Source organism: Microcebus murinus, chromosome 10, assembly GCF_040939455.1.
Source record: "Microcebus murinus isolate Inina chromosome 10, M.murinus_Inina_mat1.0, whole genome shotgun sequence".
NCBI classification, from domain to species: domain Eukaryota; kingdom Metazoa; phylum Chordata; class Mammalia; order Primates; family Cheirogaleidae; genus Microcebus; species Microcebus murinus.
Window position 1 is genome coordinate 70,283,806 of NC_134113.1, and position 72,089 is coordinate 70,355,894.

Sequence of the window (72,089 nt, forward strand, 5' to 3'; positions counted from 1 at the left end):
TGCCTATAGTCCTAGCACTCTGGAAAGCTGAGACAGGAGGATCACTTGAGCTCAGGAGTTCGAGACCAACCTGAGCAAGTATGAGACCTTGCCTCTATTAAAAATAGAAAACTTAGCCAGGTGTTGTAGTGTGCGCCTGTAGTCTCAGCTACTCGGGAGACTGAGGCAGGAGAATCACTTGCGCCCAGGAGTTTGAGGTTGCTGTGAGCTAGGCTGGCGCCACTGCACTCTAGCCCAGGCAACAGAGTGAGACTCTGTCTCAACAACAACAACAAAAACAAAACATGCTAGTGTTAAAAAAAACAAAAATAAAGAAGGAAAATGGTATATTCCAATAACTGAGGCAAGTTCTGTATGACTACAGTGCTGTGGGAAGTGTAGCAAGAAACCTTCTCCAGGTGTACCCTGACTCACTCCCTCACCTCCTCAAGGTGTTTGTTCCACAGCTCCTTCTCAGAGAGGCCTTCCTTATTAACTACCCTGGCAATTGCCAACACCACCCAACATACACAGTCCCTATTTTGTTTTTGTATTATTTACATTTTGCTATGTAACAAATGGACCCCAATATTATCAGCTTAAGACATAATTTGTTATCTCATACATTCTAAAAGTTCTGGCTCAGGGTCACTTATGACATTATTATAGTCAAGATGTTGGCCAGGAACACAGTCACCTGAAGGCTCGACTGGGGCCAGAGAACCCACTTCCAAGAAGGTTCACTCAGATGGCTGCTGTCGGGGGCCTCAATGCTCATGGCTGCTCATGGCCATGAGCTACGTGGGACTCTCTTTGTAGGGCTGCTCATGACATAGTAGCTAACATCTCCCACAGCGTGTGAGCTAAGACAGAAAGGAGAAATTCGCAGTGCCTTTTATGACCTGGGCTCCCAAGTCACACACCATTACTTCTGATTTATTTTATTCATTTGAAATGAACTACTAACTCCAGCCCTTCCTAGAGGAAAAAGAAATTAGATTCAACCTCTTGGAGGGAAGAGTATCAAAGAATCTGTGCACATATCTTAAATCACTACATCTTCCATGTTTTATTTTCCTCCATGGCATTCATTACTACCTGATACAACATATTTTACCTATTTGCTATTACCTGTCCTAGACCACAGGAACATGATCTAAAATTCCAGGGGAATTTTATCTGTTTCGCTTACTGTGTTGTATATCTCCAATTCTCAAAAAAGTGCCTAGTACATAGTAAATGCTCAGTAAATATTTGATGAATGGGTTGATACAGGAATAAATAAGTGAACTGATGACTAAGTTAAACAAAATTGGAGGTATCAGTAAGAGGCCAGACTGTGCAAATCTTCCTGGACCGTGTCAAGGAGTTTGGATTTTGCCCTGAGTATATGGGAAGCTGTAAACGAGTTTTAAACAGGTCTCTGGCTTGCATTGGTTGGACATTTGAACTCCTTTCCTGGGGGGTCCTTTCTGACTCAGAGGGTGGCCCGATGGCAATGGCACAAGCCCTCATCAGCTTCACTGCTAGAGGTGCCTCCCTCCCCCACCCCGGAGTTCCACACATTGTTGAAGGAGTCTCACAACTTGGAAATTACTTGCTGTAAGTAATAGACAAATTTTAGCGTTTTGGGAAATCATTATTCAGAATTATAAAGAACTAAGACTTTTACAGTATAATCGTATTATTAGAGAATAACATAGCCCCAGATATTTAAACAAAATATACGTGCTAGACTTGGCTATGAACCGAGTATGGTACACAGTTTCCTTTGTAAAAATTGGTTAACATTTGCGTGGAGAAGGGACCAAGCTTGAAAATATTCTTCCTGGTATCAGGGCAGCAACAGCAATTAGCCAAATTGTTAGTTGATCATTGTAGACAGCATTTCCACTCTGAGGATGAAGAAAAGCAAAATAGCCCCAAGGATAAAGCTATAAATAAAAACTTTAACTTGTGTTTTCTGCACATTTTTTGCATAGCAAAACCAAAAATAAGTAATGTTAAAAGTGAAGTCCTTTGTAATCCTGCCTTCCAGACAAAGACTCTTTAACAGCCAAGTGCATATTCTTATTTTTTTCTAAAATATGCTAATTAGATAATTCATATTTTTAAAAATGGGGTCATGCCATGCACATTATTGTATATTTTTATTTTTGTATTTTATTTTTCAAGTTCTGCTTAAATCATCATATGCTTTTTAAAAAACATCCTGCTTAAACTTGCTTATAACCATTTCAAAAAAAATTCTACCATGGGGAAGAAATTTTTTTTTTCCTTGGTGACTCCAGATTATTACCAGCTGACACTGGACATCTGAGTCCTCCAACCCTGTCGTTAGCTTCACCAGGAGGAAAGAAGAATAGATAGGAATTTGTCTATGGCCATACCACCCTGAACATGCCTGATCTCAACTGATCTTGGAAGCTAAGGAGGGTTGGATCTGTTTAGTACTTGGATGGGAGAAATTAAAACATAAGCAAGTCAAAAATAATATAGCAATCAGAAAGCACATTACATTTACATGAAAAAAAATAGTGACATAGAAACATTTTGCATTATGTAAACATTATGTAAAAGGTCATTTGCTGCCTACTTTAAAGCTACTTGGAATTTTCTTCAGTGCTGGGGATGTTTGTTATAACTGAAACTCAGAGGATGAGAGGAAGTGTGGCTGAGATTATATGTGTCCCTGAAGGCATAGGAAAGGGAGAGTGCCAATAAGATTCTAGGAATGTGGTTTTTCCAGGGAATGCAGAACAGGTTACTGGGATGACTTGTGATCCCGTGCATTGGTCAATCAAATATATACTCGGCCAACAGTGTCATGGTCAAAACCTTCAGAAGCAGGAGTTCATTCCTTGATTCAGCAAACACTTGTAACTCACCTCCTCCATGCTGGCCCCTGGGCTATGCTCTAAGGATGATACACAGTTTCTACCTTTAAGGTGTTTAAAATATACAGTGTGCAAAGTCAGAGGCAGAGCTCTCTGAAAACAGAGGAAACACTAGAGATGCTCTGAGCCAAGTAGTGAAGAAAAAAACACAATTCACTCAGCCCAAGAGGAATCAACATCACAAACCCCCCTTTGGAGAACTGAGAGTGGTTAGATGAGGCTGAAAGTCTTACTCGAGGGAGAGAAGCAGAGAGAGACAAGGCTGGAGAGAAAAGCATGAAGGACTCTGTAACGCCTGTGAGCTTACACCTTATCCTGCAGGCCATGGAGTGACTGGTGAGATCCCATTTGTTCCTTAGAAATAGCACTCGGTTGAGAATGAGGAGAACTATTTTGGCAACAGTGGAGGTAGAAAAACAAGTTAGGAGGATGGTACAATAATGGGGTGATCTGAAGTGGTTGATTGGGGTGGAGAGAAATACGTGTAAAAGGTATTAATAGGATAGGCCTAGAATAAATAAAATTTAAAGATAAACAGCATATAAAGATAGAATTGGGGGTGGGGGAATTTGATGATTCCTAACTTTTTGGCTTGAACAGCATACAGATAGGGTTTCATTCACTGAGCATCTAGAGGAAAAACAAATTAAAGAAAAATATGATCAGTTAGGTTTGGGCCATTGTTGTACAGAGGTCCAGGATGTGGAGCTGAACAAAGGCGGCCGAGCTACAATACTGATTAGGGACTCACCAGTATGGTAAAGCGATGCTACAGCAGAAGTTTCTACAGAATACAGTGGGAATAGAAAAAAGGGTGTGGTCAGCTCTACTTGGAAAGTTCTGGAAGTTTTACTAAAGCCAGTTTGATTAAGCTGAGTGTGGTGGTTGAGTAGAGCAAAATTATTTTGCCTCATCATGACAACACGGATTTCCACTTACGGAGAGGCTTCCTAACTGAAGAAAGAAAAATGCAAAGCAGTGTGTACACTGTGAGCTCCCATGTTTGTAAAATAAGAGTAATCTAGCTGGCATACCTAATGAAAAAATTGGGGATCTCAAGATTGTTAAAGTGGTTTCCTCTGCAGGGTAGAATTACAAGGAATCGTCGCTTTTGATTGTACATATTTCTGCAGTGTTTAAATTTTATTTAACATGCATATTTCTTTTGTCACCCAAAACAAACATTTAAAACACCTATAGAGAAAACTCCATCGCGGCTAGAACTAGATTGTATGATGTTGTCTACGTAGGTGAGTAGTGGATCTTTGGCCAACATGTAGAACAAGTTTTGTGAGGAGGCCGACCACACCCGAAACAGCTGTTGAAGGTTTCTTCAGACACCAGAGGGATTTGGAAGGAGCATGGGAGAGGATGGACTTGCAACTGTAAAGGAGAGAGAAGTGATGGGAAGAAATAAGGAGGCATTCCCACTGTGGGGGGCCAGATTGCTGATAACAAACCACAGATAATCTAGAGATTCATAACAAAGTCACCTACTGAGGAAGAACATGACTCAGATTTGTAGTGGGTTTCCTGCTCACTCCTACTCCCACCTCCCTTGCCCAGCTCACATTCACGCAAGCACGCACAGAGAGCTCTGCCAGGCTTCTGCTGGGTGCAGTTTGTAAGTTGCTAAACCACTCAGAGCCAACTCTAGCAGGGCTGTTTGAGGATCCAGTGAAGTGCTGCACACCAATAGTTAAGCACAGAGGCAGGTTCCTAACAAGTTCTTATAGCAGTCGAATGAAAAGATACCCTGAGATTGCATTCACCTTGGAGAAATACACAGATTTATTTTATGCTACACATACATTCTCTCTTAATTAAATATTGCTCTATAACATTGTTTGACGTGGGAATGGTTGGGTGTACACGTCTTCTGCCTGAAGACAATGCCAGAGAGCTTCCCACACAGTGGTTATGTTTTTTGAGAACATGGTGGGCAAGAGATGGTTTAGGGGCTTGGTAGCCAAAGTGAAAAGGACATCTTTTTTCCCCCAAGATCTAAATTGATAGTATCTTTTTAAAAGTCAGTGAGCAAAATAGAATTCTAAGAGACAGGCATTGAGCATAAGGCTTTCAACTTAGATACCATTTGGTAGTGATTAGGTATTCCCAGTATTGATTTCTTAGTGCCCTTCCAATGAGGTTTTTTTCCTGGAATCATTTCAAACATGCAAGCAGAACAGAGACCACCCCACCCACACCTCAAATGCTACATGCTCCACATGCCCTCCGGCAAATTAGGAGGGGAAAAAGAACAACGACTGTCATCCCTCCAAGCACGTAAGCACCCGCTGCTGCTTCCCTCGCAGGGTGATTCGTGATGGAGGCAACTGGTACAAATCTGTACTAATGTATACAAAGGTGAGACTTTTATACTCAAGTTAATTGACAGGGGTGACTTTCTTTCTCATTGCAAGCACTCAGAAAAGTGTTTCCACTTCCCTCTACCCTAAAAGAAATATCACAAATTATGAAAATATGCTATAAAGCCTCAATAATTAAAATAATCTTATGCTGTTAATACTAGGTGAATTCACAAATAGGCCAATGGAAAAGAATGGAAAGTCAGAATTAGATCCAAAGGCCTGCGGGGATTTGGTATATGATAAAGGCAGCATTTCAAATCAGGAAGGACAGATTTTTAAATAAAATAGTGTGAGACAATCAGTGCTCAGGTGCAAAAAGACAAAGTCAGATCCGTAACTAACATGATACTTATCAGAATAAACTTATCAGATTTAAACATGGGGGAGAAAACAAACTCAAAATATGATAAAGGTGAATCCCTTTGTAACATCAGAGTACATAAAACTACATAAACAAACAAAAGTCCTCTGAAGGCAGAATAATAGTAAGAACAATAATACACCAAGAGCAAAGTCAAAAGATAAATGGCAAATAGGCAAAAATGTTTGCCACTCATCTCAGGCAACATAAACTCCCAGCATATATTTTTCACAGAATGAAAATACAAATACCCTTAAACATCTGAAAAGATTCTCAATCTCAGTCATAAAAGAGCAACTATAAGTCAGAACTATACTAGGAAACCATTTCTCGCCTATCAGATTGGCAAAAATCCAAGTGTGACACACACTCTTGGCAAGGCAGCAGAGAGGAAAGTTGTCCTATCTAATGCTGGCAGGACAGTCCTGTGAAGGACGATCTGGCAGTGAACATCAAAAGTGCGTTTACCCTTCGACCCAGCAATCTCGCTCCTGGGAATTTATACTACAGATACAGCTGCACAAGAAAAAATGTCATTAGTACAGGTTTATTCATTGCACTATTTTTTGTAATTACAAGACTGCAAACAACCTAAATGCCCCTTCATGGAGATTGGTTGGGTAAACTATGGTGCAGCCATACAATGGAACACCATGCAGATGGAAAGAGCAAACCGTGGATGCTCTCTGTGTATTGACATGGAAAGATCACCAGGATACATTGTTAAGTAAAAAAGTGGGGGAAGGGTTTGCAGCTTTTGTGTGAGAAAGGAGGAGAATACAGATATAGTTACATTTGGCTATATTTGCATTTAAAAAGCATGAGATGAATATGCAAGAAACTAATAAAAATCCTTACAAATATGGAGACAGAGAGAATCAAAGTGGACAAAGGTGGCGACAAAGGTGGAAATAAAACAGCTATACATTTATATATATAATTACTTTATATTGTTTTGATTTTGAACCATATGAATAAGTTACCTATTCAAAAAACAAATTAAAATTTTAAAGAAGTATAACAGCCTAGAATAAGATGTAAAGACTGAAAAAAAAAAAAACCACCCCATGCTTCTGCCTCCTCCTTTTACTGTAATATGCAAATCACATGCTCAGATAAAGATTCACCTTGCAGAACCATGCTTTCCTGGGGACAGATTATGGAGTCCCTCCCTCTCTCACAGAAGGAGAGTTTATAACATGACAGATGGACATGAGTCTCTACGTACAGAATGGGTTTGTTCAAAGAGCATTGAGTGTGGCTCACGCCTGTAATCCTAGCTCTTGGGAGGCCGAGGCGGGCGGATTGCTCAAGGTCAGGAGTTCAAAACCAGCCTGAGCAAGAGCGAGACCCCGTCTCTACCATAAATAGAAAGAAATTAATTGGCCAACTGATATATATATAAAAAATTAGCCGGGCATGGTGGCGCATGCCTGTAGTCCCAGCTACTCGGGAGGCTGAGGCAGGAGGATCGCTTGAGCCCAGGAGTTTGAGGTTGCTGTGAGCTAGGCTGACGCCACGGCACTCACTCAAGCCTGGGCAACAAAGTGAGACTCTGTCTAAAAAAAAAAAAAAAAAAAAAAAAAAACAAAGAGCATTGAGCACAGGCATGGGATCAAAGGCAGACTTCATGTTTGAAGGCGGGACATTGGGTGTGTGGCTGGGGACAAACACTCATGGTAACCCCTGCCCTGAGAGAGGGCATCCGGGACGTCCTGCACTGGAGGGCCGAGCAAAGCAGAACTCACAGTCAAGGGACTGCAGCTTACAGACTCAGTCTGGCTGCATACTGGTTACATTTTCTACAAGAGGCATTAATACGCCATGCGGCTCAAGACAGAGGCCTCCAGAACCTGTGTCAGCTAGGCACAGGTTCCAGCCCCAAGTAGACCATTTATACTGGATGTGAGCTTGACAAAGTTACCCAGTTTCTCTAAACCTCGGTTTCCTCATCTGTAAAATACAGGTAATAATAGGAACAATTGCATAAGACACATAATAAGTGCTTAATAAATAGTAGCCATTAATGTCATCATTCAGCCTGTATTACGGGGGGCCTGTCGCTCTGTAGCTCATCATGCTGCACAGCCATTGCAGTTTTGAAGGCAGCATATCAAATATCTTCACTTTCTCCCTCATCTTATTTTTCATTTCAACTGATCTTCTACATTAAAGAGAGCAGAGCCCTCATTTTCACCACCCCTGTTGGAGCCGCACATGTGAAAGTGTGCACGTGAGTGTGGCTGGTCTTCCGAGGGAACCTCCTTGTCATGTGCGTGCCTGGAGGGGGACCCCTCATAGCAGCAAACAGGCCACTTAGAGCAATTTAACCATGCATGGGAGAAAAACGAAACTAAGGTTGGACATCTTTGATGGAACTCAGCAAATCCTTTACAACCAGTTAAATCATCTGGCTTCAGAAAATCTTTTTAATACAAGCACCAAACAGCCAGTTTGGCTTTCGTTGCTTTATAACCACCTTGGTTCCTCAATTTTCTCATCCCATTGTTCGTGATAACGGTAACATCTGTAGCCTGGGGGAGACTCAGAAAATACTGTACACGGTGACTAAGAATCGAGCCACTACTCAGAGAAATCATTTCACTGCCGCGTCAGTGCAGGGGCGTTTATCTGTTATCTTCTGAGACATTGCAAGCTCGAAGAGGCTAATGCTTATCTGAGAATCTGATTTAGGGAAGTCAAGTGGCAAGGGACTCTAGTGGCATTTCTATGGCCATTGCACAATTTTACAAAGGGGGAATCAAATTTACTAAGCCCTGTATTGGAATCAATACATTTGATTGGCCTAGTTTCACACTAGCACTTTAGCAATGCTACATTCTCAGCGACAATTGCAATTGATGTGCATGCAAGGATGTTTATCAAGTACTCAGTGAGACTGGTTAAATTATCAGAGAAGATGGAGGGAGGCTTCTTTGATTTGGAAAGGCAGGGTGGAAAAGGCATAGTACGAAAGAGAGTAACTTCATAGTTATACACTGAGGCCCAGAAGTGGACCCATCTCATTTTAAATTCCTCTTCTGCCCCCTGCTAGTTTTGTGAACCTCAAGAAATTTCTAAAGCTCTCACTTCAGGGTCCTCTTCCAAAGAATGAAGAAAGCAGTAGTGTTTATCTCATAGATAAAGAGATCATTTGGGTGGAGCATTTAATACAACACTCAATAAATAGCAAGCACCCAAAATTACAGATATTATTCTTATTTAACAAAGCTGCCATATGTAACCTGATGAATCTGTCAAATAGAAATAATAATAATTTTTCTTCATATGGCTATTGCAAGGCTAAATGTACATAAACACGTAGACTAGAACTGGGAGCATCATAGGAGCTCAGTAAGTACAAGGGCTATGATAACGAACACTCCTCTTAATTTCTATTAATATAACTATCATCCAGTCCTACTTTGGGGAAAAAGAAAAATTAACCTGGAATTGAAGTTTTAATTTAATCAATAGTTTGAACCACATCGATTGCTAATAGTTAACCATTTTATTAATAGTAACTGCAACAATGTCAATTTCTCATGGTTTAATCTAATTTAAGCCTCATTCAATGTAAACCTTGCTGTCTCAGAGAAGCAAGTGGAACTTCGTCCAGTACAACCCAATCTCCTATGTGATGTAATAGGTCGTCCTCTTAAGTACAAGCCACTTAGACTGGGTATTTCCACTGAGGTTACCACTTTGGACATTAAATAGCTGCCACCAGGTGAGCAGCGGTGCCTCAGCCTCAGGCTCCATGGGACCCCAAGCTGAGCTTTCCCAGGCATTCCTAAAATACAACTTTATTAAATTCCTAGTACAATTATTTTTACCAAGCTCTAATTGCTTAGTGAAAACAAAATAATATACAATTTAGAGTAAGGTATTTGTTTTAAATAAAAATAAATACATGGGTCCATTGTAACACCATTCTTATACAAAAATGGTTGAATGCCTATCTTTGCCTGTTTAGAGTAAACTTGATTTTCTTTCTTCTTCTCTAATGAAAACCTTTTCATTTTTCGCTCATGAACACTAAGTCAGATCTCTTGCCATCAGTTGAACTCCAGAATCTAATTCTCAGTTTGTCTCTGATTTGAGACTATGCTGGAGGTGCCCCTCCTCCATCTCTTCACAGCAGTGGAAAGGAAGGTACGTGGAATTTGAAGGCCAAAGACCTGGTTTGGATTGCAATAGACAATACTCAGAATGTCATTCAGAAAACTGAATTAAATAATGTAGGCAATGGGCAAGTCACCTAATATGCATTGATTACTATGACTTCCCTTCTGATAATAGCTAATGTTTACTGAGTGTTTGCTGTGTATAGGCAACTATGTAAGAATCCCACCTAGACCTCAATCCTTATTGGAGGAACTAAACACAGGCTTGGAGATGCCCAGTAACTTGCCTAAAACAACACTGTACATATATCAGAGATCTGAACCCAGTGAAAGTCTACCGCCCATGCACTTACCCACTGCTCCACCCATGGAGATGTTTTTGGGGGAAGAAATCACAAGTGGATTTAATACTTTGTTGCTTTCACTCATCAGATGTTTAGAACTTGTACAACTAAAGCGCTTGGAGAAGTGGTTCTCAACTAGTTCTTACCAAGACACCCCAAATGGCATTATAACTTTCTGAAGAGTTGAGGTAGTGTCCACAGAGTTTAGGCTACAAGCCCATGTGTACAAGAAACACAATTTCATTTCTTTTTCTCTATAATGGTTCTTAATGTCTCCTTAAAGTCCCATTCAGGTGGGTGGTAGTTTGGAGTCAAGTCCAGGTAATTGTATCAGTTAAGAATCTCTCTCACTTCCCTGCCTTCTCTGTTTTCCTCTACTTTTCTGCCCACCAGTGGGGGAAAGGAGGAACCTGGTCCTGTGTCATCCCCTGTCCACTCTCTCGTCTGCTGAGAGGAGCCTTTTGCTGAGTGCTCTTTGTCAAGGCCCACAGGCATGGCTCCATTTCAATCACTTCTGATCCCTTCTCAAAAGTACAGGACAAGTTTGAGTGCTCTCCCATGACCCTCTGTGGCCATGGGAAATTCCGGGATGCTGTCTTACAACATTTCTGCAGAGGCAGACCTCAGACAACGCAGCCATATCTACTTTCTGCCAGATGTAGGGCAAGGGGGAGGCAGATTTCTAAAACTTTGTCGTTTTTCTGGACTGTACCCAGGAAGTGGGATACAGGTCTCGTTTCTTCTCAATAGCTCCCAAGCCAGTAGTGTGCTGGTAAATGCTTAACAACCAGCTCTCCAGAGGGAAAATCTCTGATTCATAGCAGTTGCCAATTTCTGCGCTGGAAATACACCTACCATGGCCAATTTCAAGCTACCGACATGAGAACACTGCATGTGGAATTGGGAAGTGGTGCCACAGTTGGCTCCCCTGGGGTTCAAGCTGGCTCCAGCACACCATTGCCCCAGACTAACTGAAATGTCTATAATCTTCACTCAATTAATCCACAGCTCCGTTTAGGAGGGTCTCAAGGAATAGCCCCTCCTCAGAAACCCACCAACATCTACCCTTTCTCTTTCCCATTTTCATCCCCAGTCTGGCCACTTTTAGTCTGCTGGGGGGACTAGAAACACTGGCTTTGCCTGACTACATCCAATTTCTACCTTTTGAAAACAAAATCCTAAAGCTTGATTTGTCTACTTCTCTAGTTAATCAATGACAACTCTCTGATTGTCATGATTTATGTAATAGATAATAATGGCTTCTGGCCCAGTGCTGGATTGGGAGAGAAAAATAGCATAACAGAAAATATCGTATTGGGGATGGGAAGAATCTATATTTATTGTATCAGAATAAGATCTCACTACATTATCGAGAATTCCCTCCCTCTCTCATCTCCCAAAGCCCTGCCAACACTGTCCTCAAAGATTAAACCACCTGTCCCAGCGCCTCCCCATTGGCCAGGAGGTGAGGGCACAGCGTGTGCTGCAGTGGGAACCTCGACAGACAGTGGGCCCAGGGTCCAGACAAAAAGATGCCAATGCACCATGGATCACCTGTTAGGCCTCCCTCCTGGCCCTTAGGCCACAGCCCTAATCTCACTTGATAGTTACATTTTTTTCAAATACTAAGTTAAAAAATATTTATTTCTTCTCACATCCCTTACTTCCTGTGAAACAGAGCTATTTGTAGAAAATAAAATATAAAATAATAGTAACAATTGTTGAACTCTATGTGCCAGTATTATATACCTCACAGGCAAGAAATGATTTAATTCTCACAACCACCATTTGAGAAAATTTATGATTACTATTCCATTTAACATACCCAGCACCTGGAACTCAGAGAAGTTAGGTAACTTTCCCAGGATCACGCAGCTAACGAGTGGCAGAGCAATGTCCTCTTGACTGACCCAAGAGTGCAAGCCCCGTTTAAAAGGTACATTTGAGGCTGTTTTTTTTTTTTTCCAGCCTCTTTGTGGTCTTATTAAGACTATTAAAGAAAATGTATTGTGGGAAGATTTGTGGAGATTGAATTATTCACCCAGAGAAAAATATGATAAGTGAGTATATTCTAAACACATCTGACTTTGTGTCATTGCCGTGTCTGGATTTGAGATGCTCTACAGAGGCCAAGGAAAAGGTGAGGTCTGGAGTCCTTGAGCAACAAGTGCCTTGGACCCAGAAGGCAATGTTCTCCATGTGTCCCATGGAAAACCGGAAGGGCAAAACAGGGCAAGTGTTCTTTAAAGCATGTTGGTTTGGAAGACGGATACATGCACAAGATTTGTTATATTTTTATCTTACTTTTAGTGCACACAAAGGAATTGCGGTAAAGGACACGTGGAAGTGTGTTGGTGTCATTCGTCATCAACACACATGCAAGCGTACTCACGAACACACACAAGCCACATATCTCATATATTCGCTGTGGCTTAGGCAGACTTTTTGTTATTAGCAACTAGGAAAGAGCGTTTAACAAAGGCAACCTGACATGGGAAAAAGTGAGACTTGCCAGCTATGCTGTCCTTCAGAGAGAAGGAAATGGAAATTGCTTGTCACCGAAAATCTGAAAATCCACGAAGCATAAATGGAAAATGATTCTTTTTTTTAAATTAACAACAACAAAAAATGTCTAGATGTCTAGTATAGCTAGATGTCTAGTAAATTATTCTGTAACTTGCAACTATGATTTTTTAAGATGAAGTGGATTACTACTCAAAGAGATACTGAGATTAATGTGTTGTACATAGTAGGAAATGTCTGTGGAATTTTTGCATGCAGTTTGATTAAGTGAATGAAAATAACTACTGAATCTGTATAAGGGATGGGGGTGGGTCTTCAGATGTTTGTCTAGGAGTTTCTCCAATCAAAAATATTCACTATTTCTAAATTTTATTTTTATTGTTATTTAATTAGGTAGTGACTGAAGAATATGTTAGTCTCTGCTATTCCGTATTTTTATATTCCTTCTTCAAATTGTAAAAATAAATTTGAACAAAATTTATTTTCTTGGTCCCAACATTTTGATTCTGACTGATAAAAGAAGTTGACGTATTCTTAGAGCATTGATCCATAATGTTTTTAAATTCTTGGCATCTGCAGTTCATGGGAATTAAGTGATCACGCTAAGGCAGGAGTGGGGAACATTTTCATGTTAAAGGCCACCTTAATTTAGTTGTAACCAAACAAGCCTGCATTCAAGAAACTTCAATTAGATATACTTAAAAATGTGCATTATTTTGTAAATGTCTAACTACTATGTACTTACTAATTTCAAAAAATGAAAATTATTTGTTAATTTTAAAGTGAACCAACTTTTTAATGACTTTGTTGTATCAGCTTTTTGCTGGAAAGCATTTGAATATTTGGTTGCCGCATGGAGGTCCACGGTTTCAGCAGATCCTCTAGATGGGTATTAGTCATTTGTGACCTTAAGAGCATCTTGATTTGGCTTAGGTAAGAGAATGTAGATTGGCAGCAATAAGTAGTTGAAAAGCAAGAAAGCATTTTTGGAGCATGTTGCTGGAGACTTGGGTATTCTACCTCATTTTTCCATATTTCAATTGGATCTTTCTTAGCATCAAACAATGACTTTAAAATGTCATCTACTGAGAACTCAGTCAATTCCATCTGTAGTTCTTTAGGTGCCTTGGCATACCAACTAGGTGAGGCCAAAATGCTGATTTGAGTGTGATGTCATGATTCTCAAAGCCAGTGAACCTTTCATTGTATTCTCCAATTAATAGATCTACAACAGCTGTGTATTCTTCAAATGATTGGAATATATCATCCTGCTTATCAATGACCTTTTCTAACTGGGGAAAAATGTTCATCTGAAATTTCCTATTGAAGAAGTGTTTTGAATAAAGATAGCCTTTTCAAAATGCTTGGACTTTTTGCCACATATCATATATATAGACTTAGTTTTACCTTGCAAAGAAATATTCAAGTCGTTTCAATTTGGCATGATATCACACAGAAATGCTACATTCCTGTAGAAATCTTGTTTCAATAATTCATGTTGCTGATTCTGTCATTCCTAAAAATTTAACTATCTATTCTTACAGGGATAAAATTTTGGGAAACACCTGTCCCTGTGATAGCGAATGCACTTTAGAGTGATAGAGTAAATCCATACTGAATATGTCATGCTACTTTAGCATGTTACAAAACTGAGGACACTCTTGTTGTGTTGCATTTGCACAAATATAATTTAAAATACTAATAACTTGTTGCAAAGTGTCACTTAAAATAGTAGCTTTAGCAGAGCTTTTGCTGATGCAAGATACAATGAAAAGAAATGAGAGCATCTGGATCTGTTCATACTTCTTTTATCTGTGCAGTAAACTTTTCATGTTTTCCTGTCATGAAAGATGCACCAATTGTGTATACACTTACTAAATTTACCAAATTCAGTCCAACCTTACAGCATTTACCTTGAAAGTTTTTGAAGATATCTATTCCCCATGTTCTGTTTGCAAGAGTGACCAAAGCGAGTAACTCTTCATAACAAAGAAAATCTTCTGTTATGACCAAATGAAGTATAAAACCTGCACCAAGTAAGTAGTATCAGTTGATTCATCCAAATTTCATTAAAAGATATATATTTTCTTTTTCAACAGTATTTCATGAAGTTGTTCTGTTAAGCTGAAGGCTACTTTGTGTGGCCAGTTCGGGTTCTCCTTGAAAGAGGCAGTTGTTTGTACATTGAAATATTATCGAGGTCTAAGCGCCTACAACTTCGACAATGCATTCTTCCACAATTTCTACATCATTGAATGGCTCCCCATTTTCCCAAGTATATAAGCTACTTTATAAGTTGCATCCGTTTCATTATTTCTAGGTCTTACTGATGCTTGAAAGAATTGTCTTTGCTTTTGCTTTTCATCTCTCAATTTCTGCACTACAACCTTTCATGCCTCTCCCTCTAATTTAAAATATTTGCGGTCCTTATGAGAGTTACAATGCTGATGAGCATTGAATTTCTTTAATGTTGATATTACAGCATCACAAAGCAAGCAAATCATCTTATCTTTAGCAGAAACAAGGTAATATTGCAATTCCCAATCCTTATTAAAAAAAAATGTTTTCTTCTGTTCTCTTGGTCTTCTTTGACATGATTAACATGTCTGTTAAGCAGACAGAATTTAAAAAATACTGTCCAACTATTCACAAATTCCACTTCAAACAGAAATACAGTGCACCGTTGTCAAAAGCTGATACCGGACTGGCATACTTGACGCCCATAAACTCTCACCAGTCAGCCTCGTGTGGTAGTGGTTCCAGTCAGGCAGGGGAAGTCAGAACTAAATCATGAACGTAGCAGCCATCAATTTAGCCCTACAACTTAACTAATGTTCTAATTGTCAATCTAGGAGGATTACTTCATTGAAACTTATTTTATTCTTTGGTATTTTAAATGTGTTCATTTCAAAAAATAAAATAAAAAGACAAAAGACAAAAATGTATTAATAAAAAGGATTTTTTCTGTAAAATTTGGATCCAGTCAAAAGGTTACACACTTAAGGACCTAGAAGGCTACATGTGCCCTGAAGGCCGGCCACAGGTTCCCTACCCTTGCGCAAGGATGTTTATTAATGCCAGGTATACATTCTTTAATTTGTAAAGCTTTTGGATGTTTCATCTTTGCAAAATTACAAGTTAAACTGTATAACATTATTGCTTCTCTATGGAACTAAAGTGTTAGTGTTGTCATAGAACCTATTTTGAATTTTCTTTTAGTTTCCCCAGAACCTTAACTGTTTTGACCTGAATAATATTTTAACGGGAACAATGAATGCAAAGGTGCTCATTGTGGGCAAAATTTTCCTGAGCGAGGTGCCCAAACTCTGACTATAATAGAAGCTATGAGTGTAAAGCACCTACATTTTCCCATAATGTGTGGCATTTAGGTTTATATTTTTTTCTTGAAATTACAAAACTGAGTTTTATTTAATTCATTTTTAAAAAAAATATCTTGCAGCAAACATAGGAAATCTTTGATATTGGATGTATAATCATTTAGGAACTAACCTTGGCTATCTTTCCTTTCATCAGTAATTATCATGAGTCCTTCATTTCGGCATTTCCTGACTCATACCTGATAATATCTCCAATTCACAGTTACGCTAATATAGTTTGCATATATCAGGTAATTGGTTCCACCTTCTAGAGTCGCTGAGTCACAACACTGTAGTCACAGTCTTCTTCGCTTCACCACATAACGGAAACAGACAAATCATTTCGGCAACCCGACCCAAAACTGCCTCTGTGTGAGCTGAATGTAGGTCAGGTATGTGACAAGAGAGGCCACAATTTCAGGATACCCTGTCTTCTGCTTGCTAGATTTAACCTTAGCCTCTCTAAAACCTTTTTTCCCTATTGTTTAGAGGAAAATTTGCCAACATAATAAAACTAACATTTTGAATTGAATAATATTTGAATAGCATATACGAAACACCTTTACAAACCTTATGCTATTTAATCTTTAAATTGGTGAGTTAACTATTATTTTCATCAGCAAGAAATATAAATTCAAGGAAGTTTAACCAACTTGATCAAGGTAGAGTTGGGATTGGACCATAGGTTACTACAACTCCAAAGCCAATGGTTCCCAAACTATCTATCAGAATCACCTGGAAGATTACACATTCAGACTCTTCGGCCCCCATCTCTGGGTAGTTCCATGGGTGTGTCATGGGTAGACTCCCTCTATAAATCTATTATATTTGTGGCCTGTTTTTATTTTCTAAGTGAACTTTGGCCAAGAAAAGAAACTAAACCAAACTATTTTTATCAATGTAAGCCAAGGAAGATGTGAATGGCATAATAAATCTTATAGTAGCTTATCTTGAACTACCTCTTGTCTCCTTTCTCAAGTAGACTGTTTTCTCCATTAGACAATGATAAGGAAAGAAAAAGAGAGATGGTAATACACTGCAAAGCTAAGTTGTCACATATAGAGACTGGGGTTATGACCTTGGCCACATGAGAACCATACTTTAATCCATCTAATGCCTGATAGATCAAGTTCATGTGGTGTGATTGATCCCAATGTGTGCACTCAGATTTTATATTCTGTAGCTTAGGTAAAATAGAATGAATTATGCAAAATTCCCTGCAACTTAGCCATAATTCCTTTCTTTACCACAGATCAGTGGTCAGCCATTGAAACTGTCCTAACCAACTTCTGAGGAAGACAATAATGATTATCTGTAAGCTTCAAAGAGACAAGTTTCAAACTTACAACTAATATGCCTCAGTACACATTTGTATAGATGCCAACTTATGTTCTAAAATCCAGTTATACACTAATTCCAAACTTCTCATGTTTAGTGCCATAGTAACTTTTTTAAATTAACTATTTTAAAACATCAGTGAAATGTAGGCAAATATTTGTATGCCTATAGTTTACAATCCTGCAATTACATAAGATCTCTAATTTATATGAACCAATGATTTACACTTTTGATCAAAAAGTACTAACAGATTGTTCACTTGTTTTCTAATCAACAAGTATGAATATTCTGTATATTTTATCTTCAATACTTATTATATTTGATATAATATTTTATGGAATTCATATTTTTTAGAAACTTATATTTACCATGATTTACAAGATAAAGAGTAAGACTATCCTATGAAGTACAGTCAAAAAATCTGTGTAAAATTTGTTAAAATGGGTCTGCCTGGGAAATTCTTTTTTTGCCCTACATTTGTGCAAAAATGTCAGAGACTCAGCTTCATGGCATTCTGACAGCTGCAAAAGAAGTATATAACACTTGATTAACCTGTTATGAGTAGAATTATTCTAAAAGATAATTATTTGTTCCATGTAATAACTTTCTGGAGAGGCCAAACACACTTGATCAATTTTTATTTCAAAATGTCTACAAAGTTTTAATCATCCATTATACAAATAATTTTTCAAAATCCAGACATTATTCAAATGTAAGCCAAAGTCCTTATACAAATAGAGTACACATAAAGATCAAAAATATACATATCTCTCAGCAAACTTTGTTACATAAATAAGAAATATATATACAGCTGGTATTTTTAAAGTATAATTATATTAAATAACATTGCAACCACATAGGGAAGGAACCAAATAAAAAACACTACAGCAAAAGTTAAAGGAAAAACAAATTCATTTTGTGACATCTATAATTATAAAGATACATATAACCAATCTTAGGGGACTACATACTTCAAACAGGGATTTTAATTTTTACTTCACTTTATCTTCTTAGAATATTCTCTGGATGGGCAAAATTCTATTCATGGCACCTAATACAAAAGTTATAACATGTGAAGAACTCCATAATCTAGGTCTTTGTACTTTGAGACAGACATAAAAAGAATTCTTTAAAAGTTAAATTTGTATAAGCCTGTGTTAAAAATTTCCAAGTAAATTGAATTGAGTACTGAAAATCAAATATTTCTTTTTAAGTAGGGAATGTCAGGAAAAAAATTCAAACAAACATAGTAAGCAATAAAGAAAAATTATGTCAATTGTTCCCTATAAACAAGCAACTCAACTGGGTTTATGTTTTACCCCAGAAATTCTCCTTCCTTTTCTTAGCTCGTGCCAGAGTTTGAAAAGCCTGAAGACTAGATGCTGCTGAGCGAGCAGAAATCTCAGATAATCTGTCCTCATCTGCAATGAAAGAATCCCAAGATTATATTCAGGGCAAAAATATCTGTTAAACAAAAATTATTATTATTTGTTTCATATAACAAAAATTTAAAAGTATCGAGCTTTGTAATATCCATGGTGGGTCAGAAAAATGTAATCTATTAAAATGTAAGATATTAACATTTTCTTAATAGCTCACAGTTTTCCAAGTTTATCATACATAGAAATCAAATATTTTAATGTTAAATGAGAATTTCTTTCTAAAATCACATCATGTCATTAAACACACAGCCTACAATTTCAGTATTATTTGAAACAATTCATCATAATCATAATACTGTTTTTTCCCACTTTAAAAAGCACAGCTGCTCTGAGTAAAAAGCTTTTCTAAACTTTTTAAAAGCCAAATGCCATATCTTAACATGGTATTGCCATCACGTTTCTGAAATAATCTCACTAAATGTAGAAACAGTGTTTGACTTTAATGTGCTACCCCTTCATTACTACCGAAATTCCTCATTCTGAATAAGCAAAATGAGGGATCTATCTAACCTAATAATCTATTCCAAGGTTATTTATCAACTTTTATCTTCCATTAAAAAGAAAACAGAACTAGATTCAAAGTTGCCAGATATTTCCATTTCAAAACATAACGACTTCATTTCCAGCTCACTGAATTCTGATGAAAAGTCCTACATTTGCTAACAGGAGAGAAAACTTTTAATGTATGTGAACTTCTAATACATAAAATATTAAATTCAAATTTACTTTCTAATTCAATATTTATAAATTCAATAGTTTCATATTTCTAAGAATGAATTAAAATAGTGATTTCAATTATTCACATCAAGAACTATTCACATCAAGAAAAATTCCTCCTGCCACTATTAGAAGAAAATTAATTTGTCAGAATAAAACTACACAGGAGAAAAAAGTCCATTTTCCCTAATGATATATTTTTTTTGAGAATTGAAAAAAGTATACAGACGTGAAAAAAATGACAGATGTAATGCTAGGCCAAATTCCTGAGCCCCGAGCTAGACAGGGTGGTTAAAAACAGAAGCAGTACTGACCTAGGTACAATCACTTATCATCTGTCTGTCTAAAAAAGACTCCTCACCACTTCAGGTCCCAGTTTACTCATTTGTATAATGAGGATAATTTCAACCCCCTCACAGGGTTTCAAGGATCTAACGAAAAAACATCTGTAGAAGTACTTCATAAACTACAAAGTGCTAATCAAATATAAGGTCATTATACTGTTATAAACTATCATATAATAGAATTCAAACTTTTATGTTATATGACTATTGAAATACCTTCATCATTAAAGGCTTCTTGCTGAGGTAACTGGAAATCATTCATCCTCATTTTTCCCACTTAAAAAAAAAAGGCAGAAGAAATTATCTTTCAAAGCTACCAAACAGCCTATCTTAATTATGCTAACCCATTAATAAAAGTAAGCTGTCAGAAATTTCATTAATTTTATATCAATAGAAATGACTATTCATTAATTTTATATCAATAGAAATGACTATTTAAGGGTCATTCATTAATTTATAATGTACTTAGCAAGTATATAAACTAGGGATAACTTCCTAAAATCCTTTTCAATATTAATAATGATCTAGTCTAACTTTACAGAAATGTAGTAGGCTTCTGATTAGAGTTGGTAGATTCAACCATAAATGACATACAAAATGACATTAAACTCATAGGACATAAACTCATTTACAACAATGACATAAACTCATAGGACAAATAGAAGGCAAGAAAAACACCAGGGAAATTTTTGAAAAGAGGAAAGCAAATGGAAGGGCAGTGAGTGCATAATTACACCAAAGCAAGCTGAATTCTAAGGCAGCAGAAGAGTGGAACCAAGAAGCAACCAATTTGTTTCCATCATGGCTCAGAGTTTGGAGTACCAAGTGCCACTGAAAGTTGACACGAAGGTAAAGACTGAACTAGGAAACTGGCTGAAATCTTTTTACAAAATAGACCACCAGATTCTTCCTTAAATTTGCACATTTGAATAACTGCCTCTTTTACAAAAGAGGAATGGAAGTTTTATCTCTTAAGATTTACCAGAGCTATTCTGACTGAAGGACACCAGCTTCCACTGAGGGCAAAAACACCATTTTCAGAGCAGGGCTGTTATAGATATCATTTATCTCCTCAAAGAGATATTCCATCCATGAAATAAGAATGGGGTGCTATATAAAAGCAGTATGCAGTGTTAAAAAAATACACTATGGGGTGCTATATAAAAGCAGTATACAGTGTTAAAAAAAAACCTGGAAGTTAAAAATATTGCAGCAAAAATCTTTTTAACAAAACCAACAGAAGAGGTAGAAGATGAAAATTAGTAATAATCCTTTCAAATTAAAAAGACAGAAATCATGTTCAATGTCTGAATAACAGGAGTACCAGAAAGAGGAAACAGAAAATGGAGGGGAAATTGATTGAATAATTCAATAAAATTTCCCAGAAGTGATAATTTTCCAGATTGAAAAAGTTGACAGAAGTACCAGCAAAATGAATGAAAAGTGACCCCCTCTTGAGGGATATCATTCTGAAATTTCAGAACAGTAGGTGTGAAGAGAAGATCCAAATGCTGTCAGAAAGAAAACATCACATACAAAAGATCCAGAATAAAAACAGCATCAGACTTCTCAACATTAATCATGGAAGCTATAAAGGAGCTGAGAAATGCCTAATAAAACTAGAGGAAAATCATTCCTGACCTTGAATTCTATACCCAAGCAACATGTGACAACATTTGGGGACATTTTTGGTGTACTGGAAAAAAGGTACTGCCAGCATCTAGTGGGTTGCCTATATGTGAAGGGGAAAGTGCCTGAGAGACTCCACACACATGCATAAAAGCAGAAAGTGAACTTAGGTTGCAGCACAATTGAGTATCCCAAAGAGAGATCCTTCCTATTTAAAGAAATCTATCACATTAACTAAAAATACTAAGTAATTTATTAATATTTAGTATATAGCTATAGTCTTTGTGCCTATCAGCATAACACTTTCATTTTAAAAGACAAAAAATTAAAACCAAAATAATTACCATTGTGCTGAAATTCTGGATCTCTCAGAGAGCCCTGAATTCGACGAAAGGGATGCCAGTAGGATGGCACATGGGGTGGAGAAGGTGGCTGTCCAGGGGTGTTTGTTGGATATTCTGGAATTTTTGAAACTGGAAGAGTTGCCTCAGCCAATTTGGGGATATTGGCTTCAGAATCTTCCCGCAAAGGCAAGGGATCAATTGTTTTTATACCAGCAGCTGGAGAAGTCAGTAGAGATATAGCACGACTTTCTTTCTAAATGATTTAAAAAAAGCATACAAATGTACATACATACACAAATAAACCAAACATTTACATGTGAAAAGCAGAAGGAGAAATGGGGAAATTTTATGTAACCTATATGTGGGGAAGATACAATATAAACAGATTTGACTATCGAAAACAAAATATGTATACATTTAAAAATTAAAAGAAAAATGACAAAGTTAGGGAAAATATACAATTAGATGACCGACAATGAATTATTATCATTGCTACTTAAATATTTATTTTAAACTAATAAGAAAAAAACTAGTTAAAAAGTAGAAAAAGGATATGAATAAACAATTCATATACTATATAAATTATTCTACCTAGTAATAAAATAATTATAAAATAAAAGCACCAAGGTAATACTTTTTCACTTACCAAAATGCAAAAATTAATTTAAAAAAAACACAATAATACCCAGAGCTGGCAAGGATGTGGAAAAATTGGCAATCTCATACAGACTGTTGTTGGGAGGACAACCTTTCTAGGGGGCTGGTAAAACATAGCAAAAGCCTTAAAATTTTGTGTTCTTTGACCACACAATAATATTGAGGAGTATTTACACAAAAATAACAACAACATCATAAATTAAAATGTAGCTAAAGGATAGATTTCTTTACAGTATTTTTTCAAAATAAAACTAAGAAATAATAGGAATCTGGATAAAAAATTGGGTTTTAACAATAAGTATCTGGTTTAAAACAACATGGTATAACTATAGATAGTATATGTTTCCATTAAAGATTATAAATGATAGTAATGATGTGGAAATATATTCACAATAGAATGCTATGTAAGAAAGATCATGAAATCTGTAGTATGAAATAATACATTAACATACACATATACCTACATATCTCAAAAATTTAACAGTAGATGTCTCTGAACAATAGATGTGAGATCATTTATTTTCTTTTTCAGTATTGTCAGTATTTTCTGTTTTCCACAATGACAGTGTATCACTATCCTAAAAGTTCCTGACAATTTTACTTTTTAAAAGAATGCAAACCAGTAAAATCAAATATAGTTCCAAACTTCCCCTGATTATTCCTTGTAATTGTCTTCCTTATCTTTAAATCTATCAATGCAACATTAAAAACACTGCTTTCTAAACTTAGGTATCATTTTCTGTGATTATAGAGCATACTGCTTCAAAGTGAAGATGGTCTGAGGTGGTTGGTCTCAACTAATTAACATATTTTAAATCAAGATCTAACATAAAACCACAAATCTCATACTTGCTTCTCTTTTTAAATGAGTACCAGTACAAAAGAAATAATTCCAAAGACAAATTTTTCTTTTGATTATTTTTTTCTTTTCCTACATATATTAACAAATTTTGGGATCTCTGTCAAATTGGTCTTACCCTTGCTAAAAAGACCCAAATGAAACCTATAAAATACTTTTAACACAGGGGTTTCTCAGGCTTTTGTCATCTGTTTATGAGTCAAAAGTTTCAAACACTCAGTAAGTCTCGCTGTTTCCATTCTGCCCTGCATACAACAGTTCTCAGTGGAGAACTGAGCAGCCACAGTGATTTACCTTGTTAGTTAGATCCTATTTGCTTTGTTCCTTCAGATCTTCCAAGGGCTTCCCAGTGCCCTTAGAATAAGATCCAGACTCCTTACCCAGCCTCCCTTTCCAACTCCATTTCCTGTACTCTCCTTCTCCCTCTCTTGGCTCCAGCCACATGGGCCTTTACACTCTCTAAAACTTGCTGTTGAACTTACACTTGCTGTTCTTTCTACCTGGAAAACCACCTCTGCCCCAGATCTCTGCATGGGTACCTCCCTTGTTAGTTAGGTCTTAGCTAAAATGTCACCTCCTCAGAGGTCCTGATGACCCAAACTAAAACTGCCTTACCTATCCCTTGGAGGTCATCTGCAGTTTTATTAATTTACAGCACTTACTACTACTTAGAATTATCTTTTTAAAAATGTCTATTTCTCCCAGTGAAAATATAAGCTCCATGAGAGCAAAGGTTTTGGCTTGATTATCAATGAATCCCTAAATCCTAGACCAGTACCTGGCTCATTTTAAGATCTCATTAATACTGTTGAATGAATGAAACAAACCTCCTGATACTCCCTTCCAAAGAGGGTCCTCATCTAGAGTTCTCTCAGTGCATGGCACCTCCACAATCTTGTTGGACAGAAACTTAAAAGTCATCCACAGTGTCTCCTCCCTGTCTCTCACCCCCTATTATCCAACCCAGCACCATGCCTTGACATCATTCCCCTTACGCAATTCTTTAGTTTTATTCACTTCTATCTGTGCCCACCTTCCTTCATCCAAGCTATCAACATCTCCTATCTGGACTGCCACAACAGACTTTTAAGGATATCCACATTCTACTCCTGCCTTCTATGGCAACCGGAGAGATTTTGCAAAACATAAATCACAACACCCCCATATTTGAACTATTTCAATGGCTTCCCATTGCTCTTGAGATAATGATAGAAATTCTCAATGTTGCTCTCTTTTCCAGCCTCATGTTGCACCATGCTCCTTATCACACTATACTTGTCTTTGTTTCCTAAAACCCTATGTTCTTTCTCTCTACCTGATCTTGGCACATGCTTTGTTCCTCCTCACCACTATTTTTATCTGGTTAATGCTTCCTCTTCCTCTTTATCTCAGTTCAATCCCGTGGCATCTTCTAAGAAGCATCATAGACTTTCAAGAAGCTTCCTGATCTCCATGATTAGGCGGATTCCTTCCAGAATAGCACTATGTACTGTTACTTTGAAACCCTTATTAGTTTTAATTTTACTTTTTTTGGTGTGATTGATTAATGTGTATCTCCCTCACCAGACTACAGGTTCCATAAGGTCATGTCCCATGTCTATTTTTAATAACTATCACAGCTACAGCATTTAGCATGTGGGTAAATTTGCTGAATGAATGACGTGCACTAATACATGCTCAGGTTTTTAATATAATTTTAAGATCTGAAAATGCTCTTTCGATGATAAAACCAATATCATGAGAAGTCCAAAGTTTCGTGAGATACTAATAATTTATTCAAAACTGAATGACTTATGGGTCTAATTTTACATGTAATAGTAATGTAATTTCTTATGAATGCTTTTATAAGAAAATAAAGGGGAAAAAACTGCTTATATATATCGAGTTTAATGACTCCTCTGCCTACCAGTAACCAAGGAGTAGACAATCAGAAATAACCAAATCTAGCTCCTAGGATAGCCCCTGCTGGTGCTGGTGGCAAAAAATTCACACGGAGGGATTTCCAATCAAGTCAACATGAAACCTGCTTATTTTAGAAGAGTTTGTAATTAAAATGTTACAGCTGTATTGTGTGCACAATGAGGAAGAGATTGGCATTAAAACGTTAAAGGACAGTATTACTCTATTTAGATTATTCAATAAATTAATTCCAGAGTAAATGAAAATAATACATAAAAATCCAGCTGCAAATATGAATTAGGGTCACTCATTTTGGCTGAGTCAGCCCTGTGTGTACAGTTACCTAGAAGTTCACACCTTCTAGGTGGCAGCCTGGACTCTTGTGCAGGGCAGAACACTCTATGTGGGCAATAGAGATTCCAAATTTGATTCTAATCAGTCCTCTGACGGCATTCCTAATTATTCCTTTGAAAAAACATCAGGAAATGCTTTAGATTAGGCGTCCTCAAACTACGACCTGTGGGCCACATACAGGCCGCCTAGCACATTTATCTGGCCCTCCGGGTGTTTTTGCCGCCACTGCCTGTCCTGCTTAGCAGCCGACTTATCCTGGGCCCACAGTGCGTACTCTCCAATGGTCTGAGGGACAGTGAACTGGCCCCCTGTTTAAAAAGTTTGAGGACCCCTGCTTTAGATATTCTGTCATTCCAAAAGCATCCATTCAACATGTTACCTATTATGAGCTAGATTTTGTTCTAAGCCCTGGGAACTAAGAGGTGGGGGGCCATTCTGATCTCATCTCCTACCTGTCCCCAATCCTTGAAAACTCCCACTGTGTACTCTGGAATTCATGAACAGCCATGAGGAAAATCTCTCATAGATTTTCAACCTCTTCTATGAATGTTATCTGTTCTACTTCAACCACTTACACCCGTGACTATATGCCGCTAAGCCTTGTCATTACTGGTAACCACTCAATAATCTCAATTTCTGACCACTACACCTAACTTTAAAACGAATTTCCACAGGTACTACAATTCCAACAAGCCTTTAGTTCTCAAGACTTGCCATCCATCAATCTTATCACCTTTGTACCTTACCTTCTCAAGACCTAGTGTCCCCCTCAAATCATCTCAACTTCCATGGCCAATCATAATCACTTCCTCACATATACCCTAACTCCCTTACTCTCTTTCTCACTTTGTCTTACTCTGACAAACTAAAACCTCAGTTAAATCCAGCTCTCTATCTATCCTGCACCTCTGCAACCAAACATACAACCATTTTGACTAGTCTTATATCAACTTTGTAACCTAAGGGGCCTAGTGGCCCCTTAACATAGTCCTGCAATCTTCCACATTTCCCTGACCCACTCAACTCCCACTCTCTGAGAAGACTATTTTGTGCCCCCTTCTCTTTCCTCAAACCTCCAACATTTTCTTCCCAGCCTCATCCTCAGCAAGGATCTTTTTCATACTTCAGCGAGAAGCAATCAGAAGAGGCTTTCCAAAAGCCCCACATCTTCCTAGATTCATCAGCAGTGCCCACTTGTGACAATGAAGAAACTGTCAGTGTCTAAGGACCCTTCCATGTCTCCACCAGATGCTAAGCTCTTTCTCCAACTCACGAGCATCTTTCCAACAACTTTCCCTTCGCTCCTGCATCATCTTTTTTCTCTCTCCAAAATTTTGTTGACATACAAACATGCTATTATGTCTTCCATCTTGATCTCACTCCTCCCAACTACCATTGCATTACTCTGCTTCCCTTCTCAAGAAAAAAAGCAAAAACAAAAATGCTTTAAAGAATTGTCTGTGATGGTGGTTTCCAATTCCTCTCTCTCTTTTCTTAAACCCACCTGCACTTAGGCTTTTGCCCCTCCCTTCCACCAAAGCTGCCCTTCGTCAGGGTCACCAACGGCCATCAGGTTGCTAAATCCAATAATCAGATTCCATACCTTACTGACCCCCATCAGTAGCCTTGACACCTCCAAAACAACACAGTCTCCTGTGTCTCACCATCTCACTGGCTTTTCCCCTTCAGTCTCCTTTGCTGATTATTCCTCCACTTTCCAATAATAAAAAACTATGGCTTATCCATGTCCACACCTTCTCTTGTCTGTCTGTAGCCTCTCCCTTGAAGATCTCTTCCAGTCTCAATACTTTAAATACTTGCCCCACCTATATTCTAAAGAGCCTCAAATCTATATCTGCAGCCCAACTTTTCCTCTACACTCCAAACCCATATAGTCAACTCCCTTCTCACATGTCTAATAAGCTTCTCAAATTTAACATTTCCAAAACAGAACTCTTGGTCTTCCCTCACAATCCTTTTCCTCACACTGGCTTCCCCATCTCAGTTAAATGGCAACTTCATCCTTATTGCTCAGGCCAAAAATCTTGAGTCATCCTTGATTCTCTATCTTATCCATCAACAAATCTTGTCAACTACACTGTCAATGTAGATCCAGAATCGCACTCTTACATGACCTTCACTGCTACCATCACGATCCAAAGACCATCACCTCTTGCCTAAATAGTGTAACTGACTCCTGATGGGTTTCAGGCCCCCTGCTCTTGCTTCCCTACTGTCCATTCTCAACACAGTGGCCAGAATAACCTCTGAAAAACCTAAGACCTGTTACTCCTATGCCCTTCCAATGGTTTCCCACCTCATTCAGAATAAAATTTAAAGTCATTGCTATGATTTACAAAGCCTTGTACAAGTTAGCACCCCATTATGTCTCTGAACTCATCATCCATACTTCTCTCTCTTTCAGTTTCAGGTCAGCTACACTGACCTCCGTGGCTGTTCCTCAAGGAATCAGGTACCCGCTAACCTCAGGGACTTTCTATCTGCTCTTCTCTTTACCTAGAATGCCTTCCCAGATATGCATATGGATCAACCCCTCACCTCTTTCAGATTCTGCTCAAATGCTACCCAGTGAGGACTTCCTTGGCCATTTCCTAGTCACTTCCCCTGCTTTATTTTCCTCCTTGGTACTCATCACTACCTAAAATACAACGGATTTTACCTAGTTACCTTGTTTACTGTCTCTCTCTCCTCCACTACAATATAAGTTCAGTGATGGCCATGACTTTTGTCTGTTTTATTTTCTTCTATATCTCCAGTGCTAAAACAGTGCCTGGAACACAGTTGGAATAGAACCACCCCACAGTAGATGCTCAATAAATAGTACTGTCCTTCTTCTCTCTCTTCCTGTTAAGTCACTACTGACAAGATTTGAAAGTATATCACACAAATGCAATGCCACTACCAGAAGAAAAAAAAAAATTCAAGCATTCTGTCTTACTAAAAGCAGGTTAATAGTATCATCTCCACATATGATAGCCAGAACTTTCTAAAACTTAAACATATCATTCATTCATTACATGTGACTAAAATAATCAATTCCATAAAAGATGCTTTTTTCCCAAAATATAAATATTTACCTTAGTAAAATCATTCTTTGAAGTTTCTAAACAATCCTGAGAGTACATTCTTTTCCTCTGTTCTGGGGCTGGAGGTTTTACCTTAGATGGAGACACTAAAACAGCACCACCTGGAAAAATGCAGAAGATGACAGCGATTTTTTTTTCTTTTTTAGAGACAGGGTCTCACTCTGTCACCTAGGCTGAAGTACAGTGACTCCAATCACATCTTACTGCAGCCTTCAATTCCTGGGCTCAAGCGATCCTCCTGCCTTAGTCTTCTAAGTAGCTGGGACTACAGGCACAAGCCACCGTGTCTGGTTAATTTTTTTTATTTTTTTGTAGAGATGGGGTTTTTGCTAGTTGCCCAGGTTGGTCTCAAACTCCTGTCCTCAAGTGATCCTCCTGCCTCAGCCTCCCAAAGCACTGGGATTACAGGCATGAACCACTATGCCAGACCATATCAGTTTCAATTAAACTAAACTGTTATGTAGAAAAAGCAGATTAAATAAGAACTGCACAGTGTTTGCCTATTACCAACAGCTGGAGTAGTAAGATCATGATGAGTCCTCTGGATTCCACCAAGTTCTCTCAGCTTTGGAGTAGGAAGCCTGCCTCCTTTTCCTGAGGAAACAGAAGAAGACTCCGACCTACAAATTGAAACAATCTATTATGAAGCATTTCTTCCAGAATCTGTGATCAAAAATACTTTGCCATCACTGTGCAATAATAAAGTATAAAACTTATAAGGATTTTGCTTCTGGAAAAAAACAACCACATCCACATGTAGTTAAGAGTGACTGAACACTAGAAGAGGAGGAAGATCACTGCAAGTCAGCAACACCACAGCAGAGAATTCTGGCGGCAACTCAGGGCCCAAGTTCAATACCAGCTGTAACACCCATGATTGAATAAGGGATTTGGTCTTTAGACAAAAAGCACCACTATCAATGGTAGGGAAGAACCACTCCCTACAGAAGTTTGCATATATAGAAAAGAATTAGCTATTTTCAGAAATCACTTTTTAAAAAAATATTACAAAACATTCTTTCCTTTCTTTTTTGGTAGAATCATCTGATATTAAAGAACACCAGTGTTTTTTCATTAAACGCAAACAAAGTCATTCTTCCCGAAACATTTGCAAATCTGGCAAATCATAATTACAGGACATAAAAATAATCCTAACTACTTCCAAAGTAGCCCAGCCAGTGTTCTAGCGTTCAATTACCAATTAGTGATGACTCAAATACCTAAGTGAATCAAATTATAAACCATACAGCAGTGCCTACTTTGTGGCACTGAAATAAAATCTGTTCTTTATTAGTCATAAAAGCAAAAGTGTAAACCACTATACTTGGAGACAAAACAAAATACATATTAACCATGTACAACAGTGTTTCTCTACACTGAGTAATTTAAAATTCTCACCCTTCTATCTTGTCTGCCTTGGACTGCTCATGTACGTCCAACTTCTCAAGCTCTCCTATACATGTCTGCTTGTCCCTTTTCCCATCCTCCTTCTCCTCTTCTGCTCTGGGCTGTTTCTGTAGGTCTTCACTGGTGTTCTCTGCATCCCAGGCCAGCCGCCTTCTAACAGGTACAGTGGGAGCACCTGATTTCTCCATAGTAGTTTTCCGATGCTCTTCTTCCAAAGTATGTCTTTTTTCTTCTAGTTTTGTAGAAGGAAATTTCTGCAAAGTCTTATGGCTTGTAGTATCTCTACATGACAAAATAAGTTTTACTTTATTTATTTTTTTTTTTTTTGAGACAGAGTCTGGCTCTGTTGTCCCAGCTAGAGTGCCATGGTGTCAGCCTAGCTAACAGCAACCTCAAATTCTTGGGCTCAAGCGATCCTACTGCCTCAGGCTTCCGAGTAGCTGGGACTACAGGCATGTGCCACCATGCCCCCCTAATTTTTTCTATATATATATTTTAGTTGTCCAGATAATTTCTTTCTATTTTTAGTAGAGACGGGGTCTTGCTCTTGCTCAGGCTGGTCTCGAACTCCTGACCTTGAGCGATCTACCCGCCTAGGCCTCACAGAGTGCTAGGATTACAGACATGAGCCACTGTGCCCCGCCTAAGTTTTATTTTAAATTTGAGTAGTTTGCATTTTCTAGTTTATACTAATTGTAGTAAGTCCATCATTTCCTTCCATGGTTCACAACTACATGTATTTTCCACAGATACCGCCTTGCCCAGGGAATGAGGAAAGAAATCAATTGAGAGTTCATTTTATAATATAACAAATGAAAGTTACAATCTGAAGTTTCTATTAAAATATCCCAAAATATAATTTATTTATCTTCTCTTACTCCTATCCTCACATCATACGTGCCTGTACCTTTGCTGACAAAAGTCATACTTAGCCCCTAAACTGGCACTTACACACATAAACTAGGACAGAACTTGTTCAGTTACTTAAGGTTGGTGCAAAAACTCAAGTGTATTTGTGATCAAAGAAACTAATTCAAATTTGATACTTTAGATTTGTCTTTTCAACACATTATTAAAGAAAAGATTTGTAATGAACTTTTTAAATCAGATGTCAAATAATTAGAATTTATAGATTTGGTATGCATGACCAAATTAATATACTGTCACAACTAAACACTATTTTATTTGGTACAAATCAATGTACTATTTCTCTTACAAATAGTTAAATCACTTTAAAACCCAAGAGGGGCCGAGCTCTGTATCAGTCATAAAAGCCATTAATAAATGATAATGGATAAGTACTAATAGCTTATAGTCTGAGTTTTTATTATTGTTGTTGATTTTTTTAACTTTTTAAAATCCTTTTATTTTTTTTTTTTATTTTTTTTTTTTTGAGACAGAGTCTCGCTTTGTTGTCCAGGCTAGAGTGAGTGCCGTGGCGTCAGCCTAGCTCACAGCAACCTCAAACTCCTGGGCTCGAGTGATCCTACTGCCTCAGCCTCCCAGGTAGCTGGGACTACAGGCATGCGCCACCATGCCCGGCTAATTTTTTTATATATATATCAGTTGGCCAATTAATTTCTTTCTATTTATAGTAGAGACGGGGTCTCGCTCTTGCTCAGGCTGGTTTTGAACTCCTGACCTTGAGCAATCCGCCCGCCTCGGCCTCCCAAGAGCTAGGATTACAGGCGTGAGCCACAGCGCCCGGCCTAAAATCCTTTTATATCTACCACATAATCATCCCTACTTTCCTATAGGTAACAAAGAATATTATAAAATCCAGTCTTCCAGATTTACATTATGTATTATTTATACACAAATACATAAAGTATATATTGCTTTATTTTTCACAGAAAATAAACTACAAATAATGAAATAAATGGCTGACACAGCTCCATTTGACTAGGAGGCAAATTTTGAGTAGTCAGGTCATTTTCCTATGTCATTCTATGATCTACATAAGCTACAACATACTTTTTTACAAACATCCACAAAGAATATCTCACCCAGCAAGATCTAATGCTCTGATGTTGCTACTAATGGTTTTTTCTGAGCTTGTTGTCGAGGAGACATCCCAACAGCAGTTGCTATCAGACACAATCTGATTCAGATGGTCCCGAGAAAAATGTGTTCCCTGAACTCGTTTCCTATAAAACTCAGCCTTCTCTCTCAGTTCTTTAACCTGTGCAGGAGAATTCAAGCATATATTATTGTAAATCCTCCTTTACAAATAAATATCACCAAGCAGCATAACAAAAACATTGCACAAATATAGACAGAGACTTGGGGGATGGGGGGAGGATTGGCAGGGGCAATATATGTAACCCTAACAATATCTGTATCCCCATAATATGATAAAATAAAAGTAAAATACATATATATATATAGAGAGAGAGATAGAGACCAAGGAAAAAGGAAAGCAAAAATAGCCACAAATGGTCATCAGACTAAGTGCACTTAAGCAGAAATTAAAACAATCAAGCTAAAGCATGATGCAGTTATTTTATTTCAGACCAGCAAAGCAGGGAAAAATTTGTAGCAGCTAAGAAAAATAATGACACCTACTTTTTATTCCAACTAAAATTACGAAAGTACTCTATACATTATTACAGTTTTTAAAAACTCAAAAGCAACCAACCTCCGCATACCACATGGCATTTAGAGAACCCTAGGGAGGAATACAGAAACACACTTAATGACAGGTTAATGCCATAAATGAATATTAATGGAAATCAATGAAATACTTCATTATTCCCCCTTCTAAATATATACCAAACTTGTCAATCAATATTTCTTAGTATTTTTCATAGTATTTAATTCAGTAACCAAGATATCTTAATATTACCTTGAAAAGTAGCCACATTCTTACAGGACTGGGATCCTGTCCACGATGTGACACCTAATTACTATTCCTATTTCCCCACCTCTGGATGGGTACTTATATGATTTCCCATTTCTATACACAGCTGCTACTACTATAGAAGCACCCACCAAGAGAATTATGGGGCTTCCCTCTCCAAATTCCTCAACATTCCCTTGGAATCAGCAAAAGCTCAACTTTTAAAAAATGTACTAAAAATATAATTAAAGAAAGTACTCCCACAAAATATTTTAAATATCTTCAACAAAGTGACAGGATACAAAAAATGTTCTAATCAACCATTATAGTGATTTGAATTCCCTAGTATGCAAATAACATATTTTCATATAAAAAGGAGTCTTTTAACCTATTTGAAACCCTTTCATTTTATACATCATACTGCCACCTGCTGGTTTCTCTAAATACAATTCCACACATGTATTAAAAAAATTAAGTTGAAGCTTTTCCCTTAAAATTCTATTTTAAATCTTTATATAGAAAAACTATAATTTTTTATCACAAAGACAGAATATCAACATTAAAAGAATATCAGGATACTGTCTGCTGGAAGTGTTTTCCTTTCACTTAAAGGCAATAAAAGCAAATAATGAAACTTGGCAATGCAGAAGCAACTGGAGAAATATATTGCTCAGCTCCTTAACAACATGCTATTTTGAATGCAAAGAGATGAAAGTGTTATTAATACATCTCTAGGGAATTATCCAAAGTAAAAGATAGCACCTATTATGGCATAGGAAACCATATAATCCCAGCAGAGTCCTATGGCTCCAACGAACCAAACCTGAAAAAAATTCCTAAAGGATAATTCAAAATATTGTTTTCTTCACTACCAAGAAAAAAAAAAATCAAGCTATTCATTTATCATTTCTATCAACTCCTATAACTTTAAATAAAATTGCTAGCAGTGGTTTTTGCATTTAACAGGTAGAACTGAGGCACATGAATTAGGTTTGTTGAACTTCTAACCAGGGTATTGTGAAGGCACAAAAACCTTGTTATAAAGTGCCTTGATGTACTCTAGATTTTATTTCTAATGAGTGTCCCATGTTCAAATGTTTCATGGCCACTCCATCACCTAGATGATAAAATCTGCATGCCTTGACCATCACTTCCTCCTCTGTGTTCTCAAAGTCCTTTGTGCACATCCCCATTAATACTTATTCTGTTCTACTGGAATTAACTGCTCACATCCTTCACCTCCATTAAGCTATGAACTCCTGAGGTGAGGCAAAATGTGGCACATAAGCATAGAGTATACAACCTGTCCTGAGTATGGACTAAGCGGTAGGCCTGAGCTAGATACGACGGCAAAGATAAGCAAAAAACTCCCTGCACTCAATGAACTCATAGTCTAATAGGGGAGGTTGACCTGCATACAAATTATCATAATATTGGTGTTGGTAAACAAATGTAGAATAAGTTGTAGTAGTTCAAATGGGGGTCCTATCAAGCCTGCACTATGTGTTAAGTAGAGTGGGAAGGAGTAGGATAGGAGGCTGCATTCTACCCATGTTTGATGAATGAGAGAATGGACCAATATGTCCTCCATGTACACAGTTATCTAGTTTTATTTAGTATCAATTTTATTTAGGAAAACGGGTGAGGAGATACTTCACAGAAATTCTATAAACTTTAGTTTATTCAGTTTTATTTGTTGCTGACATTTATAACTAAATGCTTTAGATTTACTTTATCAGCAATCTTTGTTAATAATCTTAATGCTAATGTTGTGTTTTACAAATAATTTTAAATTTCTATAATCCTAAACTAAGATAAAAAATTAGGAGGTTGACATTTCCCAAATTAATATGTTCTACTAGAAACAGAAAAAAATCAATGGTGTGAACTCAATATTAACAACAATCCCTATAGCCAATAACCAGATGCCACTGAAAAGGACAGGAATAAACCATTCCCAACTCAAACAACACACATACATCTTTCTGGGCCAAGTAATGCCATCAGATTATATGATATAAACATTGTAAGTAGAATGTTTTCATTTCTGAATTTCTTTTCCTAAATTAAGAATTCAACTAAATTGTTTAAAACTCACACAAAAAAAATCAAACTCAGAAAACTAGAGATAAAAATCAAACTCAGAAAACTAGAGATAAAAGTAAAAACTCTTTTTTACCTAAAAATCATCCCCCCAAAATGAGGAATCACTTTATACCCAGTCTTTACAATGTCTGTCAAATTACAGGATATCTCTTAAATGTGAGACTTTATCTTGAAACACAGTCCTATTTTGGGAAGACACACTGGAATAAATTACCTCAACCAATGTAGTTTGGATTATTAAAAGATTACCTAACAAACAAAGGGGGGAAGTACAACACAGATTCAGTAGTTATTCTGAGGATGGGATCTAAAAATTGCAATCGTTAACTATTATTTAAAAAGTCCTTTAAGCAAGGACTTTAAAAAGTGATAAAGCAACAGTGCAAATGTTTATGTAATGGAGATGACAAATATGCAACCACTTGACAAATATAATCACCCTCATGTTATGAGAGGTATTTGGAACTTAGGATAAAATACCCAACAGATTCAAAAAGTACAGTATCTCAAACAACATAGAAAGAAAGGAAAATGATATGTAGACTAGAAAACTGTAATGTGATCAAAAAGTGAGTTAATTTTCTAATAACAAAGTCACTGATGTCAAAGTGTATTTGAAGAGTGTGAACTCCTTCAAGAAATGTTAGCAGTAGGAAAAGGAAGGAGTATTGTACCTTATATTTAAGCACCTCATAATCAGCCACATATAGTAAATGCCTTCAACGAGATTTAAGTAAAATATGGTCCATATTAAATGTCTAGAATCTGGTCAACTAAAACTGTTATCAGTGATCACTGACTTCTTAGCTAAACATTCTTATTCTTTCTAACTCCAATTTAATTATTGAATGATTTTGTCCAAAGTATTTAAGGCAAACTATCAATATACCACTAATTTAAATATTTACTACCACCAATATAGCAATTAAGAAATCAAAAAAGTCATGTTACCAAGATATCATAATGGGAAACCCTGACAAAACAGATCTCAAATTAGCAACATTTTCTTCCATTAAGGCAAGAGAAGGAATTTCACCATACTGTGTGACTTCAGATTTAACAATCCTCTCAATCCATCAAAAGTTTAGATCTGAGGCCTAAATGCATCTTAAAGAAGTCTCAGAGAAGAAAAGATATTCTTTCCAAAACAGTAAAAGTTTCTCCTGACCTCAACCTAGTGAAGTGCCTACATGCAACAGGCCAGAGGCTGGTGCTGGCCATGCTCTGTGTCCTGCCTCTGCCCTGCCGTTTCCTCACTTCCCATCCAACTCTATAGACAGGGAGTGCCTGGCCAAGATCTGGGATAGCCATAAACTGCTCAGGAGTTTAGCGGATTTGAGTACTTTCTTCCATCATGGCTGCTTTTGATGCTCACAATTTTAACTAGATTTCACGAGGGTGAAATCCTCAGATAATACCTGGGATAGCTTCGAGCTTTGTCTTTGATACTGCCTGTTTGAGCTATGCTCAAACAGAAATAGAAAGCACCAAGAGCAGCCATGATAGAAGGAATTGAGTAACCCGAAACAACAGGCAGAGCACAGCATCGTCAGGACATATGTCTGGGAGGTGCCAGCTCCAAGAACCAGCGCCTCAAAACACTAGCACTTTCCCCCAGAGGCTGATTACATGTAATCGGCAGACATGGTTTTAAGTACTGGGCTAAATAAAAGATTCATTCCCTCTCCAGATTATCCCTCTGTTTACAATGATGGGGAAGTGGGATGTTTACCAATGTCTAATTTAAACAGAAATGTTTTAATTTAGCTCATTCTCACAGAAAAGGAAAAAAACTATCAAATATGGTTTACAAGTTGCTGATTATACAATAAAACCAAAAACGTTTCATTGTTTGTCCTTTGACTATAAGTTAGACTAAAGTAGCACTTCTCAGCTCTACAATTAATTACCCTTTTCCTCAAACCTATCTTTAGATCCCCAGGGCTTCTCCCATACGTCAGGGCACCCCAACACTGTAACTCAAACCTCTAACAGCGCAGGCTATACCTTTCTTTTGCTTGAAGACTGCAAGAGTGTGCACTGACAGCAGATGCCACTATCAGACAAATTATCTAATCTTGAAAATAGTCATGAAAAAGGAGAGGTCTGGATGTCATAAATCAAACCTACAGCTACAATTCTATAAATCAAGTTTATTAACACAATCAGATGTTTGATTATAAGAAATTTTTAACTTTAAAGACTTTAATAATAATATTAATCTCTAAGGAACCAGTAGCATAAAAAATAAACACACTTATAACTTATTCCTAATATATACAACTTTAAGTTCTTGATACTTTTAGTGCCATTATTGTATCATACTTCTTTAAATTGTAGTCTCTATTACTACATGAAACTCATTGTAAAATTAAATTGTTACACAGGCTGAAAGAAAACGTGGGCTCATTGAGCTTATGTACACTCACCTGATTTGGCATGTTTTCCTTCACACGTGTCCAAACTCCAGCTTTATATAAATATTGAGCTGGGCTCAGAAATTTTGCTCTATATTCAGAATTCACCTTCCTAATAGAAATGAAATGAAAGTAAATATTTCATCATGTCAATCATCTAAATACCATGATATTTTCCTATTAAAATACATACCCAAGCCTTTGATGTTTCCAAGAAGTAAGCTTCTTTTTAGGCTGGTTTGAGTCTTTTAATTCCATCTCTGCTTCTAATTTTAAAGGATCGTCTGTTTTATTACACTAAAATGGAAATAAGTGTTTTATGCTTAAAATATACATTAAAATGAAAACAGATTTTAAAAAGTTAGATGTGGATATTGTATTACATTTCTATTTTTAGAAGCTTTAACTATTAAAGATAACAAAAATCACAAGAAACCAAGTTTTTTTGAAGTATAGCTCAGGATAGACTTTCATTTTCTGACAATAAAGATTTTAGAACCTTGGCTAAAAAAGAAAATTTTAAAATTAACAAATATGCATCTAAACAAACAATGTTACTACAAACTGAACAGTGATCTTAACATTTGCTCTTGATAGTCTAAATTTGCATGTAATTATGTTATGGTAATTAAACATCCATAAAATCCTGATAAGTTACCACACTGCTTTACTGAATAACTTAGCAACTGTTTTTCTCCCCAAGAATTTCATAAGTCCAATATATGCATTTATATATAACTGTCAATTTATTTTTAGTCATATGCTTTCTATTTTTAGGACCCACAAAGTATCAAGTATCAACATTTCAGGAGATTCAAAACTAGTATTTATACCCCATTTACCTGCAATTTACAATGATTTGAGCCTCATATTGCAACTTAAATGGCTAAAATTTCACAGAGAAGCAGTTGTTTGTATATCCTAAGGTAAGTCATGTGAATTATACTTGCTATAATGTCATGCTAAAACTTGGGTTTAAAATACAGGTGCATATGTGTGTGTTAAAATTCTACTACCTAGAGTATTTCTATCACTACACTCTTACCCCTGGAGCTCACATTACTACAAGGCCAATCATTTGATGTTAGACATAGACTTACCTGCTCTATTGTTAAGGTGTTCATACTGTATTACTTTATTTATTTATTTATATAAATAGCCCAAGAGCTTCTTGGGGTTTACTGTGTGTGTTGGCCTTACATTCTGGGTACCTATCCCAGGCTTCCTTATCCTAGTAGGTGGTTCAATGGACATTTGATGAACAAACAAATTAATAAACTAGCTAAAAAAAAGATCTCAGATGGTAGTAAGTAAAAGAAAATGTAGTCTAAAATCATGGGGATTTTGTTTTGTTTAAGGTTAAGAATTAATGAATACCTTTTTTTCTGGAGATACTGTTTCAAGATTTCTGTTTTCACTCAGATTATTTCTTAATTTCGGTTCTTTCACTGGAGATAAGCCCTTGAAATTTCTTTTGTATTCAGTTTCGTGAATGATTGAGTTACCTTTGAATTGTGGAACAAATTTGCTTTTATTGTGGAAAACCTTAAAACAAAAATTATTTTAGTTTAGTTTTGTTGGCTAAATATGGAGAACTTGGTTCTTCAATTTCCTTAAGAAAACATATATAAAGTTGAATTACAGGACACAAAAATAGTAAAATTATATATGATTATTCGTAATTCCACTTCACATGTCTAACATACAAAGGTCAACTTTCTCTACTCATTATGTTTACAATAATAGTTACTATAATCAAAATAACACACCAAAATAAATAATTAACCATTATTGTGTTGGAACTTTTATCTCTAGAGGTCCTCATATTTCCTCCCTTCAGTTTGTTAATGGGACGAGTGTAAAATAGGCATATAGTTTCATAGCATGAATATAGACATTAGCTCTATTAGGGCAACTTTGTTGTCAGTTCTACAGGTTTTTTTCTCTCCTTGACATAAATTTTCTTTCTTCCTGAAACAATAGGAAATTCTTAACATTTTTAATACCCTATATGTTCAATTTGTTTAGTTTTCTTTCCTTTGCTTATTTTTAGCATTTTTAACACAAGGAAAAATTTCTGTCAATTACTACATTTCTATTTTAAAATGTTTCCTTTTATCCTTAATATATCACAGTATGGTTTCTATTTTATGGGACATTATCAATGATTACAAGGAAAGAAAAGATAGGGAGCTCAAATAAGATATATTATTGCTTTATAATGCCAAACAGTACATCCTCATATAGATCAAATCCAAACAAATAAAACCTCAAGGACTTTCCTAACAAAAACTGTTCTGACTTTTTCACATATTAATGAAAGACATCCTTTCAGAAAACAGGTGTCTGACAAAATAGAACTGAACAGCTCCTTTAGAGGTTCCAGCATAGAAAGCTGTCTCAGAGCTCTTCCATCTACAGACCCTGAAATTGATATGCTTTGAACAAAGAGCATTTGCTTCCAAAAATTTCTTTGAAATCCTCACTAATAACAGCAATGAAACTACTTGTGAAAATATTGCTAGTGATTTATTTCACATTGTACTTTCAATCCTATAAAAGTAACATTTCTACACAATGCTTTTACTGACATGTAAAAGTTGACAATAAAGCTTTGATTTGAATCAGCTCTACCTTAAAAGTCAAATACTTTCCAAAAACTGAACAATCACAATTTTCAGGTTGTAATTTTTAGGTACACTTACTATCTAAGAACATCTATGAGCAAGCAGAGGTACTGATCCTATTTACTAGGTTAATAAAGGGTACATATCACTTTATGTTACTTCCTAAGTTTTTAAAATGTTATATAAATTTCCAAATTATCTTAAAAACTGAACAGTAGTTAAGCCTAAAGCTGGCATAATTTGTAGGATCACAGGTATTTTTATTGTAATGTAAGATGACAGATATTATTGTCTTGCTGAATCTAATTATCCTCTCAGTTCTTAGGGGTACATAAAGCATACAAGTGAATGTTAAAGTACAGGAGAAAATGAATGTGAGGATATGTGTGCGTGTGTGTTTATAAATAAAAACACAAAGGCCGAGAAAAATAAGACTAAACTGTCATAGGCCTCTGGAGATATTCTAAGTGTAGGTATTTTCTACCTAGGCCTGGAAGTATTGTTAAGAACATAAATGAAGAGTTAAAATTCTAAGCACTGTCCAGAGGATGGTAGTAAAACAACAGAGTATTTATTAGCAACAGTAGCTCAATTCTAAAATTGTGCAAGAGCACAATGAAATCTCATATCACATCATTATAGCTTTTGAATTTTATAAATATAGTTAAGCTGATAATTCCTATTACTGTTCATCTGGTATAAAGACAAAATTATACATGTGTTACTTTCAACATATTTTGTATTTATTAAAATATCCAAAGTAGTTATACCTTTCTTAAAAGACAGAAAACATGCATTAGTCAACTAAACACAATGTTTTAGAATAAAACCAATTTAAATGATCTTTTTAATATATGAAAAAATCTTATAGCATGCAAAAACTTACCAGTTCCCCAAGTTTTCATTACCCTGTCTCATATTTAGTATATGTGATGGATCTGGCAACAATGATCATCAGTAGCCTAGGACAGCATAATATTACTACTATAAATCATAAGTAATAGGATGATTTTAGCAAAACTCATTTTCAGTTTTCTAGAACTTACCTCTCCAGTCCTACTTAATATCTAATTTCTTTCAGCTCTTAATTCTATGTAAATCTACATCACTAGATCAGATGATGATACTAAGAAACATATTATACTCATTAAACTACCTGATTTGCTGCAAAAACTGGAGCAGTTTCATTAGGGGTCTTCCAAACAAACTGCCTTTGATATTCAGAATTTCTCAAGGCATTTTGTGAAGGAACAACAGTCAATCCAGCTTTTTTACGTAGAATTCTATCCAACTGTTAGGGGAAAAAAGAAAATCTACTCAAAGCCATTACAAATTTCTATTTAAACTTTAATAGTGGTAAAAAACACACAACATGAAATCTACCCTCTTACCAAAATTTTAAGTGTACATTACAGTATTGTTAACTATATGCATATTGTTATACAGCAAACTATTTTCAACTTATAATCTTCTTAAGGTGTCTATTTAAAATTCCTTTCTAGCAAGGGATTGTTACACATCCCAGGAAAAGATAACATCTCTCAGTCTCTTATCATTCATAATTAAATATATTACCAGAAAATTACAGCACTTTGTCTTATCTGCATATTGCTTCTGTGGACACCCCTTCCCCTGCCCACCAGACTCACATCACCTTCCTTGATTCCCCTGCACCCCCTGGCTTTCTCAACAAGCCACGAATCCTTCTCCAACACTCCAAAATGCCTTTCTGGGGTTCCAGTCAGTGGTGCACATGAAATGTGAACAAGACAGTGGAATGGAGAAAGAAATGTAGAGGCAGCGAAATCTGTGCACAGGTCCCTGCAGCCTCTGCTTATGTGCTCGCAGGAACCTGCTGCAGGCCAGCTGCGACATAAGAGAACAGAATTGCAAGATCTCTGAAAGCCAGCCAGAACTCTCCTTCCTTTTGCATTCTGTCAACTGAGATTCTGTTTGTTTCTTGCTGGTACACAATAAGAAATTGAAAAAGAGCTAGGCAGAAGTCAGCTCAGCACTCCTGCCAGAAGTAATGGCCTACTCTGCTTCTCTGTCTCAACTTGATCTCTCCCTTAGGACTCAGATGTTGATATATGATGAATAAAATCCAGATGCAGAGGATCCACCCAATGAAGGGATATCTTAGTATAACCAGAACAAAACAGAACATTTAGAATATGCCATAACTAAAGTCAATAGCTTCATATCAACTATTCTACAGATATTAGACAAGAAAACAATGGAAACATTTTAAACACAAAATGTAGTATTACTGAAATGATGATGAAACCTACACAGAATTCTATGCTTTTGAAAAGAAATATAATAAATATGCCTACCCCATTATCTACATTTTCTGAAGGAATCTTGGTAGAATGATCCAATTCCACATTTGCATTAACTGGTGTATGGTTTGGTATTACATCCTTATTATTTTCTAAAACATCTGAAGTCCCTTCAGGTCTTGAGTCTGTAGAATGGGATCTGGTTCTTTTGGGAACCCTGGAGGCTTCTAGTGAGAGAACTCTTCCTTGGGTAACATCTTTTTGTTCTTCCTCTTGTGATTTTGGTGTTTCCAGGGCTTCAGGCTGTGGTGCTACAGCCACAACTTTCTCCGAGATAGCTCCATTCCACTTAAGAGAGTTCGAAATCTGTGGGTCATGGTAAGGGACTCTTCTTTTTGAAATAAAACCTGGCTCTTTTGTGATCCCTACAAAGTACAACATACAAAAATAACAGCTACCAAAGCAAAAAGTTATAAAGACAACTTTTAATAACACCCATGAGAGGAGAAAAGGAATTTAAAATTCAGTTAAGATACATATATCTATATACATATACAAAATATCCTTCAGATTACAGTATAGAAAATAAGTACAGTTTTTCAACATAAAATATTTAATTTTGCATTTAAAAATTAAAAATTTGATCATAACAAAAAATTAAAAATTGGGGTCACAATGTTCAAGTTATCCTAACAAAAGTCACTAGAATTGCAACGTGATGGACCTGGCAAGCCAGGCAGCACATGCTGCCTCCGTTTCTGATTACTTTTCCTGTGCTACTTAACAGAACAATGGGCCCTGGTACTGTCAAATTTTGGAACTTTTCACAAAGCTTCTCTTATGCAGGGCAGACCAAGAAGAGAAGGGATGAGATGTCTTTATGCTGGATCTTGGTTCTACATCTGCCTTGATTTCCTGAGAATTAAAAAGAATGAGCCCTTTTAACAAGAGCTAAGATACAATTTCTCTATATTTCTGTCTGGAAAGCAAATGTCCAAAAACTTAACCTTCTACCAAAGTAAGAGGAGCTCTGTAGAATGTCAGCCACTGAGATACTGCCCTAGTTTGGAGCTATTCTTTAAATAGAAAGACTGATGCAGGGTGAGGAAGGAAGATTAAGACCAGAAGGGAAAGGAAGGTAGACAGAAAATCAAGCATCCTCCATCACAGATGTTGTGGCCATAGAACCCTCAGTTCCCACCCTGACAAGGCTTCCCTAGACCAGTGGTCTTCAAACTGGTGTTTATGTCCCGGGAGGCACACAAAGACGTTGGGGGGTGGGGGGTAAACAGAAATGGACAGCTTTCCCAGATCCTCAACTCCATATGTGCTCTTGCCTGACACTGACCTTTCTGCCTGAGAGCTGCATCTGCCATCTGCAGTTCCATTTTCCACCACCCCCTTCAGAATCTCCCTCTTCCCTTTTCTTTTACAAAAGAAAGAGACCTTTCAACCAGCCTGAAACTTACTCCAGTTATCACAAGGTACAACAAAATCTCACAGATGGGGAACTAAAAAAAAAGGGACAATCCAAGAAAGCATAATTCCTGAGGGAGAATATTTGACAGCAAAGCAAAGAAGGCAGAGATTAGAAATAACAAAGGAACAGCGCCTTATCTCATATACCTCCACATTTCCTTTCACCTATCTTAGTATCGAAATTCAGGTGTGAGGGATGTCACATGAAGTGCATATTAACACATTTGAATTGGAAGATAAACTTAGACTTTTTTCTCACAGAAAATAATTCTAATTTGGCTGGTTAGTTTGCCAATGAAGGCTGACTTTGCCAATCATATGATGAATGTTTTCCATAAATGGAATGAGCTAAGTTGGCAGCTCCAAAGTTTTAACAAAACATATGTAAAACATACAATATTCAATATGCCAGAAATGACACCCTTCAAAACTATTCATAAAAACTTATGATAAAAATATTAAACATCAATTTAAAAATGTGAGAGGAGGGTACAATATTTTTCTAAATTCTTCTAGTAAAAAAGCTTGAAGATCACTGCTTAGACTGCTCTCTGCTTTAACACAGAGCCAGGTTTCTGGGAGAAGAGCAAAACGAAAGAGGACGATTCTCAAGCGGTCTGCCCTTGTCTCCCAGTACCAACAAATCCCCAGGGAAAAAAGACACTTTGATAAAAGACTGTCCAGCCAATCCTGGGTATAACTGCTCTTGTTCCTTGCTAATATCCCACCTCCTTTCTGAACATCCTGGAGTTCTTGATCTGTTCCTTCCCTTGCCTAAAATTCCCCACTAACATTCCTCCACTAGACCATCCCTTCCTTCATAATGTCCCATGCTCCAAAGTGGTTTTCCTTCCATGGTCTCATTCTGTCACCCTTCCCTCAAATGTAGCTGATCTAAGCTGAAATGTTATGGGGGCAACTACCTGGCTTAACCAATTCCCCAGTGTTATAATACCCCTCCTAGCCCTCAGGAGAGTATCTACACATAAGAGATTTATTTTGGATCCTTCATCTAATGGTGCCTCAATTAGGTATGTGGAATATCTGGTAATTTGGAAAAAGAAGATTATGAGCAGAGGGGTGCTGCCGGCACCCTACCTGAGAAGCAGGGACACACAGTCTCTAAAGCCAAGCCCTAAGTGAAGGATCCTGTGACTTCAGAGGAAGCACCCACTCTAGCCCACAGTTCCCTTTGTTCTCCAAACCTAATCCTAGAAACTCTCTCCTCATCTTCCTAACTCTCCAGGCTGGGCACCCTATCCATAAGTCTTTCCTTTCACTGGCTTCAAACATCTAACACTGGAAGGACTTACATACCACACGTCAAGCACTCTCACACACACGTCACATGTGGGGCACCAAGCACTTATCTGTGTATATGCAACAAGCCCTTAACAGGCAACATTTATTTAATCCCTCCCATCAATCCTGTGCAATAAGCTTCCTAAAATCCCACTGGACAAAACAGGCTCAATTTGCCCAAGGTCACACAGCTATTGTGGATTCAAACTCAGGTTTATACATTCATTCAAAACTTAGTTTGGATAAGCAGTAGAGTGTTCCAAAGCCCTCTATTAGATACTAGGTAGGACAAGGAGGTGGATAAGACAGAGCCCTGCTCTCCAAGATCTAATGTTCTAGTGAAGGAGAATTAAACGAGCAGGTACAAGGAAGTCAGTCTGTCTGTTTTCTCTTCTACCATGCTCTGGGAAGGCTTGACCCAGGACTCTAACTTCCCTGTGATATAGGGAGGAAGCATGTGTGATGACAAGAACATGACAGGACCTCTGAAATCGTGGGCTGTGAACAAAACAGACTTGATTTCAAATCATGGTTCTGCCACTTATTGTGAACCTGGGACAAGCTACTTAATCTAAGCTTCCCTTCCTTAAGACCTTGGGAGTCCTCTTCCCCAGGCCTGCCCCCTATCAGCTTTTAGGTCCTCAGCTCAAATAACACCTCCTCAAAAGAGCCTTTCCTAACCATCTACAGTTTTTTTCCCCCTCTAATCAATCCCTCCCCCATGTTATCTATCACACTTCCCTACAATTTTATATAAAAACCTGAAATCCCCTTGTTCATTTATTGATTTAATGGTTTACTGTTTCTCTTCACAATTAAGGGATTTTGTCTGGCTCGGGAGTATATCCCCAGCAGCTGGGAATGATCCTGGTCCACAGTAAACCTGCAATATTTGTTAAATAAATGAACAAGTTAACCAGGCCAACTGAATTTTTAATAAATCATTTTGCAAACTTAGTCCCAAGTTTTACTCAAGTTACAATGGCTATTGAGTTTGCTCAACTTACCTATTTCATCTGATCTAAGTCCAGCCCATGGGTACTTTCGCCCTACAGAGGAATTACAGGACTCCGGCAAATAAGACTTTTTCCACAGAAAGTTCCTCTGGTATTCACTCAGCCCCTGTAATGAAAAATACACTTTGTGTATAATGCATTTAATGAATGTTGTATTAAAGCAGACATTTTTAAAGAGAGTTGAAAATCTTAAGACTGATAATTAAACACACACAAGCTCCTTAATAAGAGCTCATGTTTACCTAGCCCTGTGCTAAGCAGTTCACACGTGTTATATCCTTTAATCCTAACCACCACTGGAGGCAGATGCTACCAGGAATCCCAGGTTACACTTTTGCTGGGTGTCAGAGTCCAAAGCATAAGCTCATGTCTGATAAACAGTGACAATCTAAATTCTCATCACTACAGATTTATCCCAAGTTCTCACCAAGCACACAATATTATGTATTATGTCTAGTACCTTTTGATATTTTGGTACAGTTAACCAAAGAAGGACAAACTCCCCTCCCATTCTGGATACAAGCCTTTAAGTTAAAAGAGTAAGAGTCAGCTGTGGTCACCCGTTATGCTGCAGGGTGCCACCTGACAGCTACCAACCAGTTCAGTTACCTGGAATTGTTAACAAACTCTACAACAAATGCACAACTACGAAAAATGTGTTGTTCTTATACCCTGTCTTTGCTAAGAACCCCATTTCTCAAGCCTTTAAATGACACACACGCCTTAAAGTGAGAAAGGGAAGGGGGGGGTTCGATGCTAACGAAATGGGCCACAGGTATCCCAATCTGAAGTCGCTTTTAGTTTCCATTATAAGCGCCCTTCTCCCATCTCCACTCCTCGGAGTCCCCCCAAATAAACCTATCTCCATACTATCTAACTCTCTGACACACGGGAACTCGGAAATGAGCATGAACGGAGAGGAAGGTAGGTCTAGGGAGGCGAACATCCTCTGGGGCCGCGGCAGGCGGGGTCGGGGCTGGCAGCTCCTGCCGGGCCGAGGGGTACCGCGCACAAAGCCAGCGAGGCCCCCGCACCCCGCGCCGCGACTCCCCTCAGCCGCCTTTGGGCCCGTGGACCCCGGCCTCACCTTGAAGCGCACCGGCATGTCGCCCGGCGCTGAAGCCCCCGCCACTCCGACAGTTAACGGGACAGAAAGCCCCGAAGGGGCGGGGCGACAACAGTCGGTTCCCTGGCAAAAGCCTCGGCCTGGCGTCCCCGACTACGCGCCGGCGCACTCCGCACCTCCCTCCTTGAGCCCCGCCGCTCGGCCTTTCCCCGCCCATTTTGAGCCTAAGAACCAATCGAGGCTCTCAAAGTCCCTTACCGTCATTACAATTCGACCAATCAGTGCCCTAAAGGAGGCCGCCCACCTCCTGTGCCAAATCCAGAGGGCTAAGAGAGATGGCGGGCGGAAGGCCGGCCAATGAGGCTGCCGGAACCTGGGTGGGCGGGGGCCCGCGGGAGCTTCATCCTGTGAGCGATGGATGGGTCCCCGTGTCGCCGGCTCCTGCGCAACAATGGATCTGTGTGCTGGCCGATTCGCCCGCGGCGCGCTGGGCCCAGGCTCCTGACATCATGAAACGCGAACGTGTGTTCTTCATTCCAAAATGTATCACAGAACCGAATGTTTTGTGTGTTCAGGTCTACTCTGCTGAATCTCAGCTCCTACAACCGACAGTCACATTGCACTAGTTACTGTCATATCAACAGGGGTAGGCCACAACATAAATATAGCTTTGGCAGGTTTCAAAAAAAAGTTATTGTTTCTCGAAAGACAAACTGCTATCTTCCTCCAGTGATGTTCTTCCTCCCATAATCTCCACCCTCTCCCCAAATAGATGTACATACAGCACTTAGATTAGAAAAACATTTATTCAACATGCTCTGGAGTCTCAACTTCCAAACCTTTTTTAAAAATAAAATTCCATCTGATTTTAATAGACTATTGCCATCATAATCGATAAATATTTCTTGCAGAACACCATGCCGATTCTGAGAATTAGGAAAGAAATTTTCCAGATAGTTCTCTGATATACTTAGAAAAAGAAGTGCATATTTTAAATATTTATTAAATAATAGCATAACGTGCTAAATTTCCAAATGAGAGGTGTAAATAATAAGGGAGCAGGGAGTCATCCTTCTAGGGTAGGAATGATTAGAAAAAGCCTCAGGAGGAAATTTCAGATTCAGCCTTGAAGACAGAAGGACCACACTAAGTAAAGAGGAAAATGGGATGATCAAAGGGCAGATGTCTGAATGGAATGCTGCCAGGCTTCTTCCAGGAACAATGAATATAGTGCTTTTTACTTTTGTCTTTTGTTGACTCAATAAATGTATACCTCTTTCAAACTTTTCAAATATTAACACCAGTCCTTGATGCACTTTCTTTAAGCGTCTTCTGCAAAGGCTTGTCTTCCTGAATCCTGATTGATGTCTCTGTTCTTCTTCATCATCACTGAGATACTTAAAAATTCATTTGAAGAAGCCACCTGATATCTGAAACAAAGAGAATATTAAATTAGTCCCTATGCAGCCATGCATCCAGGGGGCCCTTGATTAATGTTAATTGGTGATGACTGCATCTCTGTTGTGTAAATTAAGATGGCACAAACAAGACACAGTGGAACCTAAAACAAAAGTCGTGTGCAGGAAGGCAGCACATCTTACATGGTAGGAAAGACACAGTTCTGGTTGAACACATAGCTTCGTTACCACATAACAAAGGTGGCAAAGTGAAATCAGCAAAACCAGGCATATAGAATATAGCCTGTCTGCTAAACAAGGGCAATGTTAACTGCAGTAGAACTCGGCTAAACAGGGAGTAAATGACAGGAAAACCAAACAGCAGATGGTAAAAATAACTTAGGTACATCCTAGGTTTGCCAGAGATCTATCATACGGACTCAAGGAAGAATAATATTGTACTTTGCGATTGTTAAACAAAAGCCTACCCCAGTTTATGAAGCAAAGATGTAGAAATAAATAAAAGTGACCACCTCAGTAAATGAGTTGTGTAGCCTGTGTTTTACCAGCTTTTCCTTCTCTGCTACTGCAGGAAACAGACCCAGTACCCTACAAAGTTCCACCTAAGTGTTTTGGGGAATCCCTAGGAGATGACTGACATGTCCTTACTGCTGCCACATATGGTATGCCCAGCAGCGCTGCTGCTTGTTCCAATAGTCATGTATCTGTAGGTGTCACTCTTGCTGCTTGCCAACACAGTCACTTTAGCTTGGTACTGAGTCTCCACTGGGCACAGCTACTGGGCACAGCTACTGCTCACACTGCCCAACTCTGGTGGTAATCCATGACAAAGCACTTCTCTCCCCTTTTTGTGTTACCCTCTTGTGAGTTTCAAAGTGTCTTAGAGTGCTTTCTTTTCACTTATATTTTAGCTTTCTTATCTCCAAAGGGCTCAAAATGAAGTAAATGGCGACTCTAGGCCAGAAAGTAACTCCTCAAGTGATAGATCTCATGCTGTGCTTTTTTCTTCTGCTAGCTAAGGCCCTCTTATGGGAACAAGGTTCTCACACCAGCTCCTTCTTCCCTTTGTTGATTTCTCCATTTCCCATACAAATAGATTTCTGCTTATTGCCTGTGAGAGACTGAATTTGCCCAACCTCAATGAAGGGCAATTTGGCAATCCTTTCGACCCAGAAGTTTCTATTCTATAAATTTATCTTACAAATAGATTCGCACATATGTGAGAAAAACATTCATTTAATTTTGCATTGTTTCTAATAACAAAAGGTTGGAAACAACCTAACCATCTGACAGGGGACTAGTTAAATACATAATGGTTCATCCAAGGCCCAGAGCAAGAACAGGCTCTGCAGTCCAGATGGCGGTACAGGCTGCTCTACCCTTTTGGGCCCTCTGACCCTGCACAGATAGGTTAGGCCAGCCAGGAAAACAGAAACTACACCAGGCATTTCAACAAAGAGAACTCAATATAAGCTATTAGTCAGTTATTGAAGCACTTTAAAAAGCCACAAGGAGAAAGAGAGAATAGTAACTCCAGGAAGCAGCTCACACTCTAATGCTGAGAGAACAAAGGGGAAACATTGAGATGACCAGGATGCAGAGGTTTGCAGGAGAGGCCTCATGGAGCTGGTCAGACCCCTGAGAAAGGGTCACTGCCCAGCTGGTGTGGGTGCCTCTGAGGGGAGAAAATGAGGCTGCCTCTGGAAACACCCCAAAAAGAAAGAAGCTGGAGACTGCAACCAACTGCCACTATGAAGTAAAAGGTCACTGCAGAAAAAAACAGCAAGCCAAAGAGAGCATTCCAGTCTCTCTTGAGTGTCCTCTCTTGGCAAACTGGCCATGTGGTTTACAGAGTAGTCTGAAGGGTGAGGCTTATTAACTTGCACACACCCATACAACCCTCCAAAAGAAAGAGGAACCTTTTTATGAGCTAACACAGAAGACATTCAAAGAAAAAAGCAAGGCATAGAAGAGTGTGTATAGTATACCATCAGTTGAGAGAAAAAGACAGAAAAAGGAAGAAAAGAAAGAAAAAAAATGCCATATGATGTCATATGATGGCATCATTCCCAGGCTCTTTCTCCCTCACTCATGAGTCTGGCTCTGTTAGCAGCAGCTATAAATATGAAGAGCATTTTATTCAGCTTACTGAGAATATATGGAAACTTTAAGGTATTGATAGTTACCATTAGGGATATTCTTTCCACCTAAAATAACTTCTTCCATTGGTCTTTCTAGATTTATCTTGATTTATATACATCACAGTAAGGCTGCTGGTTCTTTTAGACACAAAAACATATCAAAATATTTTAAAGCAACTTTCTTTTGCAGTTGAAATGTAAATATATTCATATACTACTCACTCTATTAAAAATAGGAAGTCAATTGCTTCACAAATTTAACAGTCATCATTTTCTCAGTAGTGGTTGAAACACTGGAGAATTTGTATTGGTCTCTAGCTATATTTATTTTTATTTAACAACAACAAATTATTATATTCAAGCAAAACATCATCAGATGAAAAAGGGATTGAAAAAGGGAAGTACAAAAATGAGTAAGATGTGGTCACTGCCTTCAAATATGATTACAATCTGATGGAGACACAGACATGTATACAAAGAACACAGGAAGTGAAAAGAAAGGAAGAAAGGAAGAAAGGAGGAAGGGGATAACCGAGCACCTTGCTATTCTAAAGATGCTTTTAAATCTGGTGCCAGAAAGTTTGATCCAAGACAGAGGGTTAAAGAGCAGGTAGGATAAAGGAGCCACTTTTAAATTCCATTCTGGGAAACACCTGATCTAGAGACCTTTAACTTTTTTTGTTCTACTCTAGGTAACTGAATTCAGACCAGATGTTCCTCGAGAAGATTTAACTAACATTTACTCAGGATCAGTTCCCAAAAAGGTAAATTACCTGCTGTCTGTTGTCTCTGTTTTTTTTCTTGTTGCATCAGAAACCAGAGTAAATCTGTTTTAGAAACTACCGTTTATCAACACAGTAATACAACAGCCTTGTGTTTGCATATATGTATAATAATTTTCTCTGAAATACCTGACAAGGTAACTGAAATTCCAGCCTCCAGGCTGAGTAATGCTCTTTAGCTCTGTAACTTTCTCTTGGGTCACACTTAATTGGGCTTTCATTGGTAAATCTTGAGCTCAGTCTTTGCCAAAAAGCAATCAGTCTGACAACTGCTTTCTTTTGCATTTTTTCCCGTAGGTATTAACTGATTTTTCCTCATATGAATGAATCTGTGATTGCACAACTGAAAAAAATGACAAACTCAAACCTATGGATTTTGTCTCAGAAGCAAAAATGCTGATATTTCACATTAATGTCAGTAAGAATTGACTAAATAGAGTCTATGATTAAGACTTACCCATGAGCCAAGTGCAATTTGCCCTCCAGACTTTTAGCAGTAGGATGCCTTTGTTGACAACTGAGTGTCTGGCTTTTGAATCAGTGGGGCACCTTTTGGAGGGACTCCGGGTTCACTTGACAACAAGGACATTTTCTTTTTCTTTTTTTTTTTTTTTTGGTGAGCCTGAGGGACTCCTCGCCATACAAGGCCATGACTGAGTAAAGTAATTCTCAGTAAGGCATAAACCACTGGCAAGCCTCACATACCATAATAATCATGTTGTGTCTCAGCTGAACAAGACACAGGGAACAAATTTGGGTGCACAAAATTCCTTTCATTTTAATGCCTCCACCACATATCTATGTATGCTTCTGTTATTGAAGCACTGCCTTCCCTTTTCTTCACTGATTATTCATTGTCCTAAATCACCATCCCTTTACAAATCCTCCACAGGGACACAGATTTTTTTTTTCTAGAATTGCTAATTGCAGATTTGGAAGATTTAATTCTCTGACCACATAAAACTGGATGCTATATCTCAAGGCCAGATCAGAGGACATTATCCAAACAGCTTTTCTAAGAACCTTGTAAATCTCCTACCCTTGTTAGGGACCGACCTTCCACAGCCCGACCGGACAGAGACATTGAGGATGCAATCACACAAGAAGAGGTTTATTTTCTGGCTAGCCAGGGTCCAAGCCCCAGAGCACCAACGCAGTGGCCACTGTCGCAGGCAAGGACCCCGACTGGAACAACGGCATGCCTTTTATCCCTATGGTGCACAAGCTGGGCACAAGCTGACTACGCATGGATCATTCGTTGACCTTTAAAATGATTGGTTGCCCACTATTGCCTTTTGAAATAATTGGCGAGTTGGTTGCCCTCTATTGCCTGATGGGACAGTCGCCCGTGCTTCAATTACCTCATCCCATAATTCCCCATACAGCGGTGTAGCAAGCAAGCAATGACCAGAAGCAAAAGTTTGCGGTTAGCTCATTGCCCCACCCAAGTAAATTCCTGACAATTGGAAAAATTCTTCTGCTCTTCCTCTGTCCTACAAATTCCTCTGCCCTTCCTTTGCCCTACACCCTTATGCCAAAATAAATTTGGAAATATTCTTTTATCATACAGTTAATGTATATGCACCTTAATAACTTCAGGTCAAAACCAGATTGCTGCTATTATTCCCTTGGAAATCACTGGTCTTTCTACTAGTAATGTCATATATATCAAGTATTAATGTTATATATTAATTAATGTTATATATATCAAGTATTAATGTTATATATCAAGTATTAATAAGGGACCAACAATTTTTCAGAACATTAAGACAGTTCTATCCTTTGTGGTTTATATTATGTGTTCCCTCAAAAGATGTTTATATGTATTTTGCTGGAGCAATGAGTTCATAAAACCTTAGTACTATGCTGTTCATCCTTCGGTCTCTCAACTTCTAATTATTTGAATTAATGATGGTTGACAGTAGAGAGAGAGATATGCCTAGTTGTAAAATACTGCACATATAAATTTATAGAAGTTGTTTTGGTGTCATTGAGCACTACCTATGCAAAAGTTTTAGGAATCATGCTCATTTTAGTTAACCATTGCTGTCGCAATACTGAGACTAATTTACTGCAAATCCATTCCTACCTCTTTCTCAAACTGCAGAAGCTGGAAACCTAAAAATCCCTTTGACCTTTGACCCCTTTGCAGAGGTATAACATTTTCTGCTGATCAGAAGCACGTGCATAAATGAAGATGAGAGAAAAGCAGAGCACAATCATCTATTGGATGATATAAATCTTGGCAGTAGCAGCAGCAGCATGACTCTGGAGTTGGCAGAGGTGGAGCCAGGTCTGGTAGCAAAGACTTCTCAACTTAGCAGGCAGCTTGCTGGTTCTGCAGCTTCCTAACGATAGGCTCCTTTAGTGAGTGTGTTCCATGATGTGACCCTAGAGTCTACTTCTTCAGCCCTCTTGATGATGCTTCAAGCCTCTTGTATCAATCATCTATTGCCATAATAATGCTATACAGCAAACATCTCCAAATGCAGTGACTTAAAACAACCACTTATTATTGTTCATGAATCTATGGGTTAGCTGGCCAGTTCTGCTGATCTAGGTTGAGCTTGGATGAGGTATTTGTGGTCAGCTGATGGGTTAGTTAGAGGCTGGCTGGCTTAGAATGGCCTCAGCAAGGACAACTCATCACCAGTTCATGTGGACGCTTATCTTCTAGAAGGCCTAGATTGCCTGGATTTTCTCATGGTAAAGGAAGGATTCCAAGAGGGAGAGCAAAATATGCAAGGCCTCTTGAAGATTTGACTTAGAAATGACAAACCATCACTTCTACCACATTCTGTTGGCCTAGTAAGACAAAAGTCCAGCCCAGATTCACAGGCTAGGGAAGTAGATTCAACACCCTGATGAGAGGAGTTGCAAAGTGACATTGTAAAGGAGGAATGAAGAATTGATAGAATATTATTGCAATAAATCTACCTCACCACTAGATACCCTGAAAATACCCTTTCTGTTTTGAATAGCTAGAATAAATTATATTCTCTGCCATTGAACCCTGATCAATACGATGCCTGGCCAGACACATGTATTTATCTCTATTCCCTCTTAAAACTCCATAAATGACAGTAAATGAATAAAACAGGTGTAAAACAGTGAGATCAAAGGGAATGGCAGAAAAGACAACTGCAAAATAGAGATATCAACAAATTAATGGAGTTACAGACAGCAGAGTCTATTGCAGAACAGGCTCTCTGGAAAGGACTCTGAGATGAAGTTTACTGTGCTGAATGCTGATTAGTGAGGGCCCTTGGGATCAACACCAGTGGAAAGGAGGGTGAGGGGGTGAGGGAGCAGAACTGGGTGGAAGATGTCAAGCTGTCAACTAGCCTGACGACAACCTCAGTAGACCTCATGGTGAGCCATGAACTAAAATGATTTGCCAGAGTTGTCCTGCCTTGAGCCAAAATTGGCCTCCTTGGGAAGGCCATGGCCTTGGGCAAGGTGGCCCTCTGCAAGGGAGGTAATCCCTAAAAGGGCTGACAGCAGAGAGCACTTTCAATAGCAATAGCCACACATTCCTCCTTGAAGTGGGATGTGGAGAGCACATCATTGAGAGCATGTCCCTATTAAGCAATGTTCCCAACAAGCAGCACATATTTGAATCCATAGACAAAACAAACCTCTGCTCTTGTTGGAGATATTCTCAATGCAGCTGTTAGAGTCTTAGTCCCCAAACCTCCAGAAGTCAAGGAAGATACCTGTCTGCACTAGTTCCTTTGCCACCAGGATAGAACATTGCCTTGTCCTCTCTGGTTCTGCCTTGGCTAAGAACTGCCTCCTAGCACCTCCAGGATCCTAGGAAGAATCTCTTATCTTTTCTTAAATTTTTCTAGCCCTTAGTTCTGGTTCAAAACTCCCAGAAACCAAACACTAGGTCTGAATTCCATCCTTTCACTTCCCTAGGTTGTGTCTCCCTACCTTACCTTGTGGCTAGGTGGCTACATTTTGCACCTGGGGAAGATCCTCCACAGCCTTGTGCTTCCTGAGACTCAGGTGGTATTGGTGCCATTCGAACCACTAGGAAAGCCAGGTTCTGGGGCCATGACTGCGTATGACTTCTACAGCAAAGGAAGGGTGGGAATTGGGGGTAGAGATAAACAGAGAAACCCCCACCCCAGAAGGAAGCAAGGAAAAAAGGAATTGGTTGTGAGGAGCTATGCCCAAGACTTGTCTTTTTTACCTACAGCGATATAAAACACAATATGAAGGAAAATTGTCAATATGAGTGAACCAAGAGGAAAAATAATATTGGCTTCCTAAAATTAATTTTAATTGCAGTCATTCATAAACCAGCTACTACCACTTATGCCTAATTACCACATGCAGCACAATAGCAATTGTACGTGTCATAAAGCATGTGACCAGTTCATTGATTGGAAAGCTAAACCCTGCAACTATATGGCTAGCTGATTGGTGCAAACATCTCGTGAATTGAAAAGTATTATAGAAATGTGAGCAGTTCTTGTTACGAGGTTAAGAACGTCTCCTTTTGTACCACTCCTCATCTTTGCTGTTCCTGAACAATGGAACTCACATAGTTTAACTTCAATAGTCTATTAGTGTCAAATTTATTCTGTACTTTTTCGGATTGTTATCATTATTATTACTGGCTAATACTGAGCGCTTGATACATGTCTTAAGACTCTGTACACTGCAGCACAATGGTTCAGTCAGGAAATCAGAGCCACTGTAAGTTGCGCAGGAATAGGACTTCATATAGAAATGCAAGCTTACATGGGTGTGAGAGAAGCTGGGGGAGTGAAAGTCTAGAAGGTGACATCTGGAGGGCTGGAGAAAAAGATGCTGATGACTTCAGCCTGAAAGCCTGGAGTGTGGGTGGAGAAACTGGAGCTCAGGGGTAAAGTCTGACAATCTAGCCGAAACTAGAGTGCTGGCTCACAGAAAGGGCTGTGGATTCCCACGTCTGGTAAAACCCTGTCTGAAGAACCTTGGCAACCATGACATCCAAGAACAATGGTCTCCCTTCACTTCTGCCTACCAGGTCTTGCACAAGTTGCAAACTCAAAGTTTCATTCTCAAATTCCAACCTGGACCTACATAGGAGAAGTAAGTCCAGGAAAAGTAGGTCCATAGGAAAAGTATTTCCCAGGCTTAGACAGGAGTGAGGCTGGTGATACTCAGGGACCAACAGATTAGTCAGCACTCAGACAACTCTAATATCTAGGATATAGGTGTCACTGTTAACATTTTTTGGCAGCTAAAATTTGAGATGTTTAATGACTTGCCTGGGGTCACACGCTAATAGCTGACAGAGCTAAAAGTCAAACCAAGCCTGATGTTCATGATCCAACTTTAACAACTCTTCTCTAGCAATCCTTCAACAACCCTTCAAAAATCTACATGAATACCGATTACCTGTCATAATATTTCTTTTAATATTATGTCCCCATCTCTGTGAGTACCAAAGGCATATATTTTGACTATTCTAGAACACTGAGGGTAAGAGACACAGACCTTGGGACTAAAGTGATGTGTCAGACATGCATGACTGCTTTGGGGCCGAGCTGTGACATTTCTGCCACCCTAGGTAGCAGGTGAACTGTTAGGCAGCTCACAGAGTTGAATTATCAGAAAGCCTCTTTTCTTCCTCTGGTTGGAGACAAATTAATATCCAAAGTCCTCAGTTCTCCAGTCTTTTTCAAACACTTGCCCCTTGATGCTTCCTTGATCCTCCTTTTGGAGAGAGGGAAGGATATGCTTTCTGTCACCTCAAATGGAGTGTGAAGAGCTTCAGGAGAACCACTTGGGAGAGCTTGACACATGCTTCTCAGACTTCATGAAACAGAATGACTGTTATTGAACTCCTGCCTAGGGGAATGCAATGGGGAAAGACTGCTGCTCAAGTTGCTGGTTTAAAAGCAGAATGAAGAGAGTTAGTGCCTTAGGAACAAACTATACTTCTGCCCCTAGCAGGGCATGAATGTATGAGTTTCCTCGTGGGCCAGGTTGGATAGATAGAGGGAGCCAACTTGGAGCTGTGTTTGGTCCTACCTAAGCACACGGCTGTAGGGGGAAAATGACACAGAAGTGCTGGTGTTGTTGGTGGGATCAGGGTGGCTCCCAAGGTGCAGCCCCACCCACACCAACGGAGCTGCCCCTGAAGATCCTCAGTGGGCAGACCTCTAAAATATCCCTTGAGGGAAAGAGCCAGCAATTGTGCACCTGCCACCTCAAGGGAAATCACTGGATTCCAAACCGCACAAGCCATAAAAGGCCATTTTTCATTAATCTCCTTTCCTTTTGAGCCTGGCTCTGGAAATGTCAGAAACAGCATCTAGGAAGCAGGAGGAGTCGAAGGGCAAGGGCAAGCAGGGAAGAAGAGAAGTCAATTACGCATCTCTCCCAATACAGGCGTCCAAGCCCTAACTGTGCACAAGTTTGGAGAGGAAGGGAGACAGAAGGGAGGGAAAAGGGAACCAGAGCAGAGTTTTATGCTACTAAAAGGAGGCTGTTCTTTTTACTAAAAGTGACAACGGGATTTTTTTTCTTCTCTAAGAGTAACTGAAAACATTTAGAACCTAGCTGCAATTGCAAACAAGAAGGGGATTTATCAGGGAGAAATGGGAAAGAATAAAATTGATTTCTGCTTTACCCTATTCAGTCCAGCTTGTAAGTGTTAAGAAAATGATTATACTGATATAATAGGAACAATAGGAGAACATTGGACACTTAGAAACTGAAAACAGTGTAGCAGAATTTTAAAATGCTGCTAGTTAGAATATAAAGGTGAGGACACATTCTGAAAATTAGAGCAAGAAGAAAAAAGTCAATTAAAAGAAAATAAAAGTCAACAGTCATTGGGAAGGTCCAGAATGTGATGTCATAACACCCATGTTTGGAAAAGAGGAGAAAATGTAGACAAGGAAATTACCAAGGAAACAATGCAAGAAGTCTTCCCAGAATTGAGGACATGAGTTTCCAAATTAAAAGTGCTCACCCAGCACATGCATTAATTAATTCTACAAATACTTGAAAGCACCTTCTATGTGCTAGGCCCCTAGTCTGGAACTATGGCAGAGATGGAAACAAGCAAAGTCCCTGCTACAGAGCTTGTGTTCTATGGGGGAAGAGACAGGTAATAAACAAAGAAATAACTGCATGATGTGTCAGATGGTGATAGGTGTTATTAACTAAAATACACCAGGGTAAAGGAACATGTGATGATGGGGTGATGGGGAAGGATCACTGTTTTAGATCGTGTCGCCAGGGAAGGCCTCTCTGACCAGGGGACCACTGAGCTGCAGGAAAGAGAGATGCAGGGTGTGCTGGAAAGGTAAGCACAGCAAAGGCAAGGTTCTTTGCCTTGTCTACCGATGTGTCCCAGTGACCCGGAACAGAGCCAGGCACACAGTAGGCACTCCAGTAACATTTCTTGAATGAATGATCCAAAACATAGGGAACAGCATAGGCAAAAGCCCTAAGGCAAGAACATCATCAGCTTGTCCCAGAAGGCCAGTGTGGCTGGTGGAGAAGCAGCTTTGGGGGAAATGGTGGGTGATGACCTTGTAGGCCGTAGCAAGGACTTTGGATTTTATTCTGAGACATGGAAATCCATTCTGAGCATCAGAGTGTCATAATACAATTTACTTTGTTAAAGAACTAACCTTGCTTCTGTGAGGAAAAGAGACCACAAGAGGACAAGGGTGGGAGCAGGGACACCACTCAATCCAGGCCAGCATTATTGGTGGCTAAGAGTACGGTCGTTATCAGTGGAAAAGTGACCAGACTGTTGGTAAATCTTTAAGACAGAGTGAACAATGCTTGCGGATGAATTAGATGTCATGTGTGAGAGAAAGAGAAAAAGATAAGGCTGAAGCCAAAGTTTCTAACTTAAAATAACTAGAAGGATGGAGCGACAAACAGAGGAACCAGTTTCAAGGTGAGAAGTTAGGGGTTATTTTGGATTTATTAATTTTGAGATGCCTACAAGACATATGAGTAGAGATCCCACATGTATTTCTCTGCTACATAAATAAATTTGGAGGGGGGGATTACATAATTCAAGTTTATCCTCCTCGGTACAAAGCATCTATGTCAGGGCCACATGAGTGACCAGATTTTCAGGCTTGTTTCCAACCTTGACAAACCAGTAGTTTTCTCCTTACAGCTAGAGCAAATCTATTGCTTCTCTCCTTTTACAACACCTACAGGGATTTCCCCCATAGGGATGCCCTTCCTTTTCCATGTTACATCCTCCCCTCTTTCCTCTTTCTTCCTGAGGCATAGGTCTCTCTTATTTGAGCTGGGCAGGGAAAGACAAGCAAACTTCTCATCTGGCCATCCTGTCCTTTCTTCTTCATTTCCCTGATGAAACTCTGTCGCTTCCCCCTCCAGTCATGGATGGAAGTGTCACTCCTTGTCCCTGACTTCCATCTCTAGACTCCTCACCAAACCATTCCTTTCAAGGCCAAATCTTTGGGCTGTGCCCTGATCTCCTTCACCCTCACGGGATCTACACATCACTCCCTGGAGCTGACTTCTCACTGCGGGTGCCCTCAGGATTCATTCTTGACCAGCTGCTCTCCTATCCACACATTCCTCCCTCAGAAAGGCCATCCACCCCCACAACAGCAATGAACACCTCTGCCCTGGTGACTCCCAACCGTAATTTCCTGTCAGGGTTTGGGCTTGCTGAGGGGCAGCTAAGCAACATGGTGGCGTAGCGTAAGCACTGGATTCAGATGGCTGGGGTTTAAACCACAATTTAGCTGTGTAAACTTGGAGTCGTGTTTAACCTCTTGTCCTTGGGGATAATAATAGTATCTATCTCAATTTCCATGAGGACGAAATGAGTTTATGTGTGTGACACACCTAGTGCATGGCACATAGTAAATGACAAAGATCAGCTACCGTTACTGGATATCACGCTGTCACTGCCAACTCAATGTACACAGCACCAAACTCCTCATTTGTTTATCTGCCCTTTTAATCAGTCTTCCTGTCATTTTCCCACAGTGTCTTTAATTCTCAGACTCACAGAACTGAACATTTTTAATAATCTTTGACTCGCCTTCTACATTAATTCCTTTATTCAGTCCGTCAGCCGATAGGTCTTTCTGATTTTCCTACTGAGTTTTCCTTTGATGTGACACTTAGATCTTTTTCTTTCCTATTCGTCCCTCTGCCACACCGCAGTCCACCCCCATCTCCTCCAGCCAGAGCGACACCTTCTTCCTTCACCTCTGTGGACTCAGCCTCCCACCCCAACAATGGAAATCTTCTTTAGGTCCCAACTCATGTTCATTCCTTCACTCAGAAACTTTCAGTATTCCCTGTTTGCATTCCCATCGAGTAAAGAATCCTCCAGGTAGAGAGAACTTTCTAAAACTTCCAGGATATAGCTCCACTCCGTACAACCTTATTCCCTTCCACTTTGTCAGCTCGGAGCTTCTCCCCACCTCTCCAAGACCCTGTCACGCTCTTTCTGGCCTCTCTCTTTTCTCCCATGTTGCTCTCGTCTGAATTTCTCTCTTCACATTTCTCCACCAATCTCAATCTACCTGTTCCTCAGCCCAGCTCCATCTCAGCTTCCTCCCTGAGGTGCACAAACCCACTCGACCTCATTCTTTCTATATTACCACAGCACCTGAAACCAACATTTGACCCTGATTACATATTGTGGCACACTACTCCGTATAGTTTCAAATATGGAAGTCATTTTTTGTATTAGATTATAAGATCCTACAAGGTTGTGATGTTTCCTAAACCTCAGTGCCCCTGCTCCACCCTTCTTACCCCACACACCTGGGAAAGCCATGAATATATAGAAAAGACTCATAAAATGTTGGTGAGAGTATAAAAAGATTATTACTAATAATACACACTACATAATATGCCAAGTACTCATCTAAGGAGCTTTACATATATTGATTTGTTTAATCCTTGCAATGATTCTATCAAATAGAAATATTTTTATCCCCATTTTACAACTGAGAAAACTGAGGCACAGAGAGGTTAAGTAACTTTCCCATGATTGATCACTGACACAGAGTAACCTTCATAGACAGAGAAATGTGAAGGAATGCAAAATACAATGTAGGAAGACTATATTGTTTAAAAAAAAAAAATCACATTGAATACCCAAGGAAAAGAAGTCCAAGGACTCACCCTCATAAGTAGGAATCACATTTTTAAAGACGCAATTTGCTGTTTCTTTATTTCTCAGATTCTAAATGAATCACAGAAGAAACCTGAAAAAAACATCTGGCCGCCCTGCCCCCATCTTTAGGTGAGATCGGTAGGTTTGCTGTGAGAGCTCACCCAGGCTCAACCATCAGCCTGTTATGAAATAGGGAGACAGGTGTTACCTGGTGTGCTCTGAAAGCCACACGCGTCCCTTCTTTGCCATGTCACAAGGAACAGCATGGGATATGCACAAATAATGAAGTGCTATATTAACGTGTGTCTGTTCGAAGATCAAATATTCCCCATAAATAGCACTTGATCTGCATCTACCTGAACCCTAGGTCCTCACTCTTCAGGAGGGAGCGTGAAGGGGCTGGGTGATCGCTCCACCTCTGGCCGAGGGGACAGCACTGTTAACACTCAAAGCAGCAGCCCCAAAATCCGGGCTCTTACCCCAACGCTCATCACCTCCCCTCTGTGAAAGGAATGACTGGAGCCGTTCTTCAGCGAAAAACAGAGGTAGCAAGTTCCAGAGTTGAACAAGTCAGTCAATTTCCTGTGACCTAAGTAGGAATTTGTATTTCTTGGCTTTTTGTTCAAAAAGAAGGAGGAAACAGTGGCCTATTACCACAGAAAACTCTGAGCAGGGAGAAGCCAGCCAGCCCTTCAGGGTGTCTACCCTGGTTGCCACATAGAGGTTTTGCATATCTGGTCTAAACGTTCTCGAAATGGTTACCTTTGCTTACAACAGTGATTTTAAAAAATGAAATGGGAATTAGGAAACTCTTATATAATTGGTGTTTTACACCACATCACTGGTATTCGAATATGTTTTTTCTAAGCTCAGATGATTTCCATATGGACGGAAGTCTTCAGCTTTAATTTTATTAAAGACAATTAATATAAGTTTGGAACAGTAGTGATCTGTATGTCATTCTACCTCCAGCAAAACACTAGTGCGAGAGCATGTTTCAGCTGTCGTGCATGTTCCTGACTGACGTTCGAGTGGATTATTAGCTGTCTCGCCCCTAGCGTCTATTCTGCCTTAGTGGCTTCTATCCTCCAACGCTCCTGAAAGTGACTTTAGGCACCACAGATTGCAAAGGCAGCCTGCCAGATTAAGCAGAGAAACTGCGGGGAAGCATACATACATTGGGAAAGAAAAGCCAGCGCAGTTCCCCTGAGATAGGTGTGGGTTAACGTAACCATGGTTTTTAATCTCCTCAGACACTCTCTCTGTACCTGTACATGCCGCGTACAGTATGTTCAAAAGAAACATGATAATAGCTAACAGCTGGGTTCTTTCTAGCAGTTTCTTATCAAGTACCTTATAGTTTTCAGCTTCCCAGAACAAAGAGTGTCTCTTCTGTGGCTTAAGCCCAGAAGCTAGATTTATAAACTTAGTGTAATGAACCCTGTCAAAATTTTATTACCAATTGGTTTGTACCACAATATATATATGTATAGAGTGGCTGTTGTATACAATGATGACTTATTTTAACACACTGGAAATTTCCATTTGTTAACTTTCTATTAGCCCTGGAATTATAATTTTGCCTTTGTTCTTATTTCAATAGCTGCCATTTGGCTGGATGCTATACAGATAGCCATCTTCTTCTGATTAATCTGGGGCTACAACTCACATATTAAAATGGAATCCATATCTTTTATCGACCTTGGGTGAGGAATGCAAAAGACCCCGTGCACAACTTGTCTAACACCTATGGGTTCTCTTTCATAAAAGCCAGTTGCCAGGTTAAATCTTGGACTATGTGTAATCATTACAGTCCTTCTGAAATCCATGAATGCCAAGGCATTTGCTTCACAAGACGGCCTGGAACCGAGGTGTAATCAAGCCTTCCACTGGTCCCCCTGGACCAGTGAATCATCTTCCTTTCTTACACAACTGGTACAGATAAACAGCCACTGAACAGCATTTTGTCTCCTGAAGAGTATAATTTTCTTAAATTACCATAAGGTACTAACTAGCTGTTGTATTCACTTGTGGCTTTTATAGGACCAGACATATCTCAGGAAGACCAAGCAAATCTCCAAAAAGCAAACAACATGTGCAGAAACCATGTTGCAGAGTTCAAAACCTTTTAAGGAGCTGGAGCAGGCAGAATTGTCCTGACAGGTCACCTGCCTGGGAAACTTGAGCCGATGAGACCTAAACAGCACCACAGCTCCAAGCAATGACACCATCTTTTGTTCTCTGGTTCACTTTCCTGCCTAACGCCTTCTGTCACCTGCCTCTTCCCTAGGGGCTGAGCTAATAGAAGATTGTTACCTCTCTCAGCAAGTCCATCTGGTTCACTGAAATTTATCTCACAAATGCTAGCAAGTCAAAAGATGGGAAGAATGGCACAAAGTGGTCTAATTTCTATAAGTCACTCCAACTTTGTAGGGAAAAAAAAAGCAATAGCTTCCCTTTTACTGCAGCAGCAACCTGTAAGGTAATGAATCCTTTCAGAATATTTAGATATGACCTAAATTGGGGCTGATATTTTATCTGGCTTATTCTGGTATTTTATTTAGGTTAAACTTGTAATACTTCAATCTTCCACTGAGAGTGACTCTATTTCTTAATCTTCATAACCTGGAGGGAGTACAAATCATTTAGGCATATACGAAAGGTAATAACATATTCACAACATGAACAAAAGAGCAGGGAAATCTTTATTTTTCCCTGTAGATTCCTGCTGAATATTTTAAGAAGCAGCGGTGATTGTAGCACTTATTCATTTTTTAACCATGAGTCAGATTTGCAGCATTCCCTGGTCTGTAGCTAGAACAGTGTTTTTCCAAGCTATGTGCCCTACTACAAAAGGACACACATTCTACCCGAGTTTGAATCCTGGCTCTACAACACTAGCTGTGAGAGTTTAGGCAAGTTAATCAATCTTCATGTGCCTCAGTTTCCTCATATGCAACATGAGGTAATAATAGTGCCTACCTCATGAGACGGTAATAAGAATTCATTTAGTTAATATAGGTGAAATATTTAACACATTCACTGCCACACTAGAAAAATTTTTTTTCCTTGGGATCACAGTGTTTTATTATGAACATAGAATAAAAATTCTAACAGAATGGTCCTTTCTAATTTAATGAAAACTTTCTTAATTTTTATTATTTTCTGTGCATGAGTTATATGCAACTTGAAAAATAGTTCTTGCAGCTCCCAAGGTGAAGAGACATATGAGTTACGTACGCTTCATGAGGCTCCGGGCTCAAAACTAGCATGAGTTAAATACAACCCACATAGTAGTTAATGTGTTAAATAGTAACTGGATAATAGTAAGTGCTAAATATTACCATTATGATATTCTACGGAACACTAATTTCAAGAGATGTTCCTAGGGAAACAAAAGTCTGGCCAAGTAAGATTAAAAATGCTTCACACTAACATATTTCATCACATCTATAAAGCTATTAATTACAAACCACTGAGAAAGAAAAAACAATGCCAACCAAACTAGGACACAATGCTTTCCCAGGGGCTTATCAATTTTTCTGACTTTGGTTGCATTGCTCCCTTGGCGTGTGGTAGGCAATCCTTTTGCACCTACCCCAGTTACAAAATATAGCCTCAACTACTGTGTATTTTCCTTTCTTAAGTTCTATCAAGTACTTGGTTATTGCTTTTCAAGAAAATGCAGAATCGTAGTGCTATGGTCTGAATATTTGTGTCCTCCTGAAATTCCTATGTTGAAATCTTAACCGGCAAAGTGGTGGTAATAGGAGGTGGGGCTTTTGGGGGTGATTAGGTCATGAAGACAGAGCCCTCACGAATGGGATTAGTGCCCTTTAAAAAAGCCCCGAGAGATCCCCTTTACCCATTCTACCATGGGAGGACACAATGAGAAAGCACCATCCTTGAACCAGAAGGCATAAGCTGTTACCAGGCCCTGAATCTGCTAGTACCTTCATCTTGGACTTTCCAGACTCCAAAACTTTGAGAAATAAATTTCTGTTGTTTATAAGCTACTCAGGCTATGGCATTTTGTTATGGCAGCCGGAACGGATTAAGACATACAGTTAACCCTCCAATGATGAGTTTTTGCAACTCTAACATCATATTATATATACACCCCACTGCTCAGTTTCCATACCTTTTGTTATATATGGTAACTTTTCATTTCAATGCCAAATTATGGCGTGACTACTATGAAGACATTTTAAAGAGCAATTAAGCATCATTATATGTTGTGCTAAGAATCAAATTCCAGTTTAATAAATACTATTGAACCCTGAGCTCAGTATCAGAGTTATAAAATGATTATGGGACCTCTGTTTCATCATCTGCAAAAATTCAGTAATAATAACACAATAATATAATAATACTGTTGTATGCTTGCAATGAAGTAATATATGCACAGCACTTAATAATATAGTTCTTGGTTTGGAGGGTTGCAAGGTTCATTCCAACAAGAGAGGCAGAAGGGAAATATAGGAAATGCTGAAGGAGCACAAGCCACTGTGAGCCCTGGGGACAATTGTCACTCCCCTGTCCCTTATTCTAAAAGGGCAGATTACCAGAGAGGCTACCAAGCAAATGACTAACTGTACTCTGGTTTAGTTTTAACTTTAGATTCAACTCGTTCTCACTCCTTTGTGTCTGCAAAACCACAAGAACGAAATGGGGCTTCAGCCAGCCTGGTGGCAGTTGTCTGCCCCCTGCAAATGCTGAGAGTTAGCAGAGCAGAGCAGTGACTTGTTTCTCCTTCAGCTTGGCATTTGGGGTGAGAATTAACAGTGAGAAGGAGCCTATTTGGCAAGGGGAGATAGATGGGGCATACGAGCATAGGGAGGTGGGCCAGAGACGGAAAGCAACGCAAGGGCTTTCACGTCCAGCCCAGATCTGCTAGCTAAGTGAAGGTGGCACCTCAGTACTGAGCCATCTAGGACTTCGTGAGATATCCAGGCCCACTTTCGCTGGTGCCTGAACCAGAGTTAGAGCCACACCAGGTGCAGACATTCTAAAGACAGAGATACTTGTCCCCAGGGCCCCCACTTCACAGACATGCTCCCAGTTCTTCCTCGCTGTCAAAGAGGCTTAGCCAGACGCTCCTACGGGACTGTAGTACTTCTCACACTCACAGCCACTCTGGTGAGGAGATGTCAGACGCTTCAACGCTTAGCCTCCTGCTAGGAAAGAGAAACTAAAGTCAGAGAAAATGTTTTAAAGGGGATTATTTGGAGGATGGGAAAACCATTAAATCAGCATGCTTTTTTCCTGTCTTCCATTTTAAGTGACTCAAAAGGACGGGGGTGGGGGGGGAGAGGGACACAATTCAACACTGAAAGATGATCACTGACAGCTGCAAGCAAATCAGTCTGACTGTTCTCTTCAAAGCAAAGTTGTACTGTTTCCTGTTACACAGGGTAAGTCTCACTGTGGTTTTTTGATAACAGAACGCTACTTGGTAACATGGAAAAACTTATTAAAAATGTTCATTAGAGAATGAATATGCTTCATTGCTCCAGATTAATGTTGTAATAAAGATATCTTGTCCTTATGTGCCAAGTACCTCTCAAGAGAACAAAGAATATCAGAGTTTAAGTCTAATTGAATTCATTTACGAAATGTCAACTAATACAGACAACCCGGTATAATATCCACCCGGTCCCGTGTAGATGGGTAACTAGGGTTATTGATTTGATTTCATTTGTCCTCAAAATCACAGAGCTATTTACTTAGGGTGACTTCTTAACAACTGAAGCAAAACACTGCATGGACATTGAAGCTTCAGTAATTAGCAGCAATGAAGTTGTTAACATTAAGTTGGCTTGTCTTCTCCATCCAGACATTAATAGGGATAAAGAACAACTTGTTGAATCAACAAAGAGTGTTCCCACATGCAAGGAGGAAAGGAAGGATGAGCAAGGCAGAAGAGAACAAAGGAATAGAAAGCTATGCTCTCCGGAATCACAGCCATGGGAATGACTGGAGGATGAGACAAGAGAAGGAAGGTGTAGGAGGAGGCAGAGGGACACATTCAAGGAAAAAAGCTCAGTGGCTAAGGCATTTGAAAACCAGTGGAGGAATGTCTAGATGGCAAGAAAAGGGAGCTAATCATTTTTGTGGCAGCATCTGGAACTGCCTGGAGGATGGAGAAAGGCCCCAGAGAAAAAGGTGGCATATATCATTGGTTTCCATGGTGATGATGACAGTGTCACTATCAGAGCATGATGACTTCAGAATAGGAATGAGGATATAATAATAGCCTATACTAACATGTCCCTTTTAAATCCCTCCCCAAGCTCTTGGTTTTTATTCGTTAATTTTTTGCGGCACCTGTGAAATCAGGAGCATCATTCATTTTATTTTAGAGATTAAGAAACCAAAATAGGAGCAGTCTACATGGCCACAATGCCTGAAAAGGTACATTGCTGCTAATCTTTCACCCTGCAGTATAAACTTGTGGGATGATTGGTATAAAGACTGTTCCATTGGTGTGCATAATAAGTAACATGATGAGTATTTTGAGTTAATCATTCTTGGAAAATGTACGTTGGAGCAATGGAGAAAAAAATGATTCTAACAAGGGTTCTTAGGTATTTTCTTTGCTTACAAAACATGAAAAAGCAGAAATTTCAACGTTTTCAACAGCTCAGCATTGTTTTTCAAATGTTTTACATCAAAGATTGCCTGTCCATCTTCCCCATAGGTTACTTTTATTGCAACTGGTATTTTTTCAGGCTATTTTATTTTTTTCTGGACTTTGTTTTACTTTAGACTTCATTCTTCCCCTCTTCGTTCATCTGCTCCATAACCCTACTTCAAATAAGCTTTTTCTCAAAATCAGGGGTGGGACTCATGGCTATATCACTATAAGATTCTTAATAAGACACTGATTAACATAGAGAGGAAGTTTGTATTGCACTTGAGGCAGCTTTGGAATAAGACAAACTGTGTTCTAATTCTGCTTGTGCCACCAGCAAGGTGACTTTGGACGAATTACTTCTCTAACCTTAATTTTCTCCAACTGTAAAATAAGATTTAGTATATACTTTCCAGGGTTGTTGTGAGGATAAAGCATATGGATCATTCAGCAAGAATTATTGCTGGGGCTATGAAAACCCAGGAGTCTCTAGGTAGCTCTCCTACTTTCTCATCCCCTCTTTCACAATCCCCATCTAAAACACCTTTTGAAACTAACCTCCTTTGGGGTTTTCTCTCTGCTCCTATCTTAAGGATAAAGAGAAAGAATCCTCAAAAAAGGTAAGTTCATGTTTAGTAACTATTAGAATCTTGAGAAGTGGCTGGACAATTATAGATCCAAAGACTAAAGGTTTTTTTTCTTTTTTTTAATAGAGATGGGGTCTCACTCTGTTGCCCAGGCTGGAGAGCAATGTTGCAATCATAGCTCACTATAGCCTCAAACTCCTCAGCTCAAGCGATCCTCCTGTCTCAGCCTCTTGAGTAGCTGGGACTACAGATGCACACCACCATGACCCCAGCAACCAAAGTTTTCATTCTGTGTTTCCCCTTATGAACTGTGTGATCTTGGGCAAACTACTTAACTTCTCAGACCCTTAATTTCCTCTTCTGTAAAATGATATCACAACACCTACTTCTCAGAGATCTCATGAAGATTAAAAGTGATTATAAATGTAAAAATTGCTTTGTAGAGGAGCATAACACACAATAGATTGGTGCTTAATAGAGTGTGAACTGAATGTGACTATGAATTAAAAATGTTCACTGCAATTCTCATTTTCTATAATTTAACAATAATTAAGTAAATTCCAGTATATCCTAGGATGCAGTTACTAAAATCATGGAATAGAAGAACAATTATTGACATGGGAAAGTGCTCATGATCTATCATTATTAAGTAAAAAGTATTTTATATCATTTTTGTTTTTAAAGAACACTACACACACACACACACACAAACACACACACACACATACACACAGATAGGAAAAAGGGTTGTAAGGATTTTTGCCAAAATATTAATGGTGATTATCTCTAGATGATGGTCTTATGGGGTGGGGGTTCTCTGTGTTCTGCACTGACTAAGCATGAATCCTTCTCTCTTTAGAGACAGAAAATAAAAATAAATATTTTATGGTAATAAAAAAGGTATGTATGGTGATTCTTGGGTACTATAAAGCATGACAATGGCAGTAAAGCACTAAAAGCAGCAGGGAATGTAGAGAAAGGAGCAGAGTGGCCAGGAGGTGGGGAAAGGAGGAGGGGAGAGAGGAGGTCAGAGCGAGGGCACGCAGTAGGTCAGGGCTGAGAGTCAGAGAAGCCTTGTCTTCTTCCAAGCACCTGTAGCTGGGATGGCCAAAAAGCCTGTGGGGTTACAGGGCCATGTCCCAGCCAGGTAGGCCACAGACATTCAAAGTTCACTGGGGAACTGGGAGCCAGTAGATTTCTGAGCCCACGAGGCTTTGGACCACCCTGACTTTCCTATCTCATATCCACAGAAAGGATGATTTACTTGCCTGCTTACGTAAAAGCTAACCGATGACCTAGATGGCCTCCCATGTGGCTTTCAAGCCTAGGAGACTTTGATTTACTAGGATCTGATTCACTTTCTTCCAATGAGCAATAAAACAAAAGCTATCACCACTAGGTGGCATGCCCCAAATACTGTTTAACTTTGAAACTGGCAGAAAAGTTGGTGTCTCAGGGAACCACAGACATCCTATAAAGTCAAAACCATTGTTAGAGGCAACAAGATGAAGACCCTTAAAGGTTTTCAGTTTCTCCCTGTTAAAAACAAATAAAAACAATCAAGCAAAGCCAACCCTACGATGACAAAGACTCCTCCTCTGAATGATAAGTTCAAGGTGTTTCTCATGGATAAGGTTGTTTCTCAAGGTGTTTCATCCTAGGATCCCCTCAGAAGACTTGCCCCACCCCAATCAGTGCCTATAACCAACAACCTCCTCCTTTGCCAACCAAAATAAATAAATAAATATCCCCTATAATATTTCCAAAGCAGAAGTCTGTGATGTCATCAAAGAATAATGTCCAGCCATAGATGTAAGATTAGTTATTAGTGGAGGTAGGGCAAGAAGGGGCCCCATGTAGGATATATTATAGTTGAGGAAGGACAAGAATAGTACCTAGGCCAAAAATAATAAACTCCTTTTGACCTACTAAGCTTCTCTTTCTAAATATCAGTGCAACAGTCAGGACTTCTATATTAAGCTAGAGCTTAATTTAGGCATTTACACCTTAATGTGGATTAGTTTCCTCTGCTGTCTTTTCTCCTGAACGTTACATGCTGTTGGTTATTCTGCAAGAACAGGATTTTGGTTGAATGGGTAAAGAGAAGGATGATTTGAGAGCAAATGAAAGAAGGATCCAGAAAGGATAGGGTAGGGTAGGACCTTGAGCTTGAAGGCTCTGCATGTGGCTGCCAAGGGTCACCAAACTCTTGGCATTTTTCAGTGAGGAGAGAGCAGATGGAAAAATAATTAGAGGGAAGTGCTGAAATAAAGGGATGTAGCAAGACACATTTTGCATAATTCACAGATTTGCTGGATCATAAAGTGCTAGTGATGATACATGAAGAAATACAGGCAATTTGGTATTTTCCAACTATATAACTCTAACAGGAAATTACCCAAATCTTCCTTTATTTAAATAAATTAAATATGTGAGATGTGACAATAAATACAAAGACAAGTTTTTTTTTAAAAAAGAAAACACACATGTATATACACACAAATGTGTTATTATCCCTTTCAAAGTACTTACCTCAGGAAGCTAATCACTCATTTTAATAAAGTAAACCATTTTGGAAACTCCTGCTTTTGAATTGATTTTAGCAACTGGCACATGTCTTTTGAAAAGCTATAGTGCTAACAAAACATCCTTCTTTTTGAAAGTGGATTTCATTTGTTGATAGAACCAAAAGCCATTTGGAGCTAAATTTGGCAAGCAAATAGGAAGGGTAACAAATAAGAACATTCCATTTCTGGTCAAAAATGAGGTGTGGCTCAGAAGTATGGGTTAGGGGTATGTGCTCTGGTATCAGGCTTGGGCCATTCCACTGTTTTATTAGCTTTGTGAACATAAGCAAGCTATGAAATCATTCTGTGCCTCAGTTTTCTCATCTATAAAATGTAGGTGGTTATAGTACCTACCTGGTAATGTTGCTATGAGATTAAATGAGATAATGCCTGTAAAATACTTACATGATGCTGGTATATACTATGTGTTAAATAAATAGTAGCAGTGGTAGTAGTAGCAATAGCAGTAATAGCAGAAGTAGCAGCAGCCACAGTAAATATGTGGCCTATAAACTCAAAGAAGTACTTAAAAAAGTATACAGTCTCCCAAGGCAGCAACTTTAATAACCACACTGTGCATGCATGTGTGTTCTGACATATTTTTTGATGTT

At 38.7% G+C, this 72,089-nt stretch overlaps 1 protein-coding gene across 4 annotated transcripts; it reads right to left on the bottom strand.

Annotated features, from left to right (window-relative positions):
- Window positions 1-17,930: 17,930 nt before the first annotated feature.
- On the bottom strand, window positions 17,931-47,751 carry SAXO6 (stabilizer of axonemal microtubules 6). Of its 4 annotated transcripts, none has more exons than XM_012782420.3 (15): window positions 47,470-47,751; window positions 46,137-46,251; window positions 42,403-42,773; window positions 41,223-41,357; window positions 38,817-38,984; window positions 37,633-37,736; window positions 37,452-37,551; window positions 32,716-32,745; window positions 32,084-32,259; window positions 30,069-30,359; window positions 29,178-29,290; window positions 28,662-28,771; window positions 21,795-22,047; window positions 20,038-20,097; window positions 17,931-18,739 (listed from the first exon to the last, which is right to left on the bottom strand). In XM_012782420.3, exons 1-15 carry the CDS (start codon window positions 47,473-47,475, stop codon window positions 18,627-18,629), a joined length of 2,145 nt encoding a protein of 714 aa, XP_012637874.2. In that variant the 5' UTR covers window positions 47,476-47,751; the 3' UTR covers window positions 17,931-18,626. The 4 variants fall into 4 exon arrangements, with proteins under 4 accessions (XP_012637874.2, XP_012637873.2, XP_012637875.2 ...); XM_012782419.3 differs by lacking the exon at window positions 47,470-47,751 and adding an exon at window positions 47,233-47,377; XM_012782421.3 differs by lacking the exons at window positions 32,716-32,745; window positions 47,470-47,751 and adding an exon at window positions 47,233-47,377.
- Window positions 47,752-72,089: the final 24,338 nt, after the last annotated feature.

Coding starts and splice junctions, on each gene's coding strand:
- SAXO6 (XM_012782419.3), bottom strand. Junction 37,737..38,816: donor CAGTATCTCCAGAAAAAAAG/GTATTCATTAAT, acceptor TTTCCATTTTAG/TGTAATAAAACAGACGATCC. Junction 22,048..28,661: donor CAAAGAATGATTTTACTAAG/GTAAATATTTAT, acceptor TAAATCATTTAG/AAAGAAAGTCGTGCTATATC.